The sequence below is a fragment of the Anolis carolinensis genome, chromosome 2 (genome assembly GCF_035594765.1).
Source record: "Anolis carolinensis isolate JA03-04 chromosome 2, rAnoCar3.1.pri, whole genome shotgun sequence".
In the NCBI taxonomy this organism is placed as follows: Eukaryota; Metazoa; Chordata; class Lepidosauria; order Squamata; family Dactyloidae; genus Anolis; species Anolis carolinensis.
Window position 1 is genome coordinate 128,337,155 of NC_085842.1, and position 71,690 is coordinate 128,408,844.

At 42.7% G+C, this 71,690-nt stretch overlaps 3 protein-coding genes across 3 annotated transcripts; 2 read left to right on the forward strand and 1 right to left on the reverse strand.

The window, feature by feature from the left end:
* The first annotated feature begins 7,083 nt into the window (after positions 1–7,083).
* rtbdn (retbindin) lies at positions 7,084–28,855 on the forward strand. The gene is made up of 6 exons (XM_008117488.3): positions 7,084–7,393; positions 18,297–18,474; positions 20,054–20,138; positions 21,232–21,360; positions 23,923–24,031; positions 27,298–28,855. Exons 2-6 carry the CDS (start codon positions 18,303–18,305, stop codon positions 27,589–27,591), a joined length of 789 nt encoding a protein of 262 aa, XP_008115695.1. The 5' UTR covers positions 7,084–7,393; positions 18,297–18,302; the 3' UTR covers positions 27,592–28,855.
* A 3,128-nt stretch (positions 28,856–31,983) lies between these two features.
* Positions 31,984–39,943, reverse strand: rnaseh2a (ribonuclease H2 subunit A). Its single transcript, XM_003225201.4, has 8 exons — positions 39,660–39,943; positions 37,921–37,992; positions 37,622–37,748; positions 35,137–35,224; positions 34,914–35,051; positions 34,357–34,444; positions 33,388–33,511; positions 31,984–32,356 (listed from the first exon to the last, which is right to left on the reverse strand). Exons 1-8 carry the CDS (start codon positions 39,784–39,786, stop codon positions 32,218–32,220), a joined length of 903 nt encoding a protein of 300 aa, XP_003225249.2. The 5' UTR covers positions 39,787–39,943; the 3' UTR covers positions 31,984–32,217.
* Positions 39,944–45,766: 5,823 nt separating this feature from the next.
* Positions 45,767–57,300, forward strand: prdx2 (peroxiredoxin 2). Its single transcript, XM_003225200.4, has 6 exons — positions 45,767–45,924; positions 50,162–50,267; positions 50,934–51,087; positions 51,808–51,930; positions 53,447–53,577; positions 57,007–57,300. Exons 2-6 carry the CDS (start codon positions 50,165–50,167, stop codon positions 57,090–57,092), a joined length of 597 nt encoding a protein of 198 aa, XP_003225248.1. The 5' UTR covers positions 45,767–45,924; positions 50,162–50,164; the 3' UTR covers positions 57,093–57,300.
* Positions 57,301–71,690: the final 14,390 nt, after the last annotated feature.

Here is a 71,690-nt window from a genome sequence, read left to right on the forward strand (position 1 = left end):
ATTTTTAGATGAATGTCCAAGTTTTTTTTTAATCAACCACTGCTGTAACTGTGTAATTGCTTTAAAAATGATAATAAAATATGGAGCAGCAGAAGTGTGGGAAAATAGGATTACGAGGGTATGCAGAAGTATGATTGCACGACCACAAATCAGTGAATCGACACTACTGCATTAATGGAGAGAGGTGCATGATTGGGGTGCTCATCCAGTTTATACCTGCTATCGCTGCTTGCTCAGCTGCCATTAAATAGCAGCTTGGTGTAATTAAATCCTAGCCCTATCTGTAGAAGGACGTGGAAATTTTTAGTCCTCCAAAAAATGTTGGAGTGCAACTTCCAGTAACCCTAAACCTAGCCCAACAACAGTCCAACAACAGCTCTGTTTGCTCTAAAAGCAAAAATGCAAGAGGCAACAACAAACTGGTTGTACGTCAAATCAAGATCTTGAATGAGAGAGATAAACAAATCAATATAGGTTTCAGTCCCTTTTCCCCAGCCCCTCTTCTTTGCTGCAGTGATACCTGCCATCCTGTTCGATATCATGGGGACACCATACCATGCATTCCAATTCAAAGTACCTCCGTTGTTTACCAACTCTGCCATCCCTTACTGTGTATGATAACCACTCTCCATTTTTCCTTCCTTCTCAAAGTGCTGAAAGAGAGAAGCAGCAGAAGCCTTGCTTCCTGCTCTTCGCTTCTAGGATTTCTACACTTCTAAAGATATACGGTCCTTGCTCCTTGAACAAAATCTGTCCAGTTCAATAATGCAATAAGAAACCCTTGCACTTTATGCATGTGTTATTTTTAGAAGTGGCTTTATATGGCTTAGAGCAGGTTTTTGCACGTGGCACAGAGGACAGAAAGGTTTGCCTGCATCCTTTGCCAGTCTTTTGTTTGAGGAGGGTTGCCTTGTTGTTGTTTTTTGGGGGGAGGGGGTGTTGCCCTGTCATTTCCTTGATCCCAGGGAGGAGCACTCTTTGCAACTCAAAGTCAAAAGTAATAAGATGCTATCACCTCAGGCTGGGAGAAGGCAGAGATGGCAGTAGCACAATAGGCATAGCTAAAGATAGAAGAAGCACAGGGATGCCTTCCCTGCAGTATAGTAAGTGAAAGAAGGAAGTGGATTTAATGGGATTAATCAAATCCCATTAAATTTCCTCAGTTCCATAAGGCTTGAGCAGCAATATGACCCGTCAATAGGTTTACAGATATTCTTAAGTCTATTTATATCATGTTTGCCTCTTCAAATGTTTCAGCCTTCAGCTCTACACAGTATTATACTATAGGTTTTATAATCCAAAACTTCTGAAGGGCCAAAGCTTCCCCATCCCAAATGATATCACACTTCCTAAAATACTGGCCATTTATGTTGTTTCACAATAACCCTGTGAGGTGGCCTGCAGTTATTAAAAATATGGATGAGCAAATGAGATGACAAATTAGAGTGCCACATGGTAAGCTTGAACAGAAGTAGAACTTGAACCAATTTTCCCCATAGTCAAATGCATTAGATTGCCCTTTGAGTCACACTCTTCCCAATGTTTTTGTTTGACTGTTTTAGAAAAAGTATGATGGAATATTTAATTACACTTTAGGTGATCTCTAATTTCTTATGAGAAATGTGCCCTTCCATTGTCAGCACCCTGAAAATGCTGCTTAACTATACAAAGCTCTGGTTATAGGTAAGTCTTAGCAGAACTAGAAATACATGCCTGAAAATTTTGAGACGCTTATTTTACCAAAAGACTATTTTTATATATAAAAATACAGCCTACGTATGTTTGTGCATGCAGAACTCAAAAAGTAGTCAGTCAGACAACTTGAAGTTTTGACACAACATGGAATACCAATACGTGTGTGTTTTAATAAGTAGTTTGAGGGAGGGAGAACCACAAATGATGGGATATGCACTACTTTCAGTCACTTAACCTCTCATAGACCACTGAGACATGCACCAATGATAGATCACGACCAAAGCTGGTACACAAAACCCACCTGCCTCACTTTACATCCTGGTGCAGTTAGAGGAGGACAGACCATGAATGATGGGATTTGCAGTACTTTCACTCAAATCAGACCACTGTGACCCCAACGAACGACAGACCTGGAAAATATTTGGCACACAGACACCCCATTACCCACTTCACATCATGATGCCGACAGGAGAAAGATGGACCACGAATGTTGGGATTTGCAGTACCTTCACCCAATTCAGCTCCATCTTCAACAGACCACAAAGACCCACACAAATGACAGACATGGACAAAAATAGGCACACAGACTCCCCATTACAAACAGAAAATACTGGAGAAGTTTGGGGGATATCGGCCTTGATTTATGGGAATTATAGTTCACCGGCATCCAGAGAAATGGTAACCCCCCACCAACAATGGACTGGGACCAGACTTGGCACAGAGAACCCCCATGACCAACTGAACATACTGCTGTGGTATGTTGGAGTTGACCTTGATTATGGGAGTTGTAGATCACCCTTATCCAGAGTGCACTAAACCCAGCGGACAACAAATCTGGACAAAACCTGGCACACAGACCCAACATGGCCAAGACTACATACACGCAGGGGTTGGGGGTGATTGCCCTGGGAATCCCACTCATTCCGACTGACTGACATGGCGTTCGAGTTCAAATGACTCCCGTTACCAATACGCCTTGCGTTCGCAATGACTACCAAAAAAGCGTAGGGGCAATCTTTGCAAGTGTGGGGTTTGAAATTAGAAAACAATTGCTTCTCTCATGAGCAATTATACGTCGCATGTTCCAGAATTGGTAAACCGTCTGATCTCAATGTTTGTGTAGAAAAAAGACAAACCCAAAAATTTACAATAAAAATGATTTTGTGGGGGGAAAAAACTCTCTTTTTCCTTCCTTTCCATACATTCCACATAGACACAGCAACGCAAGGCAGAATATTGAGTGGAATGATGTGTTTTCTCGGTGACTCAATGTTCGCTACAAAACTTTTATTTACTTTCAGATTCATTACATATTACACTGAGATGCAGTGAAGCATGGCCAGGTTTAGCTAGTAGGAACATAAAAATGAGGAAGGATGTAGGGGAAAGGGATGAATTTCTCTATGCATCCATTTGCATCTTTCTGGATCATTTTACATTCTAGCCCACACCCACAACTGTGTAAATATGCTTTCTATCCTGAAGCTGGATATAATGCTGTTCTGCATGTGAAGAAGTGAGTTTTTATCCATGAACCCTCATACTAAAATAAAAACCAGTTAGTTGTAAACATTCCCCTTTGCCCTCCCATTCTCTTGCTCCTTTTAAAATGCAAGACTAACACAGCTACTTTTTTGGAAAACTATAGGAACATTAAAACAGTCATATTGCCTCAGAGCAATCTGGACTAAGATTTTATTATCACAGTGGATAATGAGAACCTGATGGAAAACCCACAAACAGAACATGGACACAGACAGTTACCATACTCTCACTGCTGTTCCTCAGCAACTGGTATTCAGAAGTATCCTGCCTTTCTGATACGTGTAAAGTATCCACAGGAAACATGAAACTATAGTTAATTTTAAAAAGCCTATTGAAATGAACGATTTCTGGGAGAAGCATACCATATAATTGCAGTGGGAGACGTAAAATGCTGAGAGAGAACACTTCTAAGCATTTTGCAGTAGCATTTAGCATTTCCAGGTCCTCCATCAAAATGCTATGCATATCATAGCTAACATCATAGTGAAGGACCTAGAAAATGCCTACAGAGAGCACATTTTTTCCGATGTGGGTAAATGAATCCACAGGAACTGGTCCCGCAGGTACAGTGGTCGTATTGTAATAGCTAGATCTCATGATCAGTAGTCACTGCTAGCTTTATCGCTCATTAATTTGTCTAATCCTCTTCTAAAGCCATTCAGGTGATTATTACCACATTGCGTAGTAGCAGATTTCACTGTTTGACTACGCACAAGGAAAAATAATAATAATCATAATTTGGCTCAATCAGATGCAGCATGTGGCAGAAAACACAGCCTTGCAGGACAGATATTCTGGACACGTTGTCACTGAAAAGGAAATGCCGTAATATATGCGAGGCACGTGTGTTCCAAATGTGGAAAAATGTGTGAATGTTGCAATTGGCCACCTTGATTAGCATTTAATGGACTTGCAGCTTCAAAGCTGGCTGCTTCCTGCCTGGGGGATCCTTTGTTGGGAGGTGTTAGCTGGCCCTGATTTTGGAATTTCTGGAATTTCCCTGTTTTCTGAGTGTTGCTCTTTATTTACTGTCCTGATTTTAGAGTTTTTAAATGCTGGTAGCAAGATTTTGTTCATTTTCATAGTTTCCTCCTTTCTATTAAAATTGTCCACATGTTTGTGGATTTCAATGGCTTCTCTGTGTAGTCTGACACGGTGGTGGTTAGAGTGGTCCAGCATTTCTGTATTCTCAAATAATATACTGTGTCCAGATTGGTTCAAGTGCTCTGCTATGGGTGACTACTCTAATTTCTCTGGTTGACTAGTCTGCAGTGCCTTTCATGTTCCCTGATTCGTGTTTAGGCAATGCTGCGTTTGATGGTCCCTATGTAGACAGCTGGATGGTATACAGTGGACTTCTGCAGAGGTGAGAGGATCCCTCTTGTCCTTTGCTGAACGTAGCATTCGTTGGATTTTCTTAGTGGGAGATTTGCATTTCCAAAAGAGGAAGCTCACTTCCTTGGTTCACAGGATTCCTAAAAGCGTAAACCCTCTGTCTTCCATGTTAGAAGTTCACCACTCTGGTAGGGATTATTAGCAGCAAAGGGGTTGCTGAGTGACTGGAGGAACTGGCTGCTTTAACCAGTGCAACATCTCTCAAGTGTGGGGTTGCCATATTTTCAAGGCAGCAAAACAGGCTGAAAAAATCATGCTGGGTGGAATTGATGGTCAGGAAGTGGCCGGTTCTACCTCAATATCAAACAAAAGTACTAAGTTAATTGAGCCATGCATTTCTTAGTAAAATGCATGCATTGCCTACATTCTCGTAAAGTAGGTTACATGATGCATTTTATTAAAATCCCTATTCGGTTGGGTAAGTTTCTTTTCCTTTCTCACTTCTTCTCTCTTTTCCCCCTTTTTCTTGCATGCATCATCTGTTTTCATCGCTTCAAGACCTTTTCTATCAAGAATGTATTTCTTTTACTTCAATAAATATTTTGAACCTAAAGTTCTGACTCTGCAATCCTAAGATATCCTAAGGAATCGACACTTTTCCCAGCTCACCACGCGTAAGTTTCTGCTGGTTATGATGTTTACTTCTGGTACTCTGCTATATTTATGGTGGCATCACCCCAACTGAAGGTTATTTTTGAGCCAACAAAAATGCTTACAATTATGGTTAGCATACAAAGTAACCTGAACCTCAGATTTGGTTAGATTTACAGAGCTACGGTTCCTCTCCTCACTCCCATCCACCCCCCCACCCCCCACCCCCATGAGATCTGCGGCAGTCTGGGCATTCAATTCAGACTGCGGAAGGAACAGGTTTTCTGCATTTCTATTAAGGGAGCCATCCCTTACACAAGAATCACCTTATGTTACAACACAACATAAGTAAAGCAATCAGTTCAGGTTGAGAAAACATCCAGCCTCTGGATCCTGGGGTCACAGGCATGTAGCGGGGGGGGGGGGGGGGGGGGGAGCTAGAGGGGCTTCACCACCACCACCCCCGAAATTCTCAGGGTGGTCTGCGAGAAGGCCTTACTGGTATTAAACTGTTATGTTTCATATCATGATCTGATCACCATGCTCAATATATCTCATATGCATGGGGGTATTGGGATAATGATACAAAAGGTTTGCTAGGGTAGGTCCTATCTCATTCATACTCAGCCCCCCCCCCCCCCCAATCAAAATACTGGCTACGGGACTGCTGGGGTGCATCTACACTGTAAAATTAATGCAGTTTGACACCAGTTTACTGTAACTGCTCTTGCTTAATGCTATCAAATCCTGGAAGTCCCCCTGGGGGAGAAGAGCGGTATATAAATTAAACAAACAAACAAATAATTTGGTGAGCCACTGGAACTCCTTGTCAGAAAGGATTCAAAGACCTCATAAAACTGCAACCCAGGATTTCATATCATGGAGCCATGGCAGTTCACGTAGTGTCAAATTACATTAATTCTACAGTGTAGATCAGGCACTGCGGTGTTGGAGGAAAATCCTGAGAGTGCCTTGGACCGCAAGAAGATCCAACCAGTCCATCCTCCAGGAAATAATGCCCGGCTGCTCACTGGAGGGAAGGATACTAGAGGCAAAGATGAAGTACTTTGGACACTTAATGAGAAGACAGGAAAGCTTGGAGAAGATGAGGATGCTGGGGAAAATGGAAGGAAAAAGGATGAGAGGCCGACCAAGGGCAAGATGGGTGGATGGTAGTGACTGGTTTGACCTTGAAGGAACTGGGGCTGGCCACAGCCGACAGGGAGCTCTGGTTTGGGCTGGGCCATGAGGTCATGAAGAGTCGGAAGCGACTGAATGAATAAACAACAGATCAGGCCTGGACAAACTTGGTCCCTCCGGGTGGGTGTTTTGGGCTTCAATTCCCACCTTTCCTATCAGCCGCAGCCCCCTTCCTTTTCCGCTCCGCTGCTTAAGCTAAAAAGGAAGGGGCCTGAGGCTGATAGAAATGGTGGGAGTTGAAGCCCAAAACACCCACCCGGAGGGCCCAAGTTTGCCCAGGCCTGGTGTAGATGCACCCCTGAGGAGGACCCATTGGGTGACCCTGGCCAAGCCCACACTCTCTGGGCCCCTGAGAGCCCTGCGATAGCACCCCTTCCGATTTCCAGAAGTCAGAGACGACTCCAAGGTACTGAACCACATCCTGGGGTGTCCTTATTGGTCTTCCTCCGTTTTCTCATCGTTTGGTGCAACAAAAGAGGAATAGATTCAAAGGAGGAGAGGGCTGGGGAATGGGGAAGGGTCACCTTTCTTACTACAGAGCCCCTCTGGCCCGATAACACTCCTGATCCCAAGGTGTTCCGGCGGCGATTAGCCCCACTGACTTTTAAAGGGCAGATTAGGCAGATTAGGGCAGCGGGAACAGGCGTGAGCGGGGAAGCGGTGCCTCCTCTCTCGGGGGCAGTGTACCAGGTGGGGAGGGGGGGAGGGAGAGAGAGCGACGTCGTCCCCCTGTCTCCGCTTGTGTGAGCCTGTCTTCTCTCCTCCTTTGAAGCGCAAGCATCCCGCCTCAGCAAAGCCGAGCCCCGCGGGGCCTTGGGCGCGGACTAAGGAGGGAAGGAGGAGGGACTGCCTGGGTGCCCGCCACTCAGCAGAGGCAGCGAGGGGCTCGGCTTGGCTTCCCAAACTCGGGGCGAGAGCGAAGCAGAGGCGTCAGTCAGCGTCGTCGGAGCCGCCAAAGGAGCCTCAGGTAGGGCGCCCAGGCCTCCCCATCCGCGCCTATTTGGGACCAGACTGGCAGGAGGGATATGAGGGGAGGGAGATGGTGCTTGATTTCCCAATGGAAAAGTCAGATTGTCTTCCTGGGTTGCTGTGAGTTTTCCGGACAGCATGGCCATGTTCCAGAAACATTCTCTCCTGACGTTTCGCCCACATCTATGGCAGGCATCCTCAGAGATTTTATTTATTTATTTATTTATTTATTTATTTATATACCGCTCTTCTCTTCCAGGGAGACCCAACAGATTGTGAAGTCTGTTAGAAACTAAGCAAGAGGGGTTTATATATCAGTGGAATAATGCCCAGGGTGGGAGACATTGGGGGCAGGTGTGAACATGGCAACTGGTCCCCTTGATTAGCATTGCATTCGCCTTGTGTGTTGGGTGGGAGGGCGGCGGTACCTTCGAAGTCGCCCGTCAACCCCCCATTCATTTAGTGGGATTTTCTCAAGCAAGGGATAGTCATCAGGGATGGTTTCGCCAGTTCTTTCCTCTGAAATCTAGCCCACAGCGCCTGGCATAACTCAGCAGTCTCACATCCAAGTTCTAACCAGGACTGCCCCTGTTTAGCTTCCAAGGTCAGGCAAGATCTAGTGCCATTAGGGTAAGAATCTACATGTCTAGTTTGATCTTAACTGTCAGTGTCTTTTAAAAGGTTTCAGGTCTCCAGCAAGCAGGATTTGGTGCCTTTAAGGCAGGCCTGGACAAACTTCGGCCCTCCAGGTGTTTTGGACTTCAACTCCCACGATTCCTACCAGCCGGAAAACTGCCTGGGATTTCTAGGAGTTGAAATCCAAAACACTTGCAAGGCCGGAGTTTGCCCAGGCCTGCTTTAAGACGTTTAGGCTGGATCTTTTGCTGTGGTCTGGGGATTTCACGGGATTTTTTCAAAAGCCGGAGATGTCCTTGCATTCCTGGGTCCAGTCCCCAAAGGGTTGTCTTTACTTAGGGCCATCTTCTTGCTTTCTGTGATGGGACAGAGTTGTTTTTGATGCTGCAGAGTTTGCTCATATATAGTCAAACCATGAGAGAAACCTGCTAGTAGGAGTAAGGTGTGAAGGCTGCAGCAAAGTGTTTCAACCCATTTTGTAGGTACGTTAAGGAGGGCTGGATCTATTATTGTTTCTCAGCCAGCAACTTTGCCCTTTATTGCTTGGGGACTTCTGCTAAATAAACAAAATGTTCCCAACAAACATAAATGAATGGTTGTTAGAATGTGTATTTTAAAATATGAATGGCAGGCTGCACAGGGGAAGAGTCCACGTACTTTTCCCGAAGTGCTGCCTCATCCTTCCCAAACCAAAGGGAACATTCTCTCCTGCTTCAAAATGATTGTGCTGCTCTTCAGATGTACCCAGATTCAATGTATTACTAAAGTAAAAGTGATGTGGTTGATTTACGAATATGTTTTCATTGGGCAAAAGCCTTCATGAAGCTACATCTGAGTGGGTCAAGTGAGTATTTCGTTGTTCCTTGCTGTTGTCCAGTGGGATACACTATCCTTCGGAATAATTTTGCTCTTCAAATATTTTGTTGTGCACCCTTAAGCTATTTCCAGTTTATGGCAACCTTAAGATGACTCTGTCACTGAGCTTTCTGGGCAATATTTGTTCAGAAGCCTTTGCCTTCCTCTGAGTCTGAGAGTGTGACTTGCCCAAGGTCACAAAGTGGGTGCTCTCCTGCCCCTTTATCAAACTTAAATTGGGACAAAAGGCTTTTTGTGAATTCATAGCTATTGGTTTTAAGAGCATACAAAGATGAACAATAAATTAAGAACTTGGACTTACTTGAAAGCTGGCACACACTTTTCCCTGGCAGAAGAAACCATATTTCCTTATTCTGTGGCTTTGCCTTAAGTTTTTGAACCTAAGAGAGAACTACCCCTTCTGGCACTGGGCACAGTAAGTAGTTCACATAATTAGCCACATCCACTTTCCCCCAAGCTTGGACATAATTCCATCCACAGAGTTTGAAAATGTTACTTTTCTAGATAATGGCTCCAGCAATTCCCCAAGCTGTGTTTGTTGCTTACTTTTTTATGTGATTGTGTTTGCTTATTCAAAGAACAAGGATCAAAACAATTTCTAGTATACACCAGAAAATGTAGCATAAACACATTTTCAAATGATACATCAAACATGACAGCCAAATGAAAACAATTTAAAATATTAATCAGTGCCATATTATTTAGCCTAAATGCCCTGATCACAGGAAGGAGGCAGATTACACACTGAAATTTGACTGAAATCATGTAATAGACTCATTTTTTGCCTATTGCACCCTTTCCCAATCTGGTGCTCTCCTTAGATGGACCTGACTAAAGCTCCCATCATGCTTAGTCGTTGACCATGCAGGCTAGGAATACGGGGAACCACAGTCAAGCCACTCTGGAAGGGGCCATGTCAGTCTGCTCTAAAGACTGAATGTGTGGCTGATGGATCCCTATAGGAGATAATGTTGAGGTTTTGAAAGTGGTAAAAGATGAGGCAACAAGGTTTCAAGCAAGCAGCAACCTTTGGGGTAATGACAAGGCAAGGGTCTATAGAAGAGAACAGCAGATTTTACGTGATAGGTGGAATATCATTCTGCAGGTCTACTTGCATTGGGAGGAGTGCATCTCTTCCACTTTGTTGTTGGTCAAGGGCACTGGTGCACACTTTAGTTGCAGTGACTATGATGACTGGAAGACTAATTGTGACAGGGAGGAAGGAGGGATGACAGGAAGCTGGCTTTTTTGAGGCTTGTCCCTAATCTTTGCTGGGATTGAGGCCACAAATATTTTCCATGCTCCTTGCCAAAGATAAGAGGGATGAATCAGAGTGAGGCCATCAGAGAGAGAGAGAGAGAGAGAGAGAGAGAAGAGAGTTCAATGTTAGACAAAAAAAGAGGGTTAATCCTTTAGCTACAATGTTATGCTCCAAAGATGGAAGAGTGCACTCTGCTAAAGCAATCATGCACCATATTATGCAATGTGTGTTTGTGTTGGAATAGAAATCAGGGATTTGAAGCTCTGGGTCAAGGTGGAGAACATGTGCACTTCCATGTGCCACTAACATCAACCTTAGTAATTATGGCCAACGTTTGGAGATTATGGGTGTGGTAATCCAGTAGCATCTTGTTATCTTGTCGGTAAACATACAGAGCATTATAGATGCCCCTGGAAAGAGAGGTGGCCCACTATGCCCTTTGTCAAGTCTTATTATATACTTTGCCTAGGATCTCCTGGCTGTAAGCCACCCATGTATAGAATATTTTCAAAAATCTTAACATTCAACACTTAAACTTATCTACTTGAGAAAAGAAGCAGGAAACCAAATTTACTCTCCCACAATCTTCTCCTTTTCCTCCAAACATCTGATCAGCAGAGATTTTTTTCAACTGGGATTTTGCTTTTCATTACTGTAAAGAGGTGAGGTAGAGGAGGAATCTTTTTATCCCACCCTTGCCACCAAAATGTAAAGATCCTTTTAATTATTATATATTTAACTATCTTCGCTGCCACCAATATAAATATGCTTTATTCAGCTCTGGCCACCAATTGTGGAGATGTCAGGCAGAGGATACTTATTCTTTTTAAGCTTTCTTTATTTATTTCACTTTTGATGGTGATGTTGCTTAGCTTAGAATATGAGTGTGACAGAGGCTTAGATGGTTTTAAAGAACAAAAACAAGTTTATTTCATGTACAAAGCTTAGTGGTTCAATAACTTCTTTGAGGCATTTAAATAACTGTTACAGATAGATGTTGAGGTGTTCTAACTTCCAGAACCAAACTATAAACTGATCACTTGGATCTACTGGGATCAATTCCCCTTACTCCACAGCCTCCACAACTAACCCTAAACAAGTCACCCAACTTGCTTAGTCTGGCTCTACTAGAGGTCTGCTTTCCTGGTTTCCCTCAATCCTGGAACCAGTCTATCTCCTGTGACTAACAATCACAGACTGCCTAAAATAAGTCACCTTATTTTAGAATTGACTCAAATTCCCTCATTTGAGCCACCCTGATCCTCCACTTGAGAATCAGTCCTCACTGTAATTTCACCATTACAGACTCTCACTGACTGACTGGGTTTTAAAACGTTCCCTCCTTTTTCCTTCAAACAGCGGTTGACTCCGCCCCCGTTGCTAGGGTAACCTGCCTTAGAACGCTGAGCTGGTTTCTCCTACATATTATTATCAACTCTAATACTTACCCAAACATGACTTTTAAAACAAAATTAAACAAACATGTCATCCATAAATCATAACAAAACCACACTTCTTTACAATTACCTTTTAGCATTTCCACTTACATGCCTTCTTACAACACATCTCAGCACACATTTGCCTTTTTTCTACACTTAAATTGCTTTTTGTGCTAAAGCACGCATGCACTATTGAAACACAAAATAAAATAATGAATTTTTTTACTGTTTAACTTTTTCCTGAGATTATTGTTGCTGGCTGATTGATAACTGGCAACCAGACTGATTGATAACTGATAAATAGAGGGTGAAAAGGTGGAGGCAGTGACCGACTTTGTATTTCTAGGTGTGAAGATTACTGCAGCCAGGTAATCAGAAGACGTTAACTTTTTGGGAGGAGAGCAATGGCCAACCTTGATAAAATAGTGAAGAGTAGAAACATCACACTGGCTACAAAGGTCCGCATAGTTAAAGCAATTGTATTCCCCGTAGTAACCTATGGATACGAAAGCTGGGCCATAAGGAAGGCTGGGCAAAGGAAGATAGACGCTTTTGTGATATTGGAGGAAAGTTCTGGGAGTGCCTTGGATCGCAAGAAGATCCAACCAGTCCATCTTCCAGAAAATAATGCCCAACTGCTCACTGGAGGGAAGGATATTAGAGGCAAAAATGTAGTGCTTTGGACACATCATGAGAAGATGGTAAAGCTTGGAGAAGGTAATGTTGCCGGGGGGAAAGGAAGGAAAAAGGAAGAGGGGCCGACCAAGGGCAAGATGGATGGATGGTATCCTTGAAGTGATTGGCTTGACCTTGAAGGAGTTGCAGGTGGCCACAGCCGACAGGGAGCTTAGCGCAGGCTGGTCCATGAGGTCATGAAGAGTTGAAAGCAACTGAACAAATAAACAACAAATTGTTACTGGCACATAAACCACCTGTTTTGTCTTTATTATGAATATGGGAACTGTGGAATGAGAAGTTGTTTCTGACAACAACAACAACAACAACTAACAACAACAAACAACACCAACAACAACAGCTTTATTCTTATATCCTGCCACCATCTCCCCTAAGAGACTTGGGGCAGCTTACATACGGCACAAAGTGCCAAAAAACAGAACATAAAATAAACACAGTATAAAATACAATAAATAAAACACATACACATATAAAACATTTCCATGTCAACTCTGTCTCATGGCAAGCCTCTCCTAGGGTTTTCTTGGCAAGATTTCTTCAGAAGTTTACCATTGCCTTCCTCTGGAGCTGAGAGTGTATGTCTTGCCCAAGGTTACCTAGTGAATTTCTGTGGCTAAACAGAGATTTGAACTGTGGTTTCCCAGAGTCAAGTGTTGGGTTCAACACTGAAACCAACATGCTAGTATTGTAAGTTGAGTGTCGTTTGGGACTGGAATGCTGAACACCTCCTAATTGCAGATGCTTTCCCAAAAAGTGACAACAGATAGTAGTAAAGTGATGCTAGAGTCTGTTTCGGTCAGGAATATTTCCTTTCAGGAGCTCAGAACAGCCTGAGAGCACAGCTACATGGTCTGATATTATTATTATTATAATAGCAGCAACAAGAATAAGAACTTTGTATTGTGTGTGTTCCCCATGGAATTCAAGGCAGCTTACAAATCAGAACAGATACACTACAGTTAAAATATATCAAAGGTATGTGGAATCCCTTTCCACATCAGGAATGGAGAATGCATGGCCCTCCAGATATTGTTGGACCATAACTCCCATCATCCTTTGCCACAAGCTATATAGGCTAAGGTGGAAAGTCCAGACACATCAGGAGCATTGCACATTCTCTACCAATATCCTGCACACACCAAAATAGTGACTATGAAGTGAGAAACTGGGAAAGCATTGATGGAAACAGCCAATCACAGCTCAGGGGACAAACAGTAGGTGCATCTCTACACTGTAGAGCTAATGCAGTTTGACACCACTTTAATTACCATGACTCAAAGCTATAGAATCCTGGAAGTTGTAGTTTTATAAATTGTTTAGCCTTCTTTGGCAAAGAAGCCTGGTGCCTCACCAAACTACAACTCCCAGGACTCCATAGCATTCAGCCACGGTAGGTAAATTGGTGTCAAACTGCATTAATTCTACAGTGTGGATATCCCCTGGATCTAGCATAGAGGTCCCTAGTTAAACTCTTAGGGCCAGTCAGAAAGAGTACGAAGGTTGTTGGGAAGCTAGGGATTTGTAAGATCTGAATAGGGGTTTGGGAACTGAGAAGATGAAGGAATTTAGGGATAAATGTTTTGTCTGAAGCTGTTACTGTGTACTGTCTATCAAAACAGTCTATGTATTTATTGTATATGTTATATCACAAATATTTACTTCTTTTCTTTTTTATTTTCTGCAACTGGCCACACTTTTCCACACTGATAAACACACTCTGTTGTCCGGTTTAGCAGTCACCTGGAGGCCTTAGTACAGTGGTTCTCAACCTGTGAGTCCCCAGGTGTTTTGGCCTACAGCTATCAGAAATACCAACTAGTTTACCAGCTGTTAGGATTTCTGGGAGTTAAAGTCCAAAACATCTGGGGACTCACAGGATGAGAACCACTGCCTTAGTACTAGATCCAGGGAGAGATACTTAGAGTAAAAGAGCAAGATGAGTGACAGGAGCATTATCTGGAACTGTAGGGCAGCCTGGAGAGGGATTCTATCACAGTGGCATCAAAGAATCTGGCTGTGATGATTGGTCTTGAATTGCTTTTGAGAGGAGTATATCAGGAGTCAAGGAAACTCCATCACAAGTTGCTGGGTTGCTTATCTTATTGTATGTTGGACCGTTTCACCAACCCAAGCACAGCCAAAGAAAGTATTGAAGGGGGAGGGAAAGAGGTTGCCTGGTCCTGAAAACCCTTGTGGTGGTGAGGCTTTGTCCTCTGGCACACTTTGCTCAAAGACACAGCGGTGAAAGCCGCACTGGGTCTGGTTCAAATATATTTCTCACTCTTGCTTGAAGAGAAAGCCACCACTGTATCTGTTTTTGCACTGCCAGAGGGGAGGGTGGAGAAACAGCAGGGAATTTTTGCACCCACAGTGAGGATGAAGAATGAAGTCCTCCCTTCTTTAGAGGGAATTCAATCCTCTTTCAGGGCAACATTTATGCTGTAAGAAATGCACAGGAGATTTGAAGAGGGGATGGGATTGTTACCTTCAACTGTTCCAGTTTGGCAGGGACAGTACAGATTAATCCTCTTGTCTCCTACTTTTTTAGCTACAGTACTTTTAAAATGTCACAGTTTCTCCTCCTCCTTTCTCCTGAGTGTAAAATGCAAAAGTCCTTTGTACTCCATAGCAGCTGGGAAGGCGGAAGCAGAATCTTGCCCTTTCCAGCAGGCTCAGCAACATTCAAATGCTGTACTCTCCTATCTAATGTGTTCATTGTGATTAATAACTCTTGCCACAATGTATGTTGCGGTATCAAATGTATCCCAGTTTCATCTGTGGAAGATATGGGCTTGTACCAGAAGCCATATCTGAAAGGGGCTGTGGTAGCCTGTAGTAGGGAGCTATAAAACCATGCCGATGGTCTCTAGGTGCAGCGATTCAGGTGATGAGGAACTGGAAAATACAGATTTTTAGACATATATTATATGCACATTAGAAGCACTGAAATGTAGAAAAATCATGCTGTCTCTGTATCAGGCACTCAGACAGAGACACAAAGAAGTGCAGGGGTCTGTGTAAATGTACAAGCTGGCAGGACAGGCAGAAGGGGGGCCTGTTATTTATATGAACATTCCATTAGAGGGAGAGCAGACTTTTGACAGGTCAAGAGTAGGCCCCTGATTAATGTACTATAGCTGAGCCGTGGTGTCTGTGACTTGCTACAGGCTTTTAGAGTGCTTAGATAGGAAAATGCTGATTGTGCATATTTATGCCCATGTATGTAAGCATGTGAAATGAGGTACTAATGACGAGATGTATGTAGAAGCATGTTCTTTGTCTGAAAATGTATAAAAGGCAATGTCAACTCCTTGATCGGGGCTCTGGTTTGCTTTTGGAAGAGATTCCACTTCCAGAGACTCCGCTGAAAATAATAAACTGGACTTTTTGGCCTCTCAAAGGATTGCTCTTGGTGTTATCTCTCCTGTCATCTACAACACAGGCACTTCTTTTCTATGCTTCTGCCAGACTACAAGACAGAGCAGATTCAGCACATTGTATCAAATCTACAAACTGTGGGTTTAAACAAAGATAATACAGTAATTGGTTCAGAGACTTGTCAACAGTCAACCACACAGGAGGCAGGCTGTCTGTATGAGCAGTGCTGCTATAGGCTGAGTATCCCAGTTGTCTTCATCTTCTTTCACCTCTATATGGAGCTGCGAGCTGACATTCTTGCTGTAGGAGCATACAAGTTGTTGAGCTTCACAAAGACATCATGCAGAATGAAAAAGGCTAATTCATTATGGGGGGGGGGGGGAGGACCCAGGAAGAACAGACGCACAAGAGATGTCATGTGCCTGGAGCTGCCAGTGTTTAAGTGGTCTCCTGTAGCTCTATCGTAGAGCCAGCCTGGTGCAGACTCTGCTATTAATATGTATTGGAATGCCATGTTTGTTTTCTGCCTTAAAAGTCTCCCTCTGAAGGCATAAATTCTCATTCAAATCGTTCATAAGTGAGAGTTTCTCTTCTCTATACAAACCTGATATTCAGAAAGGAGTAACTGTAGATATGAAACAATCTACACACACACCTTGGCTGACATTCTGTAAGTTACATATTCAAGTGCTGTTCAGTGCACCACTGTGTACGGTCAGTTGTTATTGTTGTGTGTGGGCGGAGGAGGTGTCATTGTGGAGATTGATATTCTGTTTCTCTCTCTGCCATGACCCACTTCCTACCCCCTGTAACTCATAGTTGAACTGCTTCAGTTCCCCTCCCATGGACATTAAAGTGCCTGGCAAAGAGCAAGGAGGATGAGAGAAGCATTTGGCAATGCCTCCTTTGCCAACTGTAAAATGATAACATCATCCTCTAAGACAGTGGTTCTCAACCTGTGGGTCCTCAGGTATTTTGGCCTACAACTCCCAGAGACCCCAGACAGTTTACCAGCTGTTAGGATTTCTGGGAGTTGAAGGCCCAAACATCTGGGACCCACAGGTTGAGAGCCACTGCTCTAAGAACTCCAGAGAACTTCAGGAGGATCTCAGGGAATTATGTTCTCTTATGTATGTATGGCTTTGGGAACATAGCTGGACACTTCTCCAATCCCTCCTAGTCTTCTGCAAGCTGTGAGTTGGTACGGAGAGAAGAGAAGTAACAGAGTTCTAGCTATGGAAGTTCTGCATTACTCTCTGCTGTCAGGCCCCAATACCTTTAGGGTTGCTTAAAATCTGAATATGTGTTCTCGGTTCATTAATTGCATTCTATGTCCATTTGGAGAGGATGCTGTAGTGGCTTCAGTGTTGGCCTATGATCTGTAGTCCAGGATTCAAATTCCTGCTTGACCATAAAAACCTGCTGGATAACATTAGGCAAGGCAAACCCTTTCAGTCTCAGAGAAAACCAATAAACAAATCTTGCCAAGAAAACAAAAAGATAGGATCACCTTAGGGTTGCCATCAGACAGAAAAGATTTGAAGGCACACAACAATATGTCCATTTGTCTCCACCAAGTGTCCAAAACTGAGATTGGGTTTAATATGAATCCACAATTCTTAATTTAATATTATCTTGCCCTTTATCCTGCTGTTTGCCCCCAGAGGTACTGTTCATAGTAAGTAACATCATTTTGAGATGCAGTAAGCATTCAGGAGAGGGTGATTTTCAACAGAAAACCTCTGCAATAAATAATAAACATCACCTAAGAGGTTTATCCCTTAAACCAGGGATGGGAATCATGCAATCCTTGTGATATTGTTTGGACTGCAGTTTCCACCAATCTGAGCCAGCATAATTCATAATGTGGAATATTGGTGTCTACAATGTAATAGCATTTGGAAGGCTGGATAATTCCTACTCTTTAAACAGGGGCTTGTCCTACAGCCATTTATATATCTATCCATTTGTCACAACATAGAGATTATTATCAGGTGAAGCCTTTACTGTACAATTGCTTTAATGTACAGTTACTTTATCTTGTTCACAGACCTCTATGAGGGATCCAGATAACATTACCTTCCACTTGCACCTCTCTTCTATTTCCCCCACTCCTTCCATTTTTGTTCTTACCAGAGAAATAAAATGCCAACAAGAAGGGAAATATGATTTGTTTATTTTGTATGTGTTGAACACAAATGAGTTGGATCATGGATTTTATCGACAAAGCAGCCTTCACTTTGACTGGGGAGTGTGGTGGAACTCCTGGCCCATATCAGGGTGTTGAGAAGACACCCAGGTATCACCCTGCAGTCAGTCAGTATGCCTTGAGTTACCTGGGGGAGGAGACATCAGCTTCAGCAAGCTTTTCAACATGAAGTCAAGCAATGAACGATGGGAAGAACTACAGGTAGGACTCTAGAGTGGATTATGAAAATATTGAATGAAGATGAGGAAGTTGAAAAGATAAAAGCATTTTGTACCTGGATGTTGGCACACTGGTGGAGGTTAGAGCAAGAGGAAAATACATTTTATGTCATTATCAGGTTGGCATGCTTGAAGAGGGGGCTATTCTACCTAAAATTGATTTAATGACCCTTCCCTCTTGTTCTCAGGTAGCTATGAGCCGTGTTGCTGGCAGGGGTAGCATCTGGACCATGGGTATGGCATGGGCATTGCTGCTGCTGGGGGCCACTGCTGCGGGCCTGGAGGATCGCTGCTTGTCTGGAGGAAAACACAAGCCCAGTCCAAGCTCAGAAGAACAGCTGGGCGTCTGTCAGATCTATGCAGAGAGTGAGTGTTATTGGGGAGGGGGGGGGGTTCTGGTGGCTCTCAGAGCTGACGGGCTTGAGGGAAATTGGGCACTGAATGCCACACTTTTCTATGACCCCACAGGCCTGTTGTCATAGAGAAGAGGTAGTAAAACAAATGCTCCTATTCTAGATTAAATGTAAATAAAAACCTTCCCATACATATGCCAAAGCACTTTCTTCTACTCTACTATTTAGCCATTCCCAACCATGGTTGCCAAATGTTTGAGTTCACCTCTCATCATCCATAACTGCCATAAGGTTGTCAGATCAGGATTGTGTCAGGTTGTGGGATTTCAAAGCCAAAACCTGAGACCTAGTGATGATCCCCTGCTAAATTTCAGAAGCAGGAACCTTCCTGTGACCTACATAAAGGCCTCCTGTGACAAAAATGATGTTATGAGGGGAGATCCTGATGATACCATTAAGTATTGCATGCTAAGCATCAACCACAGTTACACAAAGTGTGCTCGTTAAATATTTTAAATATCAGCCAGATTCCTGATACATTTATGTATGCATATGGTCTTTATTTGCAGTTCTATTCCATGAATACTGGCTCAACTCCTTTTACCAGGCAGTAGCTACTGCGATTGATGGGGCCCATTCCCATCATAGATTAAGCAGCTACCTGTTGTTTCCACCCTCTCTTGTGAATGATCTCCAGTGCAACAGACAGAAACAGGGCCTCTGTCCCAATTCTCCCTCATACTGGAGACAGCAACTTCCTGAGTGATGGGAAACACATCCTTACTGATCGTAGTTACTGCTGCAGATAAATGTGGATTTGGGCATTTTCATGGTCCCTATATGCTCCTAAACTAGGGGCTATGTAGGGATTGTGAATACATAACAGTCACAAGTGTGTAACTTCAGGTTACACAGTCATAATTGCCATATAGGATTGCAGCCCCCAAATCCAACAAATGAGGAAAACATAAATGCACACACTTCCCAAGGCATTGCTTTCACTCTGGGATTCCTTTTCCTCACTCTGAGACCTGGCAACCCAAGCTGTGACCAACAGATGGGTGATGGGAAGTGCAATTCAGCAACACCAGTGACCTGAAGTCAGGAAAGCCTACTAATTAGATGTATTCCTTTTCCACATCCATCATTCGGGCTACACATGAAAGCCCACTTCTTTAGAACATTTGGAGGAAGCTACACAGGTTAAAACTGTGTACCTGATGGGAACAAGGGGTGTTTAAACAGCAGAACCTTCTTTCTTGCTGATAATGCAGATCTCCAGATCAATGTGCCAGCAGAACATTACACCCTCCCAGTGTCAAAGAGGATCTCAACCTCTATGTCTGACTTCTATTAAGGAACAGGGGCAGCAAAATAGCTGACAGACTTATGATACAGAGTGGGAAAATGAGGCCAAACTGGGACCTTCTGTATTACAGAGTACTATAAAGGAGTTCACTTGCCAGCCTGCATTTCTAAGCCTTCATATTAAGACCTAACAGTTACACATAGAGCTATTGTGTCAGTGAAATAAAAGGAAGAGAAATACATTCAGAAATGGATCTGCTGACAGAAGGATTTTTTTTCCATAGGTGCATGTTGCTCACCAGAGATAGCCCAGGACCTTTCCAAAGCCAATGACATCTACTGGAACCGCTGTGGGCACCTCAGCAGCAGGTCAGATGCAGCAAATGATAGCCATTCCTGTAATAGTCATATAGGGCTAGGAGGAAGCTCTCCGAAGAAGGCACATGATGTAATAACCACTTAGGTCTACTTTTCTATAGGGCTGTGAAATTGAGCATTGTTTTGCTTCTGAACTCCCCCATCACCAGTCTTGAAGACTGCCAAACAAGTGTAGAGGAAGCTAGCTTGGCCTGTGGCATTTTGTTGCCCGAGGTGGAGCACACAATGATGTCCCCATGCCACCAAACTCTAAATGAATAGTACCTAAGGCCAACCAAATGATGCAGGCATCCGAGCAGAAAACTCCACACTCCACAAGCACCTCTCTTCAACTCTATCAGTGAAAATATGGCAATAAGAAATTATATTAGCAATAGTTTCCAGCTATTTCATGATATCCAAAATATGTTGCCTTAATCACCTATAGCACTTTGCCTAATCATAAAGCTGGCCCAGGATAAACAGTTCTGCTTCTTACTTTTCTTTTTTCCCCTCTCTGTTCAATCTTTTTCTTTCTTTTTTGAAAACCACTGTTAGGATTTTGTACTGTAGACATGTCTCTTGTCTTTCTTTTAAAGAAAACATTCTGCCCTCCTGATGTCAATATTGCCAAAATCCTATTGGTAACTCGTGCTCACATTGCACAAAGAGGTACCCAGCCAATATTTATTTAAGCTCCAGCTTTACAATTTCAGTTAGACTGTTCAGTTGCACCCTTTGCCACTTACTGGCTGCAGGGCTGTACCAGGGCATTATCCAGCTGCAGCTGATCGTATACCTGAAAAAATAGAAAGACATTGTCCTTGTCCAGAGTGTATATGTAGTGGCTGTTCTGTCTCTGCTAGCTGCAAAAATGGCAGAGCATTAGCACGCACATTCACAGCCACAGTTAACCAGTAGCTGAAGAGTAGAGCTTTGCCTGAGCATTATCTAGCTGATGTTAGACAACTGGTGATAAAGGATCATTCTTTGTTCCTGGAGCCATCAAAGTAAGGGCACAGGTGCAGTTTTATGCTCTGCCACCGGCCCTACAGGTCATTTACTCCTATTGCTGCCACTAATACTGTTTCCTTCCCCTCAGCAGATGTGAGAAGTATCTGGAACAAGTGGAGTGTTTCTACCGCTGTTCCCCCATTGCTGCTCAGTGGCCTCACCCTCAAAGACCCACGGCATTGCTGGCTGTGCCCCTCTGCCAGGGTTTCTGTGATCGATGGTGAGTAAAGCCTCTTAGTGTGGAAAAGGGGCAACTGGTTGAAGAAATATTGAGAGAAGTACCATCTCCTAGAGGCAGCAGAACTGAAGACTGTCAGTAGATAGTTGCCTTCTATTTATGCAAGTTCAGGTGAAGAAAGATATAAGGACTCATTCAACTAGGTGTGTGTTTCTGTGTCCTCTTCCATGGGAAGTAAGTGCTACTGACAAAAGTAAGACTCACTTCTAGATAGCCCTGCATAGGATTATGTTACAAAACAAATGCAATTTTTAAAATCTAAAAATAGCGAAGGGCAGGCAAAAGTGTCCCCTACCAGCCTGTTCCTTAAAAGGCCAATTATAAATTCAGAAGAACCAATTATTATTATTATTATTATTATTATTATTATTATTATTATTATTATTATTAAACTTATATACCACTACTCACAGTTTGGCTCGGAGCGGTTTACAAAAATAGATTAAAACAATACACTTGGCTTTAAAATAACAATAAAAACAATAAAAGCAACAATAAAAAATGCCATCTTTTATATCACTTCAACGCTTTAGCTAGGCAGTGGTTCTCAACCTGGGGTCCCCAGATAGTTTTGGCCCACGACTCCCAGAAATCCCAGCCAGTTTACCAGCTGTTAGGATTTCTGGGAGTTGAAAGCCAAAAACATCTGGGGACCCCAGGTTGAGAACCACTGAGCTAGAGAAACAATCTTATCCACTTGTATTCTCTTTGTGAACGTTCTGGAACACATACACAAACTGTATGTGGCGAAGTCTACTGAGTTCAGAAGCTGACCTTGCCTACCAAGGTATATAATATATAAGATTTCTGAAAAATATTATTACCTCTCAAAGCCAACCCCTCCATCTGTCTGCTGGAAAAGGCAAAATGCTGCTTCTTGTAAAAGCAAATGTGTCATGCCACCAGAAGGCTCTCAACCTACTGCCCTGCCCCTTTAAGGATCTGAGGCTTTGGAATGGCAGTTACTTTTGTCAGTTAAGATTTGTCAGTTAGTGTTTAGTACTGGAGGGAAGCATAGGAGGTAGAAGGTGTACAGAAATGCACGTCATGTTGGAACTGTATTAACTGAAGTCATGTCGGAACTGTATTAAGTTAAATTAAAGAGCCATATAATACAGTGATATAAAAAGTCATGTCGACATTGTATTAAAGTTAGTTTTAAAATATATAGAATCCAGTCACGTCGGGACTTTATACCATATAGCAACAACCATCCAGAAACAAAGAAGATTTGAGAAGCAGGGCTGCACAGACTTCAAAGGCTTCCTTTCATCACAGAAATTTTATAGTGGCAACCAAGGGGAAAAGAAGTCTAAACATTTTAATTTGCCAAATAGTCTCCGATCTGTCCTTTGTACTACAGTGCCTTCCAGTTTACTTAGTTAAGCACAGAGGCAGAACAAAAGGGGATCATGATATCAGCAACCAGTGAAAGAAAATATAAACAGCAGAGGTAAAGAAGTGATATCATATAGTGTACAGAGTGCTGAGACCCTCTCATTGGCTGTAAATGATTTTATGGATGAGGGAGGAGGTCCCATTCTTCGCATAAGCCTTATTTAGGTGTTCTGAAAGTGAAATGAATTAAATAATATGAGTAAGGTAACCATGCAACCCTGCATTCTCTCACATAATTTCCATTGCCCGTGAGAGAGAGTGCAGGATAGCATGTTCCCCACCTACTCCTAGAACAAGGATGAGTGAAGTATGGCCCATAAGGTACATGCACTTTTTAAGGTTGTAATTGCAGTCCTGGAGATGAAAAAAATTGTATTGCTGCCCCCAAATATACCCAAATGCTTTCTAAGGGATGTAGGAACATTTTTGTCACATTTAGGTACACGTGTGGAGAAATTGCTCCCTATACCCCCTAGAACACTGATGTCAAACTTGCAGCCTGCCAAGTGTTTTGGACTTTAACTCCCAGAATTCCTGGCTAGGGCCTCTGGGAGTTGGAGGCCCAAACATCTTGAGGGCTACAAGTTTGACACCTCTGCCCTAGATAATGTTTAGGGGATATATATATACACACATATATATACACATACATACATACACACACACACACACACACACAGAGGAAATGCAAAAGAGATAGTGCTTTCCAAGGACTACAGTTGTTCACACCTAACATACAGGTTGATTTCTGACTTGGAGAGCTTTCAATGTCAATTGAGGCTATCTTGCTGATTTTCAAGACAAAGTTCAAAGCATTCAACATTGTGTTGAGAGCCTTTGTAGATATGTCAGGAAGTTCAACCTTCATATGTATAGAGAAAAGAATTTGAGACAAAGGTGATTAATTGTGCATGTTCCCCCTCCACACATTTTTATTTTTCTCACATTCATAATGCCTGAAAAAGGCTTAGCTATATAACTCACTGTGTGACCTTGGGCCAGTTATTCCTGCTCAGCCTGACCTAGTTCAGACAGTTGCAGGAAGGAACCAACATAAGTTTTCTGGAAGAAAACCAGGATATAAATGTGATAATACAATGAAAATTCATATGCCTTCATTATTGCACCATCTTATCATCTCCTCAGGTATGATGCTTGCAAAGATGACCTAACCTGTGCTCGGAACTGGCTTACAGATTGGCACTGGGGTCCTGATGGAAATAACTGCAGTCAAGACTGTATCTCCTATGGCCAGGTGCGGGTAGGATTATGTGAAGCTGATGGTTGATGTTTCATGCTCTTGGGCACAAGAGATGATGGTAGCAGTTGGAATCCTACAGGATCATGCCTATCATCATAACTTTTCTTGTATTTATTCCCACTTGTGTTATGCATAATAGTTTCTCTTCAGTTTGCCCAACAGGCTTTCCCCATCTCTTCAATCGATATGGCAGACAATTAGCATGAAATTTTGAAGAACATGCAGTATGTGCACCTTCAGGTCACTTGTTGAATTACTGCAGCCTCATTAATTTCACAGGGTTTTTTTAAGCAATGAATCTTCAGAGGTGGCTTTGTCAGTTCCTTCCTCTGAAATCTAACCCACACCACCTGGTATTCTTTGGCAGTCCCACATCCAAGTACTAACCAGGGCTGACCCGGCTTAGTTTTCAAGATTAGACAAGTTCAGTGGCTTTAGGATATTTAGGCCAAGGATAGAATATACTTATATGGTTTGAACTTAATTCTATTAGCATAATGTTAGACATTTGAAGTATCCAAGCACTTAATGACAATGAATGGTCTTGTAAATCTGACAATCAGAGGGAGATAGTGGGGGTTTGAAGGTAGAACATAGTGTTCTCAAAAACCCAACGTTTTCCCTCTGATCAGCAGAACTGCACTTCAAATGTCTAAAGTTATGCTGACAGAATTAAGATCAAACCATACACGATGTCTAAAATTTATAGAAAAAAATAACCACATACAGTAGAGTCTCACTTATCCAACACTCACTTAACCAACGTTCTGGATTATCCAACGCATTTTTGTAGCCAATGTTTTCAATATATCATGATATTTTGCGGTTGGTGGGGACGAGGGAGAGGGCCTTCACCGCCGTGGCCCCCCGGCTGTGGAACTCGCTCCCCAGGGAGATTAGGCAGGCCCCTACCCTACTTTCTTTCAGGAAGAGCCTGAAAACGTGGCTATTCCAGAAGGCCTTTGTTGACTGATCCTTGTGGGATCATGTTATTTACCTATTAAGCAGTAGACCCTCTGGATTGTTTCAGCACTTTAAGTATTACACCTGCTGTATAATTATCCCTCCCTGATAACTTGATATTGCTTTGCACCTTGGCCTGGATCTTTTGACCCAAATCGGGATTTTAATATTATTGTGTATATTGACTTTTATGACTGTTATTAATCATGTTGAAGTTTTACTGCTCGGTTTAATGTTTTATCTGATTTGTGCTGTCTTGTCTGGGCATGGCCCCATGTAAGCCGCCCTGAGTCCCTCCGGGGAGATGGGGCGGGATATAAGAATAAAATTATTATTATTATTATTATTATTATTATTATTATTTTGGTGCTAAATTCGTAAATACAGTAATTACAACACAACATTACTGCGTATTGAACTACTTTTTCTGTCAAATTTGTTGTATAACATGATGTTTTGGTGCTTAATTTGTAAAATCATAACCTAATTTGATGTTTAATAGGCTTTACCTTAATCCCTCCTTATTATCCAACATATTCGCTTATTCAACGTTCTGCTGGCTTGTTTATGTTGGATAAGTGAGACTCTACTGTACTTCCTCTCTTATGTTATGTATCTGAATTTTTTATAGCTTTTCTTAAAATGGTTAGCTCTGAATGAAACACAGCAGTGATGCCAGATTAGGGCATATGTTATCATGCCCAATCTCTGTCATTGTTCAAATGATTATTTGCAGTCACTGTTGTTCAAAATGCAATGAATTAATTTATAGAAAGGAGATGAGGAATCTGTGGCCGTCAATGATGATGATGAAAGAAGCCTATGTGGGGAAGGGTAGAAATATCTGTGGAGGAAGAGGCCACCATCATGGAAAGTTGTAGATCACATAAACATTCTGTCTCAAAAAGGTTCTTTCATAGTTTGACAAGAATTCCCATCAATTCCAGTAACTGACCGTGTATCTGGGACCTAGGAGAATCAGAGTTCTTCAGGATCTGAAGGCCACAAGGTTTCCCATCTGATTGGTATAAATGAGCATGTCACTTTTTAGCCCATACACAAAAGATAAGGCTGACGAGTCTATCTGCCACAACTGCCACTTTGCTACGGCAGTGCTCAGTTTGATGCTATGTATAGCCATGACGTGAATCACCCACGCTCTGGATGAAGAACCTGCTGTGACTTCTGTTTAAATGTTACAGGTGACATCACCCTTGAGTACTGTATATTGGCAGTCTCGTTGAGTTAAGAGTCTTAGGCCGTGATTCTCTCCTGATCTCGTCTTACAAACAGAAATAACCAGTTGCGTGCTTTGTCTCCAGGGTTAGGAGAAATGGCACTCTCCTATATTATGTAATTTTACATGGCACGCCCCGGCCCCTTCCATTAGAAGATAGGCAAATTCTCCCTGAATGCTTGGCACTGAGTCAGTCTACTTGCTCCTTGGGCAGCTCATTTGATTAATGTCCAGAGAGACAACAATGCAAATATGCGGACAGCAACAGTTGGGCTGAGAGCTTGTGAAAAGAAAAAGACAGCATACAATTGGCTGTGTGCAAGTCTCAGCTGGTTTGTACATTTCCCGACATTTTAAAACTGTGAATGATAGCACAAGGTTTGCTGGAAACATGTTATGACTGATAGTGTTTTCAGTTGGTAGTGCTATCATTTTTCATCCTTTCCCTTCTTTTTGACAACACAATTTATAAAACAGGGAAGACCATTAATCTTGTGTAAAGTATCACAGCATTCTTACAGAAATATATAAATGATTTCCTTCCTGCATATCCATTGATGGGGATATGGTAAGAGGGTACAGGCTGAAAATCTCCTATCTGAAATGCTTGGGACCGGAACGTGTTTTGGATTTTTTGCAAAATTTTGGAATACCTGCATTTGCATATACATACATAATGACAAAATATCTTTGTTGATTGTGTGGAAGAGGGCATTTCAAAAGGTGTTGCTCCTCACACAACCAGGGAACTAACAACACCTGCTGAAATTTCCTCTTCCACCCACCAGTAAAGATATAGTTTTCATTCTGACAACCCTATAGTCCACTTAAGATACAGCTCTCTTCTCCCAACACATTGCCTGCAATTGCCTAACAGCAGGACCAGCCCAAGGAAGGCTATAACTGGAGGTAGGAAAGAACCATTCTGTGGATTCAGCTCTTTAGGCCATCAGAACCAACACCATCATGCAAAGGTTGACTCACTCTGTCCCAGGGTTCTCATTCTGTCCCAGGGAAGATGGACTCACTACAGTAACATGCACTCTCTCACTTTTTACAGATGTACCAGAATGGGAAGGAGTTGTGTGAGACCATCTGGGATGATACTTTCACTGTCAGCACTGATCCCTGTGAGTGTTTGACACTGACCGCCTCCGATATAGGCTCTCATCCGCACCTCAGAGACAACACAGAGGAGCCGGAGATCGCCAAGGCAAAAGGAAGCAAAAGGGAAGGCCGCCTTGTCCCTGGCAGGCTCTGCACAGGCAACCTACTGCTCCAGCGCCTGAGGAGGAACATGCAGAAGCGCTCCGTCTTCATGGAAGATGTGGAGGGGAGTGGGAGCGGGTTCTGACCCAAGACAGCCACCCTTCCAGGGAAAAAAATGACCCCCTTCCCTGTCATCACCCGGGGCCTGGGGGGATCGCTTGTGATCTATGCAAATCCGCCATGTCTCATGTTACCAGCTTCTCATTGTATAGCTCTGTGTAACTTGGTGTGGCCATGTCCTAGGAAGCTGACCGAGCACCTTAGCAGGGCTCTTGAGTCTGATGCCTTTAGCAATAGAGTTTACCTCCACCAAGACACCTCCCTTTCCTTTGGAAACCCACCCAGGGCCACTGCTTTCCTAAAGCTCCCCGTTTTGTAGAAGTAAAAAAATATATGGTTGGAGACCAGTTAGTGGTGACTGCTCCACCTCCTGCTACTTTCTTTCCAACTGCTCCTCTCCCTACAAACCTGAGGCCATGCCTCTGAGAGGTTGCCTGATGGGACCTTCTACAAGTTCCCTTCTAACAAAGGAACAGCCACAAAGATGGTTATGCTCCAAAGGAACTTTCAAGAGTGGAAACCTGGATGGAAATGAAATGATGGGTTCAGACTATAGCTATGGCTACAGACATAATTGCCAGCATAACTGAACTAAAATGGTTGGGCTGCCACTGGTAAACGGAGGCAGAAGGCACACAAAAAAAACTACTGGCCACTAGGCTGGGTTAGACTGGTACAGTAATGGGTGGCACCTAACAATGCTGTAGTTACTTGGCAAAGAATAGCTGCTATACTATTGAATTTCACTTTTATGCAATCTAATAGGGGCCATGGATAGGGAAGAAGAGATTGTGTGATAGTATGGAGATGCAGGCTACGTAATTTTAATAACACAGTGTATATATTTCTTAATCAGTGAAACATTTAATGGTGAGGGGGGTGAGAACTTGAGTCCTCATGTCTGTGCTGTCCATACCAGGCATGGGCTAACTTTGGCCCTCCAGGTATTTTGGACTTTAACTCCCACAATTCCTAATAGCCAGTAAGCTGGTTGGGATTTCTGGGAGTTGAAGTCCAAAATAGCTGGAGGGACAAAATTTGCCCATGTCTGGTCTACACCTTTATGTAGCATTTCTTGACAAAGGAATTTGCTCCCAGGTATTCATGTGTAATCACTGATCATTCTCTTCTCCAAAACACACATTCCCTGCTTTCTCAGTTGCCTTTTTATGCCCTTGCTTTTTCACCGTGTTCACATGAAATAATAGCACATCATGCTCTGTTTCAAACCTACCTGTACTTGTGAGAAAAATAAAAATGTGTGCGTGTTAAAAGAATTTGTAAGTAAATCAGTAGACTGGTGTGATTCTCTTTAGTCATTTTGCAGAAACAGCAGCTGTTCATCCAAAGGCTCCTTTCCCCAGTTTTCCATATTCTGGACAGAATGGCAAAACAGATTTAGATGGAAAAAGAGGGAGCACTATTACTGGTAGTTTTTCTATTCATATGAAAAATACTTATTTTTAAATAATAATGTGATTTTCCAAATGATATAAAATATGTTTTATATGGCTGGAATTACTGTGAGTTTATACATAAACCTCCCTTGCCTAATTTCCAGTATACCTCACAACCTCTGAGGATGCCTATGATGGATGTGGGTAAAACGTCAGGAGATAATGCTTCTGGAACATAGCCATACAGCCCAGAACTCACAGCAACCCAGATATAAAAATATTTGGGATCAATTAAGATCTCCCTCCTTGTTTTCTCCAAATCATCTCCTTAGCCACTGTTTTGTTTCATTCCTCATTATCCATCCTAGCCTGCTCTTGTTCATGTCTGCATTATAAATGCACCCAGCCCTGTTGTAGCTGCTGAACAAGTAGATCACTTTCTAACGCTGCTAAATAGTAGTATGGCCTGACAAGGCTTCTGCTTAAAGAGGAGGGACATGGAATGGGTCTGTGCAAAGAGACAGGCAGTTAAACAGACAGAAAAGCGAGGAGTGGGCAGAGAACAAACAAAAGAGTCGTGTTTAGCTGATTCAAGAGAAGCACTGATAAGGAAGCAGATGCTGAAGGTCTGAAAGCAGCCTTGGGCCGTGTGCTCTTCTCCAGATAGTGCTGGAATGCAACTCCTACCCACTTTAATTGGCAAAAATGGCAACAAAGAATGCTGGGAGTCAAACAGCATTTGGAACACTGCACTCTGCCCAACTCTATTTTAAAGGAAAACAAAAGTAGTTTGAAAGAGATGGGCTGGGGGAGGTCCTGTCAAACAATGAGGAGAGAAACAGGAGGTGGACTGAGTGTAAAACAGTAGACCCAAACCCCAGGAAATTAGAAGGGATGAGATGGAACTTGTAAAAGGAAGAGATCACTAGGCCAGAGATATAATTTGCTGAAAGTAAAAGTCATCTGAAAAGTAGAAGTGAGGAGAGTCCCCACCAGTCAATTTAACCTAACTTCCACATAGAAGTTATTTATTATTATTATAGAAGCAGTAACCAGCTCTCAGGATTTATGCATTGCTTCGGATTATTCAATCAGTTTTACTTTTATCTCAGAAATTCCTAAATAACCCAAGAAACTAGGTACACTTCACCACCCACAAACTGATGCTCAGAAGCTAACTAACAGATTGTCTGTCTAAAACAAGAAGTTAACAGTACTTTCCAATTCACCCTTATGGCCAGTGCACTGGACTGGTATTTTACAGCATCAGAACATATACTAAAGATGTTAGGTGATTTTTCTTCTTTTCATTTGGAAGCACCAGAATGGATACAGTTCAAGATAGAACACTTGGCAGAGATTAACGGTAGCATGGAAACAATAAACCGTTCTTAATTGAAGAGGTTTTGTTATCGGCACTTTCCTGCGGAAACTGACTGGCAGCTCATGGGGTGCAGACCCACAAGTAATAAGAACATCAGCCCTGGCCTTGTCTTTCTCAACTGCTGAGTATGCCTGTCCTGTCTGGCAAAAAGTCTGCCCATGCGAAGCAGGTGGACATAGCACTAAACGAAACATGCAGAATAATCACAGGATGCCTTAAATCTACACCTGTTGATAAACTCTACAAGTTAGCTGGCATTGCCCCTCCTGACTTGCGACGGGAAGTTGCTGCTAACGGTGAGAGAAATAAGGTTGAACACTGTGATGGCTATCAGCCTCCTCCTGAACCAGACTCAAATCTAGGAAGGGCTTCATGAGAACCACCACTCCTCTTGATGTTCCTCCAGCAACAGTAAGGGTGTCCCTCTGGGCAGCTAAACCTGGCAATTCTAACTGGATGGCCCCCCCATGAGGGTCTTCCCCCAGGGGCAAACCAAGAATGGGCAACTTGGAAGTCCCTGAACAGACTCAGAAGTGGAGTGGGCAGATCTAAAGACAACTTGGCAAGGTGGCACTACCTGGAGGAATCCTCCACCTTGTGTGACTGTGGAGCAGAACAAACAACTCCGCATATGTATGCTTGCCCACAATGTCCTGCCTCATGCACGGAGGAGGAGTTGTTTAAAGCTACGGACAATGTGGTTGCTGTTGCCCGTTTTTGGTCTAAAACTATTTAGTTGCTTGTGATTTCCTTTTTTTTCCATCATTTTAAAATGTATTTGTTATGCAATGCTTTTGACACGAAATAAATAAATCGGCACTTTCCCTGGCAGCCTCAAAAACACACGCATTCAGGTCATGACTATTTCCAAGGCAGGAATACAACAGAGGTTCCATGTTGTGCTTGAATATCCTAACCACACTGGGGTAAATAGAAAACTTTTTTCATCAGGCAAAAAAGAAGAATAAAGAAAGGTAAATTTGTATTTCCAGAGGACCTAAATTCACTAAAGGCATCAAATCCTGTCTGATATTGGAAGATCAACAGGACCAATTCTGATTGCCCACAAATCCCAGGTGCTCTGGGCTAGATTTCAGAGGAAGGAACAGGCAAAACCACCTGTGTCTTCCTTATCCAAGAAAACTCTATGAAATTCATGTATCACCGTAAGTCAACAGGCGATATGAAGAAACATACACACTTTAGAATTGCTCTGCACAGCTCTGCTCCCTACTTAAGATATTTCATTTGAATAAAAATGTAATCCTTCACTCATGGCATATATACGTCCTACCATCAATTTTTATGACCTTTGAATATTTAACCTTTTTATCAATAAACAGAATCACCATTTGTAAAAAAAAAAAAACCTCCAGGGCATGTGATTCTCTTAAAATGATGAGTTGTGGCCTCCCTCCACAAGCATACCTTGTTTTGCCCCATCAAGGGTTTGTTTTCAGACCTCAGCCATTTCCAGTTGCACAGAATGTGCATGTCAACTATGGCCTAGGAATGCACCTTCTCGCTTTGTTCACACCAACTTATAGATATGCATGGCCTTCCCGTGCCTCAGTCCCATTTGGATGACATTTATTATGCACCAGCAATATTAGCAGCTAATTTACACAACTCTCCGTTGTTGGTGTTTTTAAATTTTTACTAAAAATAAGTAAAAAACAAACACAAAGGTCTCCAGAAAGAGAAAAACTTGACCAGTCCATTTCTCTGTCTTTTGATGCCATCACACACAGGTCCCCTGCGTAGTTCTAGCTCAAAGAATTTACAGCCTCCAATTAAGAGACAATCCAGAAGTTTCCTGTAGAATCCAAGAAAGATGATCCCAACATGAAGTGAATAAAGTTGCTGCCCCCTACAGGCTAGTCACTGTCTCAAGCTTGCGTTCATAAAAGAAGCGGTGGGCAGTGCGCCTGGTGGGGGTGTCTTTTCGGGCAAAGTAGCTCAGCAGGGATTGTGCACTCTTCTGGGATGGGTCATCTTCAGTATCATCCCTGGAGAAAGAGAGCCAAAAAGATGGGGAGAAATGAAGATTTAGGTGGAGCAGCTTAAGTAAAAACTTTCCATAATTCCTTTATTTGGACTGCAAATGGCTGCTAGCCATGCTGGCTCAAAAGGCATTTAAAAAGTTACTTTTCTAATCTCTGCAATTTCTCCCACCCTGCCCTGCACTACATCTTGTCTCTTTCAGAGTTACATTCATGCTCTTGGACTCCACTCTTCTCCAATTGTTGCAGGCATTGGCCTTCACTACATTCCAACAGCCCAGATGGAAAGTTTACTACTGTGGTTTGCTTTTTTTAACAGGATAGTACAGGAAATCTTGTCACATCTAAGTAGGACAGAGGTCATGGGCTACATCTCAAGCTTCTTCTGTGGCATCCCGCCTGTCTGCCGAGATCAGTTTGAGATGAAAGGCAACAAGGACACTGGCAGTTTTGGGACTGAATGGGGCATAGCGCTGCTTATTTGAATCCCCAGAATCAACAAGGGGAGTCACAGCCATCCTTTGATGACACGTTTTCTGCTGGAACACTGCAGTGCTTGCACAGTCCACATCAACAATGAATTTAAGCATGGAGGAGTCAACAAAGAAAGTAGCCTCAAAGCGAGAATTTGGGGATAAACAAATCTCCTAGCTAAGGGCTGATACAAAAATGAAAAAAAGAGCCCTGCAAACACTTGGCAGATCCATGCACCTCAAATAACCATTCACCAGGCTCCAGATTTTAGAAAAGTCATTATTTTGGTTGAAAACTCTCAGAGTATCTGAGCCATCCTGGCCAGTGGCCATTTCTGCTGCCAATGTACTCACTGTCAAGAGTATTGTGCTGTGTTTTCCATGCCCTACAACTGCTGCTTAATAAAGTCTGTTCCCTTCTGTGCATCCACAACTCCCAAAGGCAACCCTGGCTGATTATGGTTTCAAGCAGCTGCTTCCTTGTCAGTTCTGAATCCCCTTGATTTCTCACTTCAAGCTATCTCCACCGTCCCATGATCTGGCAGCTCTTCCCTTTCCACTCACCAGCGAACAGCCACAGCTTTGTTCTCCAGGATGACCTGGGCTGTACTCCAACTGAATCGCACAAACTGGGGGAAGCCAAATACAGGGTCCAAACATTGTGTGAGCCACTCTTTAGTCTTGGGGTCTGGAGAAGCAATCGGGAGGGAATGACAGATGGCAAAAAAACCCCTTAAGATTAGTTTTTGCAGTTGTCCCTACTTCTAAGATGGAATCACAGCTTGAATTCCAATGTTACTCTAATAACTCTGCAAGAAAAGATGTCATGGTAAATGCCTCTAAGTTCTATTTGTGTCGGCTCCTGTATTCACAATTTCTTCAATATCTGATATGTCAACTTTACAAGTGACTTGCAGAAGCAGGAAATTCAGGCCTAGGAGTGAACCCATTGCATCTATGGAATAAGAACTGATCTGGCTCTTACAGTTGGGGATATCCTTTGGGGGGAAGCCTATGTCAGCTATTGTTCCCCAGCAGCTGATATTTTCAGTGGTATGTTACCTCTAGAATTCTGCTTCTGCTTAAACTGATCTTCTAATGCCAGCATTCCCCAAACTGGTACATTCTGACTACACTGTGGCCAGAGTCCCCAGGATTCACAGCCAGAACTCTAAGTGTGGGGTCTCAGGTGGCCAAAATCCACATCCATACACAAGAGGAAAGTATACAGAAACGCTGGAGGGGGAGCCCTTTTCCAGATGGGGCAGGGTGAGAAAACCCTAAGAGGAGAAAGAGATAACCTAAAAACAACTCAGTAAACACTGAAAGTGTTCAGTGGAGGAAGAAAGACAGATGGAATGGGATATACTAGAAAGGCATATGTTAGTCTGACTAGAAGCCTGAATAAGACCTTTCCATATCTTTCACGTGTTTGTCCAATTGTCTTTTTAAGTTTTCTATGCAAGAAGCTAGAACTGTAACTGTGGCTGTGGGTTGTTCTCAAGCTAGGCAGAAAAACAGGTTGAAACGTACCATTGGGATAGCCTGAACCATAGTCTGAGTCCACATTCTCCAGAGCTTCAACAAATTTCCAGTTTTTCACAACCCGATCCCTGGCTACCTAGAGAACACAAGAGAAAATGAAGAACACAGATACTGCCTTCTTGCACTGGACCAAAGTTCCATAACACTCTGTCGCCCATGGTGTTCAGCTTGTTATTTGAGAGAGGCAGACAATGACAGCAATAGCAGTCTCTTTGACAATGACAGCAGCAGCAGTATCTTTTTGCTTGGTTTCCACATGTCTGGTAATCAGAAGGTATTGTGCTTTTACACATGGAAATAACACCTTCAGGTATAAATAACCTTTTGCCCTCCAGAAACTGATGGGTGACCACTTTCACCAGTCCTCTTTGCAAGTCAGGATGGCAAGGACTACTGGGAACTGGAGCTGACAAAACTGGAGGGACTCAAGGATGTCAGCTATGATTTGGATGATGGAGTAATTAAAGGTTCACAACGTGATAGTCCATCTCTCCAAACATAAGAGCAGCTATTGAAGATAAAGGGATCTTATGGTTGGTATTTACCTTGGCACAGATGCTGGCTGCACTGACAACAGGAAAGAGAGAATCTGCCTTTGGCTTCACAGTAACCTCCAGCCCGGGAAATTGTTGCTTTAGCTTCTCTTGGTACTTCTCTGCTGGGCCCACAGTGTCCACAAAGACCTGAAGGAAGGAGGAACCACAACAGATGTAAGAGGATAGCCTTTTGTGCTATTTCCCACAAGCGTGGCGAGCTGAACTGGCTCACCTCTGCAACCTGCACTCCAGAGTCTAACGCATGCTGGATGAGCCCAATGGCTGTATCATGAGAAAGTGCATTCAGATTGTACTTTGCTCTGCAACAAAAAAGAAGCCATGTTGATTCAATGACATAATGTTGGTTCTAAGGCCTAACCCTTAGAGAAAGGCAGGTTGAAAAAAGTGTCATGGCTGGATCTTTTACTAGAACCAACTAGGTATCAGAGGAGAAAACAATACAGGAATATAGCAAGAAAGAGCACAGCTTCAACGCAGGAAGTCCCAGCTGCAACCCCGTTATCTCTGGTCAGAGCTAGGAAAGGATCTTGACTGAAACATGGTAGAAATGCTGCCAGCTGATGCAGACAAGGAGTGCTTGCACGTTTTTGCTGAAGCTTCTGGGAGTTGAAGATAAAAATAACAAAAGTCCCAAAGACTCTTCACTCTAGTGCAGATGATATTGGTCTAGAGCAGGGGTCCCCAAACTTTTTAAGCAGAGGGCCGGTCCACAATCCTTCAGACTGTGGAGGGGCCGAATTATCATTTGAAAAAAAAATACAAACAAATTCCTATGCATACTGCACATGTCTTATTTGTAGTGCAACAACAACAACAACAACAACAACGAAAGAACAATACCATATTTAAAAATGAAAACAATTTTAACCAACATAAACCTATTAGGATTTCAATGGAAAGTGTGGGTCTGCTACTGGCCAATGAGATAGTCAAGTTAATTAGGATTGTTGTTGTTGTTGTTGTGTGCCTTCAAGTCATGTCAGACCTTGGCCGAGCCTAAGTCTAAAATTATTTATTTACTGCATTTATTTACTACATTTATATCCCACCCTTCTCATCCCGAAGGGGACTCAGAGCAGCTGTATGTACATACAATTTATTATATTATTAGCATAACACAATATTAGCTTTATATATTACTATATTGAACTATACCACTATACTATTATATAATATGTAATATATAACATATAATTAATATTATTATATGGTATTAGTATTATATTGTATAACATAAGATTATTATCAATATTATATGTATATACAATATATTATATTACTAAAACTGATATAAAAATATATTATAAAACTGAGGGTGGGGGCCAGGTAAATGACCTTGGAGGGCCGCATCCGGCCCCCGGGCCTTAGTTTGGGGACCCCTGGTCTAGAGCAATGGTTCTCAACCTGTGGGCCCCCAGGTGTTTTGGCCTACAACTCCCACAAATCCCAGCCAATTTATCAGCTATTAGGATTTCTGGGAGTTGAAGGCCAAAACATCTGGGGACACACAGGTTGAGAACCACTGGCCTAGATAGAAGAGGTACCGTCAACATTTTGTATTCCATTTTTCAGTCTTTCCTTTTGCAGATTTCACTAACCACTATGTAATCTCTAGTTTAAATAGCTCACATGTACAAAATGCATTTTTGTAAAAATACACAAATACCAAAACGCATTTTTGTCAAGACAGGGATTTCAGTATTAGCTTGAACACTACTAAAAAGAAAAAAAATTGTTTTGACACTGTACTAAAATTACACCACAGTACAACATTAAATACAAAAACTCTGAACCCTGACAACCATATAACATTTTAGTTCTTTTTTTAGTGCTCTAAATTCCTTTTGCACAAGTTAAAAATATATCTATGCTCAACTCTATGTAATGAGTTAGAAATTTAAAAAAAATAAAAAAATAAAACTTTTAAAAATAGATTTGCTTTTTTTCTATTGTAGTATTGCATAGAAGGTCTATTTCTTAGTATCATTTTTGTAGTTGAGCATTTAGTAATATTATGGTACAACTAGCCTTTAAAAATCTGTCTAGAAGAGGAATACTGGCTAACTACTATAGCGGGCCAGCCATAATTGACTTACTCCTGGTAAATACTCATTATCTTTAAATCGATCAAAACTGATTTTGATTTGTTGAACAAAAAATTAGCCAGTTACAAAAAGCCAGTCAGCTTTTACATAATAAAAAATGCTATCACACAGCAGATCATTTTATTCTATTTCACTAATAGTGACGATAAAACTTTTGAATATTTTTTTCAAAACCAGGTATCTATAATTATGAACAATGTGTAGCATGGCATCTTATTTGAATTATCCTGCTTCTCTACTCCTGGACAGACCAACAGCCTGACTTGAATATAATGCAGCTTTCTACGTTCAAACCTATTAATGGCATCCAAAACAGAAAGTCTCCCACCTAGACATTGTCAGCAGAGACTGCACTGCACACATAGCAGACATGAATGAAAATCTCATATGCTTAACAATGGCATATTCAAATAGGGCCATCTGGTATTGTTGCAGTTGTTGTTGTTGTTGTTATTATTATATTTTCTTGTGGCTCTTATGAGACATTGCTCATAGACTCTTGTCTATAAGGAAATGATGTCATATTTCCAAAAACTTAAGGTATTTTAACCAACTTAACAGTGACATGGTCATGCCCCCCATGCTGCTCACCGCCTCTGCATGCTAGTTGAGATGAAGTTGGGTGAGAGAATGTGCAGGGCCCAACCTACAAAATCCTTGGCTGCATCCAACTTCTCAAAGAGCTGCTCCCGCTGAGCCTCTGTTAGAGTCTTTGAATCTAAAAGAAAGTGGGAAGAAGGGAACAAGCTGAAGGAGATGAGTATTCAGATTAATGCAAACAACTCTCCAGAAAAACTACAGACAGGGCGCTTCCTTTCCTTTTCCGGTTTGCATCTCATCTCATATTCTACAGTTTCCACTTCTGCTCAGGCAAGTCCTCCTCTTTTTACCTGCCACTTTGATCGCCTCCAGATCTCCCTGCCGGGCCACAGGGCAGTAACAGATTCCATAAACCATGGGGCCTGGAAAGAAAACAGAAGCCAGAATAAGTTACTCAGTGCAACATCAGTGTTTTAGCTACAATATAAAAAAAGTGGTCTACCTTTCAGGATTATTGTAAGATTTGAAAAAAATGTAAATACAGTAGAGTCTCACTTATCCAAGCTAAACGGGCCGGCAGAAGCTTGGATAAGCGAATATCTTGGATAATAAGGAGGGATTAAGGAAAAGCCTATTAAACATCAAATTAGGTTATGATTTTACAAATTAAGCACCAAAACATCATGTTATACAACAAATTTGACAGAAAAAGTAGTTCAATGCGCAGTAATGTTATGTTGTAATTACTGTATTTACGAATTTAGCACCAAAATATCATGATATATTGAAAATATTGACTACAAAAATGGCTTGGATAATCCAGAAACTTGGATAAGCGAGGCTTGGATAAGTGAGATTCTACTGTACTCCAATACTGAGAGAGTGGGGATGATATGGCCTTTCAACTATTATTGGACTGTAACTTCCATCAGTCCTAGCAACTTTCAATAGACAATAAAGCCCCTTATTCCTCAAATGCTGCAAATCTGGGGTTGTACTGGGTGGTCCTTGTGGTCTCTTCCAATTCTATGAGTCTATGACGGACAACAGGGAAACTTCTGCATTCGTTTCTTCAGAAATAACCTTCTTTCCACATTTATAGGTATGATGTTGCAGCTAACAACAACAAAGCAAAAGCTCTCCTTTTGGGTCTCAAGCAAGACACACTGTAATGATAATGCGGCTTATTGGGCTATTGGATTATGACCTGTTAGGATCACAACCTAATGGGTAGCAGAGTTTCAGAAGTGTTCCTTTAGTTTATTGGGCACATACATATTTTGTTTCTATTCCACGCTCTCAGCAGAGAAAGATTCAAATTGACTTCTTTAAAATAACATGTTTGTTTTACTCATAATTTCATGTACTTAAATATACAGGTAATTTTCTTGTCAAGTTAAACTTTTTTTTAAAAGTTGCAGTTTGCATCTTTAACTTATAGTATTTACCAATCTCTTCAAAACTATATTGCTCTGTACAGCTTTCTTTCATAACAGTCTACTTCCAAGGGACTCAAGCCTCAACTGACTTCTAACTTCTAACACTGGCTTCTGTCCTCAAACAGATTAAAGCCTTAACTGTCATTCCTCAATGATCATCCTTTTAAACTGCATTCTAAACCATCACTGAACCAGTCACATGGTCTGCAGCCCCTCCCACTGTTTCAAGTACATAGAGCTATGAAAACTGCAAACCAAAGACACTCACTTCAGGAAACAAACGGGACACATTATAAACAGACAATACGTTAAATTGAAGAGGCTTGAGAAAGTTGCTATCTCCAACACAGTTTGACCCCACTTTAATTGCCACGGCTCAGTGCTATGAAATCCTAGGAGTTGTAGTTTGGTGAGGCACCAGAACTTTTGGGAAATGAAGTCTAAAGACTTTGTAGAACCCCAACTCCCTTGATTGTATACCATTAAGCCATGGCAGTGGAAGTGGTGTTAAATGCATGAATTCCACGGTGCAGATGCACCCAAAGACTTGGCTGAAGCTTGCTGCCTGCCTTCACTTTCTTTTCAGAGGCGAATGTATCTCTTCGCTGGACCAAAAGCACCCTCTCCCTGGGCTGCAATCCTCCCCTTACCGAGCACGGGCCCCCTTCCGGCTTCATCGATGCCCAGGCAGCAGGGCTGGGTCCGGCAGGCGGCGGGCGCCGCGGAGTCCAGCAGGCAGCTCACCGCGTTGTCCTCCTCGAAGGCGCGCAGGTCCATCTTCCGAGCCGCGCGCCAAGGAAGCTCCAGGGGGGAAACCCGCCCGCACCGGGGATGGGGAGGCGGGAGCGCACAGCCTTCTGGGAGTCGTAGTTCGTGGAGTAAAGGTGCTGCGCCACCCAGTGGAGAAACAGGGCAGCAGAGATGCTGTTTCGGTCCTGCAGATTGGAATGAATGCAGTTTGGCACCAATTTAACAGCCATGGCTCAATGCAGAATGATGGGAGTTGTAGTTTGACAACGTCTTTTCACTAGCTCTGCCAAAAAGTACTCGTGCCTCATCAAACTACAACTCCCAGGATCCTATAGCATTGAGCCGCAGCCGTTATATTAATATGGTGCCAAACTGAAATCAGTTAATGTGAGCGTCAACTGCAAGATAAGATGCATGAAGCTGTTTGGTTAAGCCATGTCTGGAGAGCAGTTAAGCCTGGGAATTTTTTGATACTGTTGCAATTTTGTTCAGGCTTGAGCTAAGCAGGTGCTGAGACAGTTGGAAGAGAGAAGCAGAGGCCCCCTCCACACAGCTGAATAAAATCCCGCCATTATCTGCTTTGAACTGGGATATATGGCAGTGTGGATACAAATAACCCAGTTCAAAGCAGATATTGTGGGATTTTCTGCCTTGATATTCTGGGATATAGGGCTGTGTGGAAAGGCCCAGAAAAGTGTGCTCTTGCTTCATGAGCTGCTGGAAGGAATTTATCCACATGGACAAAGGAAAGACTATTTAAAATCTCTCATAAAAGGACATTATGTGAGTTGGTACAACTGAGCACATTGTACATATGTTGTTCTGGGCTCAAGAAGAATAAACTACTTGTTCTTTATTGTTCACCTGCCTGGCACATATCTTCTTCCTCTGGCAAGGCAGTGTGTGGACTACACATTTTGATTTTTCATTCCATCACAGGCCTTACATATTCAGGAACATGTAGAGTTGGCACTTTTGCCTTTATTTCTCTTCAAATGTATTCCTAGTGCATGAAACATACCTAGTGTATGCATGTGTGTGTGTGTATAGTAGTTTCCGTTAAAAGTGTGTTTAACCTGTCTGGTTGTCTTTAATAGGTAGTAGCTGACAAATTGGAGATAAGGGGACAGCAGATGTTACACAGACCTACAGAAAAGGGAATAATGGATTATAATTGACGTTAAAGGGAGGCGAGGCAAAGGAAGAAATTAGATTTGTACAAAAGCAGGCTGCTAATGCTGGAAGAATTGAAGATTCAAGGTCTGCTGAGACTATTTACTCAGGGCCCTTCCATACAGCCATATAATCCAAAATATCAAAGCAGAAAATCCCACAATATCTGCTTTGAACTGCGTTGTCTGAGTCCACACTGCTATATAATCCAGTTCAAAGCAGAAAATGGGGGATTTTATTCAGCTGTGTGGAAGGGGCCCCAAAGCTGAGATAATTAAAATCATATTAAGAGGGAAGAGAAAGATGTGCAGAAAGACACTTGAAGGAAGGAACTCCATATACAGCAGTAGGCTGGCCCAGTGTCAGGGAAAATGTGATTGGTCAAAGACTCTTGACCAGGGGTCCCCAAACTAAGGCCCGGGGGCCGGATACGGCCCTCCAAGGTCATTTACCTGGCCCCCGCCCTCAGTTTTATAATATAATATTTTTATATCAGTTTTAATAATATAATATATTGTATATACATATAATATTGATAAAAATATTATAATGTTATACAATATAATACTAATAATAATACCATATAATAATATTAATTATATGTTATATATTACATAGAGTATTACAGTATAGTGGTATAGTTCAATATAGTAATGTATAATGCTAATATTGTGCTATGCTAATAATATAATGTACTAGCTGTGCCCTGCCATACGTTGCTGTGGCCCATTGGAATTGCACTGAATAGCTCCCGGTTTTGGGTTTTTTTTAGACTCTGTGGAGGTTCATGACGTGATATTTTGTGGTTTCAACCTTGAGGCGTGGATGATGGATTGTGTTGTGAAATTTCGAGGTTGGGAGTGTTTAGTTTTGTTGTTTTGCTCGGTGCCAGGATTCCATCACTTTTTTGTATATATAGATTGCATGTACATACAGCTGCTCTGAGTCCCCTTCGGGGTGAGAAGGGTGGGATATAAATGTAGTAAATAAATGCAGTAAATAAATAATTAATTTTAGATTTAGGCTCGGCCAAAGTCTGACATGACTTGAAGGCACACAACAACAACAAAAATCCTAATTCACTTGACTATCTCATTGGCCAGTAGCAGGCCCACACTTTCCATTGAAATCCTAATAGGTTTGTGTTGGTTAAAATTGTTTTCATTTTTAAATATTGTATTGTTCTTTGGTTGTTGTTGTTGCACTACAAATAAGACATGTGCAGTATGCATAGGAATTTGTATTTTTTTTTCAAATGATAATTCGGCCCCTCAACAGTCTGAAAGATTGTGGACCGGCCCTCTGCTTAAAAAGTTTGGGGACCCCTGCTCTTGACAATGCTTCTGCCATGATCTAAGGGGAAAAGGGGGGATTTAAATGTGAACTTCTCGGTATTGTGTGTATGCCTTTATCTAAATTGTTTTATAAGGTGCGGCTGACTGCAGATATCTTGCTCAAATTTGCTACTTCACCAAACATGTATTGTCCAGAGTTTTATTAATCATAGGTTCTGAGGGGCCATTTCTAACATTGCCTACTATTGAAAATGGAGCAGCTAGGTTTGAGATAAAGCCAGGAGTTAAAGACCCATTCAGTGCAGTTGTATAACTCCACATTATCTGCTTTGAACTGGATTATATGGCAGTGTAGACTAAGGCCCCTTCTACACTGCCAGAAAAGCCAGGTTATCACAGCAGAAAATCCACATTATCTGATTTGAATTGGATTATTTTATGCTCCTTTCACACATCTGAATAAAATCCCACATTATCTGCTTTGAACCGAAATATATGGCAGTATAGACTCAGATAACCCAGTTCAAAGCAGATATTGTGGGATTTTCTGCCTTGATATTGTGGGTTATATGGCTGTGTGGAAGGACCCATTGATGTCATCAGCATAGTAGTGATACCAAGCCATTAAACAACATCTCCTAGGACCCTTCCACACAGCCCTATATCCCAGAATATCAAGGCAGAAAATCCCACAATATCTGCTTTGAGTTGGGTTATCTGAGTGCACACTGCCATGTATTCCAGTTCAAAGCAGATAATGTGGGATTTTCTGCCTTGATATTCTGGGATATAGGGCTGTGTGGAAGGGCCCCTGGAAGTTTTACATATATGTTAAATAGCCTGCAGGACAAGGCTGGACATCAAAGGAGACCACGAACCTGATGTAGAGTAGGAGTCTTCTGGAGGGACTCTCTAATCTCCTCCCTCCAAGAAGCATGAGAGACACCATAACACACTGCATTAACGGTTTACAATTAATGCAGCTTGACACCACTTCAACTGCCACGGCTCAATGCTATGGGACCATGGGATTTATCGTTTATAGTGAGGCACTAGCACTCTGTGGCAAAGAAGGCTAAAACTTTGTAAAACTAGAACTCCCATGAATCCATAGCATTGAGCTGTGGCAGTTCAAGTGTGGTCAAACTGCATTTATTCTACAGTGTAGATGCAACCAGAGACCCATCCTTTTGTAGGCAAGAAACTTACACAGATCAACACAATCAATGGCACTGCAAACCATCAAAAGTTTCAACAGAACCAACTAAAACACACGCCCCCATATTTAATCCCATTAATCCAACAAGGCATCAAAGTAATCTCTATCTCACAGCTGGGCCTAAAATCAAACTGAATTGGATCTAGAGAACATGCCTCATCTGTGTTTGTCCCTAACAAGTCTCACCTGTATTTGATCATGCTATGAAGCTATTAGACCAAGCATGAAATCTGCTCTAGCTGGTAGAAGCTCTTTTTGGCCCTACTCTCTTAAGATCCTATTAGGTTGTAGAGGCAAGAAATGCTTTGAACTGGGACTTTCTCTGCACAAGGAATATTATTACTGAAGCATGTTTTTCTTTTGCTACCCTATCCTACATCCACAGCATCATTTCTAAATCCACAGCATAAAAACAATGAGGGTAGTTTTTCACAAAGCAACTGAATAAATATTGCCAAGAAAACACTGTATTAGGGTTGTCACAAGTCAGGCTCAATTTGAAAGCACATATTATCAACAAATCCATGGGACAGAACTGAAGAAAGGAGTTGCCCCCATACATTTCTTGCAGTCATAGAATTTCAGAGGTATGAATAATTCTCCATGTAAGGTACCTTTGTTTGTTTTTCCTGGCTAGTCTCTGATGCTTTTGTTCAAACGAATCCAGTTGATAGTTTTTTTTACATACCGAGCAGGCATTAGCTTAAATTTTAGTGTTAGTGTCAACCAGTGTAGATCTATTAAGGCCTCTTCTACACTGCCATATAATCCAGATTATCTGCTATGAACTGAATTATATGGCAGTATAAACTCATATAACCCAGTTCAAAGCAGATGTGGATTATCTGCTTTGATAATCTGAATTATATGGCAGTATAGAAGGGGTCTTAATCAGTGGGGTTCCTTTGGGCCCTTCTACACAGCCCTATATCCCAGAATATCAAGGCAGAAAATCCCACAATATCTGCTTTGAACTGGGTTATCCGAGTCCACGCTGCCATACATCCCAGTTCAAAGCAGATAATGTGGGATTTTATTCAACTGTGTGGAAGGGGCCTAAGTTCCTTGTAGAAGTGCCTTAAAGATGACTGTCATCTTGTGGCGACCCCATTAATTTCACAGAGTTTTCTTACAGTCCTTCCATACAGCCATATAATCCAGAATATCAAGGCAGAAAATCCCACAATATTTGCTTTGAACTCTGATATCTGAGTCCACACTGCCATATATTCTAGTTCAAAGCACAAAATGTGGGATATTATTCAGCAGTGTTGAAGGGGCCTTAGGCAAGGGATACTTAGGAACGTTCCACACAGCTATATAAACCAGAATATCAAGCCAGATAATCCACAATATCACCTTTGAACTGGGTTATCTAAATCCACACTAAAATAATGTGGGATTTTCTGCCTTGATATTCTGAGATATAGGGCTGTGTGGAAGGGCATACACAAAACAGATAAACAGAAAACCTGGGATCAGATCCTGGGATAAATGGCCTGTCTGGAAGGACCCTTAGCAAAGAATAAAGGTAAAGGTTTCCCCTGACGTTAAGTCCAGTCATGTCTGACTCTGGGAGTTGGTGCTCATCTCCATTTCTAAGCCGAAGAGCCGGCGTTGTCCGTAGACACCTCCAAGGTCATGTGGCCGGCATGACTGCAGGGACCGCCGTTACCTTCCCACCGGGACGGTACCTATTGATCTACTCACATTGGCATGTTTTTGAACTGCTAGGTTGGCAGAAGCTGGAGCAACAGTGGGCGCTCACTCTGCTCCCGGGATTTGAATCTGGGACCTTTCATTCTGCAAGTTCAGCAGCTCAGTACTTTAACACACTTCGCCATCAGGGCTCCCTCCAGTAGCATTTTGAATAAAGAATATCCAGTAGCATTTTGGCCAGTATGTACAAAGCATCTGTAACCAGAGGTGTTGGGTGAGGCTACCACTATTTCTAGAAGGAATTTTAGCATCACGAGCTAAAGAAAATCCAACACTTCAGCTTTGACATGTAAAGTGATGCTGAGTCTAACCTGTTAAAGGCCTGCCTGTGGTGTACTTCTTGAAAACACAGAAATACAATAGCTATGGTGGGGAGCTTGACACCACTTTCACTGCCACGACTCCATGCTATGGAATCCTGGGATTTGTCGCTTGGTGAGGCACCAGCATTCTTTAGCAGAGACCTTGTAAAACTACATCCCCCAGGATTCCAGAGCATTGAGCCCTGGCAGTTAAAGTGGGGCCTAAACTTTGGTGCTGCACCCTGGGCCTAATTCCACAACTGCTGCTGGTTTTGTTCCCCAAGGATCCCAACCCATCCCTTGGGTGGTGAGAAGGGGCCTGGCTCAGACCACGCCCGCCGGCCCCAAGCCCCGCCCACTCCCTTCCATCCCGCTCGCTATAAAAGGGCCGCCGCCTCCTCCTGCGCCAGGAGTGGTCCAGGTTCGCCGGGTGTTATTTGCAGGCGGCGAGGGCGAGGTAAGGCGCGGGTGGGCGTCTGCTCCAGTGCAGGGGCTTGGCTGCAGGTGCATTGTTTCGGGGGGCGCGGCGCCCCTTCCGAGAGGCCTGGTGGTGGGCCTGTAAACTGTAAACATTGTCCCCCTTCTATTTGCCGGGTCTTCGTTTTCCTCCAGGACCGGCCTTGCTATCCCAGCGCGTGCGCCAGAATGGGGTCCTGCTGCTGCTCCTGGCAGCCAGGCCTCGTGCGCCTTTGTCTCAAAGAAGAGACGGAGGAGGAGGAGGGGGCTTTCGGGGGTAGGCCTCCTTTTGCAAAAAGGCTTCTTGCAAGGCGAGGCGGGTGGTGCGCTTCTTCCAGCCCTCAGTTTTGTCCCAAGGGGAGAAAGAAGAAGAGGGGAAGGGAAGGAAGGCCTTCTTGTTGCTAGGGGTCCTTCTTCGCTCCTTTTCCTCCGACGCCCAGGCCGCACGTGCAAAAGCTCTTGCAGGTTGCATGATCCACACAGCCGGAGTAATGCAGTTTGGTCACGCTTTTGACTGCCAGGACTCTATGCTGTGGAATCTTGAGATTTGTACTTTGCTTAGGCATCAGCCCTCATTGCCAGAGAAGGGTAAAGGCCTTGTGAAAGTACAACTCTCGTTATTTTTTCCATAGGTTTGAGCCCTGGCAGTTTAAATGGAGATAAACTGCACCAATTCTACAGTGTAGGTCAGTGGTCACCAACCTTTTTTTTTTTTTTTTTTTTTTTTAAAAAAACAAGGATCACTTTGACCAGGGACCACTCGCCAATATTAGTAGTACCAGAAGGGTTCCGAATCAGTTTTTGGTCAACTTTAGATTCGGTTTGGTTATTTGGGGTGCCGATTCAGAAAACTGCATTGGATAGACCACATCTGCTCTAGTTTCAGATACAGAACATCTGCCATCCAGTAGCCGCCATCTGCTCACCCACAGAAAACCATATTTAATGTGGAGCTGATGTGGTCTATCCAATGCAATTTTCTGAATCAGCGCCCCAAATAACCCTAGGAACAGAGATAAAAATGAAGACACCAAGGTACCCCTACTTCCAGGTGCCACATGGAATGGTTCAGCTCGGGAGGAGGGAGGAGAAGCAGCAGTCAGGAGACTTGTGCCTTTCGTGGGTAGTCAGTCTCTCCCTGCTGATATCCCTATTGCATGGGCACTATAAGAGAGTTTGGGAGACCAGACACTCTCCTTGCAATAGCATAATAACGGTGGGTCCGCGGACCATTTTTTAGTTCTTGTGGACCACTGGTTGGGAACCATTGGTGTAGATGAACTCGTAATCTGAATTCCCCTTTGAATACTGTTCCTGCAAATAAGCCACTCCCCTTGGGGCTCCAGGCAAGGCTTCTAAGCTCTTAAGCTCATTTAAAATGGCCAGAAACAGAGTTTTAAGAGAATTATTGCATTCTTTTAAACAGAAAGAGATGTGCAGGACAAAAAGTTCAGGTGTGGAGTTGGGTTAGGAAGTCTTTCAAGTCCTCTTGAGAGAGAGATGAATGGAAAAGGGGGTTCTCTCGAACTTGTTATCTCAATTGGGATAGATCAGGCAAAGGCAAACTTTGGCCCTCCAGGTGTTTTGGGCTTCAACTCCCACAATTCCTAACAGCCCAGGCCTTTTCCTTTCCCCCCCTCAGCTGTTTAAGCGGCTTGCAAGGGGGGGGGGGAGGCTGTTACGAATTGTGGGAGTTGAAGTCCAAAACACCTGGAGGGCTGAAGTTTGCCCATGCCAGAGTTAGCTGATGGAGTAGTTGGACATGGTTGCATCTACACCATGGCGTTAATGCAGTTCAATGTCACTTTAATTTCCAAACTCAGTGCATGGAATCATGGGAGTTGTGGTTCGGTGACGCATCAGGACTATTTCACAAAGAAGTATAAAGACCTTGCAAAACCACAACTTCTGTAGTATTTATTACAGTATTGCCACCCCATCCTTCTCACCGTGGCACTTAAAGTGGGGTCAGATTGTATTAACGTAACAGTGTAGAATGATGCACCCTGAGGTTATGCGTTGTTGCCCCCTGGATTTTCCAGCTCCTTGTCCTTCAGACTCAAAACTAGAGTCACAATTCAGTAAAATCTCCCATTTCTTGCCTTGTTCAAACTGGCTGTGCCACTAGCTGCAGATCTGATTAAGCACACAATGGCTTTGCATTGTTCTCTTCACCCATTTAAGCCAGTAAGGGCTGTTAGATGACTCTGTGTCGCCTCCTCCTTGATCTGGAGGACTCTGATAAAGGCTTTTGTGTCACCCCCCTTGTTTTTATCTAAGGCTGTCAAAATACCTTACTCTTAAGGGATTTAAAGAACAGGGGCCTGCCACTCACTGATGAGGCCTGGGTTGTTGCACCTAAGCCTTAGATTGGATTGCACCACAGCTTAGTTTCATATCACACTGCACTGTTATTGCACCAATTTAACTGCTGTGACAGCATCTTGTGGAATCCTAGGATTTGCAGATGGTAGGCATTTACAGCCCAGAAGGTTCTTGGACCCCATTAAAGTATAAACCCCAGCCTTCCACAATATGTTACCATGACAGTTAAAGTACAGTGTAGTGCTATAACAGTGGTATTCTGATAAAGACATGAGCTATGAAATGTGTTGCACATTTCAAGACAAGACCAAACTGTAGGCCACATGTCCAGCACCCAAACCACCAACTACAGAGGAGAAGATTGTGAAAGGAAGAGTTGGATGTTGGGTGCATACTGCTCTGTATGTCTGGGTTACTACTCTGTTTCCAGTGGAGAGGTATCTTGAGCTAGAGGAATTAGAATAAGCGACTTGCCTGCCCTTGATGCTTGTATCCTTTGGGTCTGCTCAGTCTGGATTTACCCTATGGTGAAATAAAATTTCTGTGGTAGCTTGTTTTCTACAGACAGCACATTTGTCTTAAGCATAGTTTGAAAGCACTACTTATTATATAAATGGGTTAGTTACATGTCTGCCATCTGTGAGCCAGCAAGCCAGAAACTGCAGTATTGTGGGGGATGTGGTTGTGTTGGTAAGTTTTTGCTGCTGTTGCTTTCAGCATTCTCATCTTCCTCTTCATGTTTCTACATGCTAATTGGAAGAAGCAGAGGTTTATCTTGGTAAAAGCTGCATTTACATTGCTGTTCTCATGCATTCGGCCCAAATACTGCAAAAAGCCAGGGGAAACTTGAGAGCGTGAAGGAATTGGGCATGGCCTACAGGAAAAGTTGTGAAATTCAAGGAGATATTAAAGTCACTGAGAGAAACTCTTCTAACAAGGTAAAGGATCTTTAGACCCATAGAATTATGGAGTTGGAAGAGACCCCAAGGCGCATCCAGTTCAACCCCCTGCCATGTAGGAGCACACAGTCAAAACACCCCTGACAGATGGCCATCCAGCTTCTGAGGACAACCTTCATTCGATCTCAGCACAAATCAAATGTACCACAAAAGTGTGCATAGACTTCCCTGCAATTTCCTTTGCCAAGTATTGGGTAGCAGTGTTCAAAGAGACAGACTTTCTGTAATAATTTGAAGCCCATGTTTAAGTGACAGCCACACCACTAATGACTCTTCAGCTTTAGGTTTTAGAGAAGGCAAACTGGAAGGCAAACTGCCAGTCAGGGAATACCAGGTGGTTTAGGCTGTGCTTCAGAGGGAGGCATTGACAAACCACCTCTGAACAACCTTGCAAAATGACAGATCATGATACATCAGTGGTTCTCAACCTGTGGGTCCCCAGGTGTTTTGGCCTACAACTCCCAGAAATCCCAGCCAGTTTAGCAAGATTTCTGGGAGTTGTAGGCCAAAACATCAGGAACCACGGGGTTGTGAACCGCTGTGATACATGGTTAACTCATACTCTGAAACCCTTTATGTTCCTCTTGCAGCAATTTTGTAGTTCCCAAACTTTGGTCCTCCAGGTGTTCTGGAATTCCGGCTCCCAGAATCTCAGTTAGCTGGGCCTTCACAGCAAGGAATTCAGGGAGCTGAAGTCCCAAACAGCTGGAGGACCACAGTTGGGAACCAATGCAGTAGTTGAATGTGCAAAAGGTGAAATGGTCAATTATGTGGACTTGAGTAATCATAGTGGCTGAATAATAGTGCTCCCCCCTTTCTGGCTCTGGAAATTTGATGGGAAAGGGCACACATGGCTTTTGAATTCTCATTTGTACCTCTTCTCTATCAAGCCTCATGTCTCCAGGGACTGCTTAGTAGCCACTCCTATAGTTTTATACTCTTCTGCCATTTCAGAAAATGTCCACCGGCAATGTCCAGATTGGGAAGTCAGTTCCAGACTTTCAGGCCACAGCAGTGGTGGATGGAGCCATCAAGGAATTAAAGATGTCAGACTACAAAGGTAAGCGATATTGTTGATTCCATCTTTTCATGGCTATTTGTACTTGATTTATTAGTATCTGGGCTTACAAAAAGCTTAGAATGTATGTGCAAAAAAGGAAAGAATTCCCAAGGCTGGACTGAGTCAAGAGCCTCAGAGCAAAACAGCTTAAGTCTTCTATCCAGCTATGCTCTAAATCACATGAGCATCAAGGCAGAAAGAGCCTTTATTCTAGATCTCCCTCAAGGAATAGCACAAACACCGGGCTCTGAAGCAGAGCTTAGAAAAATTGCTTTTAGGGGGCTACACCTCCCAAGGGTCTCGGGAGTTTTCATCCCAAAAAACTGAATTCTCCAAGCTTTGCTCTGAATCATTTTTGAGTCCAGTAGCTCAGGAATAGATAGTAGCTACATCCATGATGTTGTATCTAAGTTTTCGTCTGAGGTTTGAAGTTTTGTTTCACCCCCAGAGGAAGAAGCAATGGGTATTCATGGCAATGGCGCAAAGTAAGTCTTAAGTCTCCTATTTGTGATGATTCCTTAATTTACACACATAAAGTACATTTAACTTGAAGGAGATTTTTCTGCCTGAGAGAAATTGTGACCATGTTTTGTGGATTAAAATACTGTGTTCGTAGTTACTGATATGATTTTGCTAAGCAGTTGTCTCTTTTTTCCCCCCACAAAGGAAAATATGTAGTATTTTTTTTCTATCCGTTGGACTTCACCTTTGTGTGCCCTACGGAGATTATAGCTTTCAGCGACCGAGTTGAGGAGTTCCGCAAGATCAACTGTGAGGTTATTGCTGCCTCTGTTGACTCTCAGTTCACCCACTTGGCCTGGTGAGTCCCCTAGTTCTTGTATGCACATTTCTCATGTTAAGTGGCAAGTATTCGAGATATTATGCTAAAGGCTCACTTGTAATGTTCTAGCTTTGTTATAATGAGGCATAAATATGAATTAGATGATACTCAGGTTCTAGGAGCCATTTCAGTCCAGCTTCATGCTGTGTTCAGGCAAGGGGGATGGTGCTGACACAACAGTCACAATAATAATATTGGAGGCATACTGTCTGGAGAAGGGTTAGGTATACGTTAACCGACTGAAGGGTGTGGAGGTCTATACCAGCCTTATCTTGTAAAACCTGGATGTTTCTAGAACTTTATCATCCATCTCAATACACAGACAGCAGTAGCTTCGGTCAATGGGTGTGGAGAGGGTGCCTCCAGTTGCAAGACAAATTTCTACTCAACGTTTTAACTATGAATGTTAAAGTCACGTCCTGTGTCTACTGTAATTAAAAATTTGTTTTATGTATTTTAATATGTGCAGAAATATGTTTTAACACATATTTTACTGAATATTTTATGGTGGTGTGTTTTTAACTATGTTGTGCCCAGCCTCAGGCCGCAAAGAGAGGCAGGTAAAAAATAAAATTATTATTACATTCCTGTCTAAAAAAATATGACTGTATATAAATACTAAATGACTAGATTTGCAGGTGACATAACTGATTAAATAACACTTTAACATTGCAAATATTAACATTAATTTCCCTGTAGGATTAATACTGCAAGAAAGGATGGAGGGTTGGGTTCCATGAATATCCCACTTGTGTCTGATGTCAGCCATAACATCAGCAAGACCTTTGGTGTGCTGAAGGAGGATGAGGGCATTGCGTACAGGTAGGGCGATGTCCAGAGATCATTTGAATGCTAAGTAAGCCTACGGGTGATGGAATCTCTTCCTTCCTTCCTTCCTCTTTTTTTTTTTTTTGAAAGGTGCTTTGTGTACCAATTTTGGGGGAAAGGCAGGGAATCAAGGAAATAATTTATACTGGGTTGGAGTTGTATAGCCCTCCAGGATTGTTGACCTGCAACTCCCAGCAGAGGTAGCCAGCTTTATCAGCAGTAAGGAATGCTGGGTATAAAAATGTATCAACATCTGGAGGACCACCCAGTTCTTATCCTTGACCCCATACTATGCTCTGCAGCTAGAAAACAGGGAAAAGAAAAGGCACACATTTTTCATGTTGTGAAGTCCTTATAATGATCAGATTTAATGTAGCTAAATATTAATTGTTGTGTGCCTTCAGGCCACTTCTGATTTATGGTGAACCCATCCCAGGGGTTTTCTTGTTCTGTGAAATTTGCTTTTATCTCCCTTTGAGACTGACAAAGTGTTGCTCAAAGTCACCCAGTAGGTTGCCATGGCCAACCAGGGATTTGAATCCTGGTCTCCAGAATCACAGTCTAGTGCTCCAATTACTACGCAAGTCTGGCTCTCGGGCTCTTGCCAGTCAGTCATCTGGTCAATTAAAGCAGAAACCATTCAACAGAAGAGGAGCCAAATGTACAGATCTAGTAGCTGAACTGATAGGGCAACCTAGTTTTTCTCTCTTCCCCAGAATGGATGATGGATGATAGTTGCAGGAGAAGTGAAGGTCAATGGAGGGCATTGGTTCTGTCTGCTTTTAGTAGCAAGACCTCTAAATGGCTGATTCAAAACTTCCATCTCACACTGGACTCTATAGCTGTGAGACCCATTGAAGAGGATTTTCCCCATTGCTGTGGCAGAATATTGTCCCTGTGCATCAGCTCCCCCCCCCCCCCCCCCGCCGCCGCCGCCACCGCCACCTTTAGGAGTATGTACTGAGCCAGGAAGAGACTGAAACGTTTCCCCACTCTTAATTGGGATATAGAACCCCACTCCTGGTTTTTATACACTGGGATGATCTCTGCCTTGACTAGAAATATACAGTAGAGTCTCACTTACCCAACATAAACAGGCCAGCAGAATGCTGGATAAGTGAATATGTTGGATAATAAGGAGAGATTAAGGAGAAGCCTATTAAACATCAAATTAGGTTATGATTTTACAAATTAAGCACCAAAACATGTTATACAACAAATTTGACAGAAAAAGTAGTTCAATATGCAGTAATGCTACGTAGCAATTACTGTATTTACGAATTTAGCACCAAAATATCACGATATATTGAAAACATTGACTACAAAAATGCGTTGGATAATCCAGAACGTTGGATAAGCGAATGTTGGATAAGTGAGACTCTACTGTATATGGTTTGGGAGACCAAGCATTGTGTGCTTTAACCTCTTATGCCTGCAACAATCCTGTCTTTGGAAGTCCAAAGATTGACTCTTAAGTAAAAGAAATATTGTTTTCTTTCTTCCTTATCAGAGGCCTGTTCATAATTGATGCTAAAGGCATTGTTCGGCAAATCACCATCAATGACCTCCCTGTGGGGCGTTCTGTGGATGAGGCGTTGCGCCTGGTACAAGCCTTCCAGTTCACAGATCAGCATGGTGAAGGTAAGGGCCAGCGGTTGGGGGTGAGGATGTGGGCACAGAAGGAAACGCAGAGACCACTCATGCACTAGGAAAGTCAGTAATAGACATTTTCCCCTGCAGTTGCTATCCTGTGTCTTGTTCTTCCTTTAGCACTGAAGATGGTACTGATCATGCTCATTGGCAGAGTACACTGCAGCTTCTAAACCTCTTTGTAGCAAAATATGTTGAAGAAATTACAGATGACTACTATGAAAAGTTGGTGGGCACAGTATGGTCTTCTAGACTATGTTGGGCTATGTATCCCTTATTAATGTTAACTCTTTGCTCTGCTAGCAAAGGGCAATGGAAGTCCCAAGATCTGGAAGGTCCACATACTTTTCTCTCCCTCCTTGAAAAATTGCCTCGTAGTAACATTTTTCCTCAAAGTTTTGCAAATGTACTTTTGGCAACACTTCAGAAGACTCTTTTGCCTAAATCCATCCACAGCTTCATTGGTGTTTGTCCTTTGCTCATGCCAGTGCCAGGAGAAGGGGCTTCAAGAACAAACATGAAATGGCTATCAAGCTGGAATAGCAGTAAGAATTTGTGGAAACAATACATGTGATTAAAGGTTCATCCAAACATAGTCGCAGCAGAATGAAAACTGTCGAGTTGAAGCCTCAGTTTGGATCAAAATAATATCTAGAGCAGTGGTTCTCAACCTTGGGTCCCAGGATGTTTTGACCTACAACTCCCAGAAATCCCAGCCAGTTTACCAGCTGTTAGGATTTTTGGGAGTTGAAGGCCAAAACATCTGGGAACCCACAAGTTGAGAACCACTGATATAGAGCATGAATAAAGGTGTAAAAAAAAAGTGACACAGAAAGGACAACTGAATATTTGGAAGAGAAGACAAACCACAGTATGACTGGAGACCTAAGGGGAAGTAATGAGTGAGGACAGCTGCCACTTACTAGGAACCCCTAGGACCTAAAGTATCTGATAAGCCAAAATAGGGCTGAGGAATTAATCATTGTTTTAAATTCTCTGCCTAATACTTTCTCATTCTCCCTTACTGCAGTCAATAGCCATATAGGCTTTCTTGTTTTGGATCTCTTGAAGCTCTCCTCTGGCATATTTCTCCTTCATCTATATGCTTTCAGTCCAGTTGTGTGTCTTTTGCTCCCAGTTCACACCACTCTTTTCTCACTTCTCACTCCTTACCTACTGCAGGAGGAAGAATGGGCTTGTATGAACCCTTCACAGTAATTTCTTATGGATAGGACTGGTAGGAATTGCAGTCCAACATGTTCCCTTTTGGCCCCTTTGAAAATTTTGTCTCCCTTTTGTTGGGCAGATCCTCCTGTTCCCCAGAGTTTCAACACTTCTCAGCTACCTGCCAAAGCAGCAATCCAAACCATGGGTTAGAGTTGCTGTGTTTTCAATTAACCAATAGCAAGACACTTGGTTGCCAGCTCAAGACTGGCTGGGGATTCATGAGACTGACATAAAGGAGCCATAGGTCTCATAACAGGAGAGCATCCTGTGATATCTCATGCCCCCCAGCAAAATATTAAAATGATTGCTATCCATCACAAGATCAATAGTTTTTACTATAATAAAAACCTTTTTATTCAGATATTCTTTTAAAGATTTTTAAAAGATTATCAAGAGTTGCTGTGGTTTTCAGTTTTTATTGATTTTAACTGAATTTTTAAAATACCAGTGATATTTAATTCTGTTTTGATGTTTATATGTTTGTAGATTTTAAATTGTTGTGAAATTATTTTAATGTAATCCTCTTTGAGTCTCTATGGAAAGAAAAAAGCAAGGTCTAAATAAACAACAACAATAATATAATGTAAGCACCCTGCTTATTGGCTGCTGGGGAAGAGGAAAAGTAGTTGCTGGCCATATTGATTAGACCCCTGCCATATTTGGCATGTTAGTCAAGCCACTTTGCTTCATACAAATGCTTGTGGTTTGGGGAGAAATAGTAAGTGCCTGCTCTCACATGATCAAGAAATAGGGCTTTGTGGACATCTTCTATGGCCCATTTGTTGATAATGTAATGCAAAAGTTGACTCTGACCTATGGCAACTCTGTCATAGGGTTTTCTTGAAAAAAATATTGAAAGAAGTTTGCCATTGCCTTCCTCTTAAGCCAGGGGTTCTCAACCTGTGGGTCCCCAGATGTTTTGGCCTTCAACTCCCAGAAATCCTAACAGCTGGTAAACTGACTGGGATTTCTGGGAGTTGTAGGCCAAAACATCTGAGGACCCACATTTGAGAACCACTGGCTTAGTCTGAGAGAATGTAAATTGCTTATGATCACCCAGCTCAGGTTTCCATGCCTTAGCCTGACTTGAATTCCAAAGTCCTAATCCAACATTCAAATAATCATGTCATGCTATCTTATATGGGATCAGAATATAGGTTATACTGTATAAAATGGGATGCCTGAGAATGGTATCATAAACACTCAGTGACACTGGTCATCTGCTCAGCCAGTAGGTATTAGGCCTTGTGGCACCTATCAAATAAACCCTTAGAGCATCTTGGGATGACTCAACAATCTATTTCAGCCAGGACATGAAGATTCAGAATAATATTCAAACAAAGAAGCCACTGTGGCGCAATGAATTAAACCCTTATGCCAGCTGGACTCCTGACCAGAAGGTTGCCGGTTTAAATCTCTGAGATGGGGTGAGCTCCCGTCTGTCAGCTCTAGTTTGCAGGGACATGAGAGAAGCCTCCCAGTAACACATCTGGGCATCCCCTGGGCAACGTCTCTGTAGTCAGCCAATTCTCTCTCACCAGAAGAAACTTGCAGTACGTTCTTAAGTCGCTTCTGACACATTAACAAAATATATTTGATGTTGGCTAGCTGCTCAGGTTCAAGATGTCCCTGAAGGTCACTTGCTGCTGTGGGGAGGTGGTGGTGGCAGCAGTGGCAGGCTACTGCCTTCCTTTTGTTTTTTCCCCGATCATAGATTTCTTGGAAGCAAGTTCCCCCGGGCTGTGGTGGAGGTTCCTTCTTTGGAGGCTTTTAAGCAGAGGCTGGATGGCCATATGTCGGGGGTGCTTTGAATGTGATTTCCTGCTTCTTAGCGGGGGGTTGGACTGGATGGCCCATGAGGTCTCTTCCAACTCTACTATTCTATGATTCTAACTTCTCCCAGAAGAATTGCACAGTTTCTTCTCTTGTGAGCTATAGAATGACTCCAAAGGAACACTTAAGAATGAGCAGCTTATGGATGTTGACTTCCAGCAAAGAAACTTTGGCACTGTTAGGTTCCTTTGCTACCTCGCTTCTAGTTCAAACAGCTAGTTTTGTGCCCGTTCCTTATTTTATTACAATCCAAAGTTATCATTTACCTCTTTTAAAGGTCTTGTTGATGTAGATATATGCTTTCTAGTTCTGGGCCATTCACCTTCTCCTTGGTCTAACATCCCTTGTTCTTCTTCACAGTGTGCCCAGCTGGCTGGCAACCAGGTGGTGATACCATCAAGCCCACCGTGAAAGACAGCAAGATGTTCTTTGCCAAGCAGCAGTAGAGTGCTTCATGTCATGCTACTGAAGGAATCTGGTCCAATGTGAAGGGATTATTCGCACAGAATCTTCCCCATTTAGTTCTCTAGAAGAAAGATCACTCCGGAAGACCTGGGCTGCAAAAGTCTTGTACACTGTAGAACTAGCTCAAATGTAGGTTTGAGCAGGGCATCTGTTTGATTGTGTTTCAATAAAAGTGGAGATTGAAATAAACATGATGGTCCTTGCCTGGTGTCTCTGAACTATTCAGAAATATATGGTATGGAGGCAGTGGCAGAATGTGGGTTAGCATCTGTGGCCCTGTCCATTAATGAGCTCCAGATCTTCTCAGCTCAAGATCATTTGGACAGTACTGAGATTGGGTATCCCTTGTCTGAAATGCCAGGGACCAGACGTATTCTGTTTTTTTGTTTTTTTTCAGATTTTGGAAAACTCTTAAAAGATATTTTTATCTCCCCCTCCCCGCAAGAAATTACGTTTGGATCTGAGAAAGAGATGTTTGAATTGTCTTGTTAATGCTCCTGGCATGAAGGGTTCTGTGCTCACTTTCTGGTCCTGTCTCGTGTGTGTGTGTGTGTGTGTTTTTAATCTGTGTGTGATTCTGTTTGAAGGAATCCCACTGTTTGGTTGGGAAGCATTGGCAGATGGTTCAGCCCAAGGCTCTCATCCCTAGATGCTGCAGGACTGGAAAGCAGAGTTGCTTACCATTGCAGAAGAGGTGCCATGCTGGCAGCAGAGGGGGACGTGGTGGATGGGGACTCAGTAGCACAACTGGTCTCTCCCAAGTGTTGTAGCTAATCTTGCATGCTTGTCTGCCTTGCACCGGATGGCAGCCACAAGTGACTGATTGCAGGTGATTGATGCCTCTGGACATTTGCTCATTTTGCTGTCCAAAAGTTGCAGGTGGTGCTGCTACTACTGGTGATGCCACTGCCACCTGATGGGAGTAATGGCTGTGTGGAACTCCCTAGAGCAGGCATGGGCAGACTTAGACCCTCCAGTTATTTTGGACTTCAACTTCCACAATTCTTACAGCCTCAATCCCCTTACTTTTCCCCCTCAGCCGCTTAAGCGAGGAGAAGGAGTAGGAGACGCTTAAGCGGCTGAGGGGGGAAAGGAAAGGGCCTGCCCTAGAGTTACTTGCTAATCCTGCAGGCACCAAGTGGCCAGACATGCTTGTAGGGAGGGAGGGTAGGAGAGAGCAGCCCCACTGCCACCCTTTGCCATTCATAACATTCACTCTCCACTGTTCCTCCCTCCCTCCCTCACCTCCATACTTATTTGATGGGGCTTTGAAGTCAGTCTTGCATCCCTCTCAATATGAACTATGGCACTTGTGTTGCAGATCAAAGTTTCAGATTTTGGAGTATTTGGGCTTTCAGAACTCCAAATAAGGGATACTCAAGTTGTAGTTCACTAGCATCTGTAGAGCCAGAATGTCCCACTCCGCAGTTGGGTATACAATCATCAAACAAGTTTCAACTCCGGGTTTAATTGCCCTGCTTGTCCTTCAGTTTGTGAGGAAGGTAGGAAATTGACTCCTCCCCATAATAAAATGTTAAAACACATCCTAGGCATCATTTAAGACTGATTCTCAACCTGGGGTTCCCAGATGTTTTTGACCTCCAACTCTCAGAAATCCAAGCCAGTTTACCAGCTGTTGGGATTTCTGGGAGTTGAAGACCAAGAGCATCTGGGGACCCCAGGGTGAGAACCACTGAGTTAAGTTATAGTTAAAATAGCCTAATGTAGATGTGGGGGGTCCTTTGACTACCCTTGGGACTATTCTTCTCAACTCTAGTCTTGAAAATCTGTGACTGCTATGTAATGGGAGAGTCCAATGATGTAGTCTCCCACCTGTGGTCTGAAGGAAGTGCCACATATAGAAAACATGGAAATGCAAGCCAGTAATCCATTCTAATCTAGTGCTTCCCAAATTTTGGTCTTACAAATGTTTTGGACTTTCAAGCTGGCTGGAGCTTCTGGAGGGTGAGAGTCAAGGCAGCCAGAGGACCAAAATTTGGGAATCAGTGTTTGTTGCCATCTATTGGAGAGGTTTTGTTTTTACTTTATTGTGTCAGAAACGATTTGAGAACATACTGCAAGTTGCTTCTGGTGTGAGAGAATTGGCCGTCTACAGAGACGTTGCCCAGGGGACTCCAGATGTGTCATCCTGCTGGGAGGCTTCTCTCATGTCCCCACAAGCTAGAGCTGACAGACAGGAGCTCACCCCGTCTCACGGATTCAAACTGGCAACCTTCAGGTCAGCAACCCAACCTTCAGGTCAGCGGTTCAGCCAGCACAGGTTTACACCGTGGCTCCTTTATTGGAGAATAGAAAGCCACACAAGACTATATGTGGAGGAGGCACAAGTACAGGATACCTTGTTTGATCACTCAGTTGTACATAGGACAAGATCTTGCTTTTACCACAAAGGTTTCTCACAAGTGTTCTGTGGGGTGAAGAAATTTTGGGAAACGTTTGGGGTGCGGTGCACAAATGGAGATCATACCTTGCCTCTGCTGAACAGCCTCTTCCATTTGACTCCTTTCCCCAAACTTCATTCTATTCTCTTTGTTAGAGCTGCTGCTAAACCTTTTCAGAATTAATTCCAAAACTAATTCCTCTTTTTTTCCCCATCCCTCTTTCTTTTCACATGATTCACATGACTGTAAATCTATGGGGAGAATATAACTTGGCTTTCACTGATAGTGGATAAACAGCTCTAAGAGAATTCTTGAGAAAAGAGAAGTAAACATACTTTTAAAAAGATACCATGTTGGTAGAATGGAATATGAAATACTGTCTGTACTTACACAATATGGATTTTCTTTTAAAAAATTTATTACAATTTTTAAAATACAACTCAAATCCAACAAATTGATTAAAATAAAATAAAAGCACATACACTAAAATATAAAACAAAACAAATACAAAGCCCCCACCCCTGGCAACAACAACAATGAATTCTCAAAGTCTTCAGAAATCTTAGATTTATTGGGGTATTAAGGCAACTGGAAATTTTCCTTTCCTAGATGTAGTCAAGCTACAGAACATGCCTGGATCAAGTCTGAAATACTCAAGCTTTGTTACTCTTGTTCTGAATACTGTACTTGAAAAATTGTAGTCCAATGATAGATTTAATGCAAAGGAAAAAACCAGTATCACCTTAGTCAAGATGTTGATCTGTTTTCCCCACTGCGATATGCAGATGGGGCCAGAGGCAAACCTGAGCTGCTTTGTCTATAATCCTAAACCACCTGGATTTTCCATTTATAGTCCTGGATTTTGTGATCTGGAGTTGGTCCAATAATAGTATTGCTGATTGTTAATTTTGTATTTTGCTATATGCTACTCCTGAAAAGGTCCCAGGTTCAAACCCCGGGAGCGGTGTGAGCGGCCGCTGTTAGCTCCAGCTTCTGCCAACCTAGCAGTTCGAAAACATGCCAATGTGAGTAGATAGGTACCGCTCCGGCGGGAAGGTAACGGTGCTCCATGCAGTCATGCCAGCCACATGACCCTGGAGGTGTCTACGGACAACGCCAGCTCTTCAGCTTAGAAATGGAGATGAGCACCAACCCCCAGAGTCAGACATGACTGGACTTAACGTCAGGGGAAACGTTTACCTTTTTACTCCTGAATTTATTTTATAATACTGTTGTGCGTGTTTGGGCACTAGAGGGCGCTGTAGCTTCACTGAACAACACCTGAATTGAGAGATGGGTCTGTTTACATGAAAACAAAGTAGTAACTATGTTGAACCATACTTTGGCACACTAGGTCCGACCCTTTATTTTCTTGTCTGCTAGTAGTAACATGAAAAATAGAGAGAAAATACTCCATAATCTGTTGATCTACATGGTGAATGTTGAAGAACTAAAAGTAATGTTCAGCACTGTAGAGCTGCCATCCCAAACTTGGCAGGATATTGTCTACAACAGAATTTGTCAGCACTTGTTTAGCATCTAGAAATGCACTGCTGCCTTGTGCCAAATAGGGCCTCTGCTAGTTTTGACAGTTTCCTGCAGAACAAGTGCTCCACCTCTGCACTGCATTGGAATTGGCACAAAGTGCGCTTTAATGTGCCTTCTGCTGCCTTAATTGCAACTGTTTCACTCTTGGCTGAGTGTGAAGTACTGGAATATTCCTGTCCAAAGTGCTTTGTAGGCCTTCATAGTCTGTGAGTTTCTCCTTCCTGTGACCAAGGGGGAAAGGAGTAGTTCTACTGGTATACATTTATCTTGTGATAACATGAGCTGCTGTACAATTCCCCCACGCCTGGGTCAGGAAAAGGGCATTGCTATATCCTTGTATCTTGCAAAACCTGGCTAGAATAAAAATATGGAACTAGGACATTTAGGCAGAATTAGTGGTGAGCTCCTCCTCCTCCTCCCTTTCCTATAAGTTATATCACTGGGGTTTTCTCCCTGGGCTCTGACTGCAGAGAAAGCTCTTGTGTCTTTTATTTGCAATACTCTCCTTTTGTTAGTGTCATCTTCAACCCCCAACCCATCTCTTCAATTGGCAGCAGGTTGCCTCTACGTTGTTCTGTCTCCGCCTCCTAGTTCAACCTCTACTGACTCATCTGGGCTACAACCCATGCCATCAGCCCCAAAAGACCATAGAAACATCTCAAGGTGCTCAGAACACAAGAAAGCAGGTTATGTAGTTAGATTCCTAGTCCATCCAGTTCAGCACTGCCTACAACAGAAGAAGGTAACCAACTGTCTTTTCCTGTTTTGGATGTCAATCCCTATATCCTCCAGCTGGTATGGCACCTGCTGAATTTTATAGGAGTCATAGTCTAAAACATCTGAAGGACACTCGTTTACCTGTAGTTGGTCTATAGTCAAGTGGTTCTTTTGTTTCTCAGAGAGGTACCTGGTGGTGCCAACAATTGAGCCTGAATCCTTTTGTACACAAAGCCTATGCTGTTTCATTCAGCTACAGCTTCTGAAACATTTGACTAACGGATGACGTTGATGGTGACAACTAAAAATCTATTCCTGCTGTCCTTTGTACATTTTTCTACTCACGGGCCTGTTGTCTGTTCTTCTTATTCTCTTTGAACAAATGGCATTTGCTTCTGAATATCTGGCATGGGGATCAGCAGGTATGGGATGCTGCTGTACTTTGAAAGCCAATGTGTCAGCCAATGATTGTGCCAGTAGAGAGCATCATTTGGTTGCTCTGGAGCTGAGACAATATTCAGTCTTCATATTTAACAGAGAATGAATACTTGCTGTGGCACACGGAAAGGGTTAACAGTTCCACCTTTGCACAGTTTCACCGTCTCAGACAGTCTTGATCCCTGTCTTGGCACAGATTAGATTCTCTCAGGGTGTTGCTGAAAACTAGCCAAAGATAAATGGAGCCCAAATGGGAGGCTATGGCTGATACTGAAACTACAGTAGTAGACTCACTGCTTTCCATAGTAAATTAAAACTGCATATAAGATAAGTAGCAAAAGGACACAAAATAGAAGCAAGCATTAAAAATCTTCAGATATCTTCAGATATCAAGTAAAATGTTACAAAACTGATCTAATAATGAAGGTATTGCATCTGCAAATTAAACTGAGAGGAAAGGAATTTGAAGATGTCCGGAAAGGGCTGTGAGATGACATTGTGGCTTTATGTTTCAAGTGTAGTGCTCCAAGAATGTATAGGCACAAAGGCAGGAAAATTTGGCCATTTTTGGATAGAGCAGACCTTATCCGTTTAGACTGAATGGCATTTTTAAAGAGATAGTCTATCAAGGCTATCAATTTGACTTCAGGCATTATAAAAATTAGGCAAGGTATTATTGAGTGCAGAAACTCCAACCATCAAAAATGTTGGTTGGACCAATGGAAATTGTAACCCAACAACATTTAGGGGGTTACATACTTACTATCTTTGATCTAAACCTTTCTGGAAAGGTCTCAGAGGAAGAAATTCTACAACATTTCTAAGTAACCCGATCCAAAACTAAACTGCTCTTTTACTTTTTTTTCCTGTTATGATTTAATTTGCACCTACTCCCCTGTAGTTTAAACCCATATCTTGTTTAATCCATGTATTGCCTTGTTTAATCCAACCATGGAGTGAATCACTGTTTGCTCAGACAGATATAACATTTTAGATATGTCTCTCATGATTTTTTATTCTCTGCCAATTGCTCTAAGAGTGTTTTGTTTGGATATTTTTCTATTGGTTGTATTTGTTTTAACTTCTTGTAAGCTGCCTTGGCTTACTGTGCCAGAGGAAAGGCAGGTATAAATAAAATAAAGGGGTGTAATGAGGTTTTAATGTTTATCCTGTCCTCGGAATTACATGTTTCCCCATCAAATTATTTTAGCATCTATATGTTTACTGGTCACTGTTGTCACATTATAATATGTTAACTTATGGGTTCAAAATGCATTTTTTCTTTTGTAGTGATAATTTCTCACATTTTCTTTCAAGGGTGTCATACAGAGAAGTAGGGCCGAGAAGCCAACCTTGTACCAGCTGAGTTCTGCCTATTGAATTATCTGATCAATTAGTACTGTATTTTATTAGATAATTCAATCGCTTGTGTCCCAGACACCTTGATTGCCCAATTTTCTTGTTAAGCAGTGGATAAAACTTTCCTGTTTTACCTAAGCTGGCATTCAACAACCACACACTAAATTCTACCACACACATAATTTCTAGCTGAGTATCTTCTCTTTCCTCTTGTTTTTCATTGTTAATAGCTATACTGAACCCATGGCAAGGGATTGAATAAATGGTCCCAAAAAAGCTCTGAAAGCCCACACCTAGTTTCCACGCATTGAGGTGGAGGACGACTGACTGGTTCAGAGAACTATCCCACTGAATACTTTGGGAAATGTCACTGGGTTCAACCACCACGAATTATTTCAGCATGCTCAAATGTTTTCAACTATTGCTCTATTTCCTGGCCTTTCCTCATCCTTGTTTTTCACAACAGTAATTGTCTCATCAATTTCCTCCTGTGTACAGTCTGAAGCAGAAACACATATTGAGCAATTCTGCCTGTAATGCACACAAACACAAAACAAGCATCATTTCTCAGCTTCTACTTTACAGATAATTCAGTGTATTTGGGGGGATATTAATATTTTTCTAGTACCCTCCCTTTAACATCCATTATTCAGGATGACATTGCCTTTCTGACTTTTAATCCCTCTCTGTGTTTCTTCTATTCCTGTCTTTACAGTAGCCTGTTTTCCTTTCCTCCCAACTTTGTTGTAATATCAGAGTAGTAAACAGATCCTTTTATCGTGCTAGTCCTGGCCCTCCAGTTCCAAAAACTAGACAGAAGGAAGATGAGGACAGACAACCACAACCAACCCATTTCCCTCCCCTCCCCCATGTATTTCCCCTTTTAACAAGAGGCATGGTGACATGAGGCCCAGGACAGGGCGCTGTCTGTCTCTCTCACAACATGTGTGCCCATCAGAGGCCATCAGCTGTGGCACACACACCCTCCGGCCACATTCCTCTCTGCCGCAGTTTCTCAAGGAACTTCTGGGGGCAGCAGGCCGTCGATAACACCAGGGCAGTGCAAATTGTCTTCTTCCTTGTAAGCATAGAAGGGGGGAATGAGGGGTACAGTGAGTTGATCTTTGGTTCTCCAATTACCTTAAACTTCCTGCCACACACACACATATACGTCACAGTCAGACTGCACTCTTCTCCCAAGGCTGGAAATAGAACACGGGGAGCTTGAATGCTCTTCCCATTACCCAACTTGACCTCTTTCAGCTCCCTGACTCACAGACCCATTTAAATGTCCTCCAATCTGCTCTCTTCCTGGATCCGAGTCCCTGCCACCACTTGGAACACTTCAGATGCTTTAGTCTTTGCCTCTCATGAGCCCTAGGCAGCAAAATATCTGGACAGCCAAAGGTTCCCCCAATCCTCACTTAGATCCAGCTCTTTGGCTAGCTATGGCAGAGTGAAGAATGTGTGGCTTCCCATGGAAATCATTAGTAAAAAGCAAATGATTTATTTTATATACTCTGAAGATAAATTAATACTGGTAATTTCCAGCACTGGGAACATTTCTAGGGAAAGCAATGGCTCAAATGTAATTTTGTATTGAGATCTGGGGGATAAGTCGTTGTAACTTGAATGATCTGGAGATTTGTCAAAACAAGTTTCTGAGGCCCTTGTTGGCAGTGACTCCAGCTGTGTTACCCAGAACAGAAACAGGTGTGGTACCTGTAAAAGGTATCTGAGAAGGCATCCCTTTTGTATCATAAAAGGGTATTGAATATGTCAGAAAACCATCTAACTAAGCTGAAAAAAATGAAAGAAAGGCAACTGGGTTAATTTTTTTCAAGGCTTACTAACTGCTAAAACCCTTCAATGGCTATGCTTTTAAATTTGGACTTAAAAACAAGCTAAGAATTGGGTGTACAAGTTGGATAATAGTCAGGATTTAGTTTTGTTTAAATCTTCAATTTTCCTTCATTAATATCATGTTGAAATGCTTCTTGGGAAGGCATTAGACTGGATGGCCCAAGAGGTCTCTTCCAACTCTATGATTATATGAAATCAGATCATAAACGAGCTTACAAATACTTACAAACTTTTACTTTTGCCAAATTGAAAGGTCCATTTACAGAACTATGATTCCAAACTATGTCAACGTCCATTTTGTATGGCAGATATAGAAATGTTCCAAATACTCTGCATTTGTGGCATGAGAGAGATAGAGGATATGTCACACTGTTTATTCTATTGCCAATGATATCAAAACACAAGGAAGATATTCTTTGGAGAGCTTTTGGCTTCCTTACAGTGTGGGAGCTCTTATGTGAAAATATGTTGGCTACTGTCAGATTGTGACCCATATGGCATATGTAAAACAGCCTTGTTTGCTAAGGCTGCTCAAAGTAGTCATGTCATTCATTACTATCGACTATGCAAGACTCATTAATTTGATTTTTGTATAGATGTACATGTATGTATTTTAATTGGATTTGTAATGGCTTTTAGTCAAATACAATGACTGACTGACTACTGTGTGCTCCTCTGGATACTGTCTGCTTCAAATCTACCAGCCAGCTATAACGCTGGGAGTTATGGCTTGACTAAACCTTTCTCCTTACTCCGGAACAATGGGATCTCACCCCAATCATAACCTCACTTATTCCTGTTAGTTAAGATTTTCCACACACCCTTTGCTTTCACTAAAGGCAGGAATATAAAATGGAGTGCCACTACACCCCTTCCCGTGTCTCCTCTGGAATTCCACGGGGATAGTTGAAATACTGATTGTCTCACTCACTTGTCATGAGATGTAAGGCAACTCAAACAAATCTACCTATGTTCAGAACATGAGCAATAAACCAAAAATGATCCTATCCAAGTGAAATTTTTGATTTTTTAAAGGCAAAAAGTGTAGGCACCTTAATTTGTACAGCCAAACACAGTATTTGAGCTAAAGCAAGGCTTTTATTAAAAAAATCCCCACCCCCGCCCCAATATGTACATTCTATATTGAAACTCCCATTTCACACCTTGGAAGAAACTACATGTAGAAGTTGAAACTAGTAACTGGCAGTTCTCCTTTTCTCAGCAGCAGTAGTAATGCCACAACTTCCTTGAAGCCCTTTTTCGGTGCCATCACCATGTTCCACCTGAATCTATTGGAACAAGGTATATCAGTTGCTTCAATGCTATGGCAGCTATGTATAACAGATTTCATGTACTGCCCCAATCCAGAAAGACTCACCCAAGCCCTACCCTTCTCCCTTCTTCTGCTTTTACCACCAGCAGTTGATTTAAAATGCCTCCTGAGGTCCCATATCACATTTACTTTCTTCTGAGTCACCTTGACCTTCTGATCTGTGGCTGAACAGTTGAAGGCTAGCATTCTTCCAGAGAAAGAAAAATGTGAATCCCACATCCTGCTTTCATGTCATGAGCTCCCATGTTTTGGCTTGCCTACAGCTTCACCCACACATATCCAGTCTGAGGCATCTGCTGGATCCCAAGCAGGGCCACACCTCAGGAACAAAAGCCTAGCAAGTTGCATTGCCCATAGAGAAAAAGTTGTTTTCCTTTCTATCAGTTGTCTCCGCTTAGGGAATCAGACTGCCTTTTGGCTTCCACTTCACTCTTATCTCATACCTAATCATGAGGGGCTTTATCCCAATGTCTTGAAGAGGAAAGAGGAGCCAGAACTAGTACTTGAAAGGATACTTGGACACCAAATCTCCCCAGCCATGACAGTCATTGGCCATACCAGTTTGGGGTAGTACACTGAGTTTTAGTCACCAAAATAACTTTTCTAAATGCTAGTAAAAAAAAATGTAGGCTTACAAATAAATTCTTACCTTTTTACATCTGGGACAGAACAAGGTTTCAACAGTATGTTGCTTTAACTAAACCAATGGGGATCCTCCACATTTGGCTTGTCGTTTTGCAAGAAAGAAGTTTCGGACAACTTTGAGTAAAACATCCATGACTTCATTATCAGACATTAAGAGGCCAGCAATAGAGAAGGGAAAGATAAAACAGGAGCATCAGACTAGAGAGGCTTCTAATAGTTTTTTTTTCTTCCCAGCTCTCCTACAGTCTGATAGCCCCCTTTTCACTAAGAAACCAATGCAGATGGAAAATTCCCTCCTGAATGTCCCTTGAGAGAGAGAGAAAGAACACAGTGGAACTGCCGATCCACATCACATCCTGGCTAGCTGTCCACTTGCATCTCATTGACCTGAACTATTTTGCCTGAAGAACTAGATGTTATTTAAGGAGCCTCCCATCCCAGTTAGAAACTGCCAGTGGAGCCAGTTGAATCAATCTTTGTGACACGGTGGTCTTATCTTCTGATACAGAACTAGTCAATGAACAAAAGTTTGGAAGGGGGAAGTATAATTTAAAGCAAGTTTTAAGGCTGACATTACTTCGTACAGCTCATTCCTCCATGTATTTTAGATTCAATTTTTATTTTCTAGTGCATGGCGCCCAACTAGGCAATTATGTTTCCCCAACATTTTGTTAAACAGACCTACTCCTTTTTTCTAGTGATGGAAGTCCCATGTGCATGGAGTTCCCAAGCCTTCCCTTTCCAAAGAGAAACTCTTTGAGACCTGGGAGGGAGGGCTGACTAGTACACTACGTAACAAAATTTGAAAAGAAAAATCTGTTCCTGGTTTGAAAGTGTTGTTTTCAGTTTAACAGTGTGATACTTACTTTTAAAGTAGTTGTTATACTCCAGAAACTTTGTTTTTGTGGCTACCACAAACTATATTGAATTGGTTGAGACTCGATGAGATATTAATTGAAAAACTATAATAAAATGTGCTGCAGGATGTCCCACAAAAACAAAGTTTTTGTAGTTTTATAAACATTTTCCATGTTTTTTATGATAGAAACAATTAGGAAATGACATTTATAGCCCAGGAACAGAAATTGCGTTACATAACGGTATTAGGGACCTTAACCTAGGGACCTCTCCCCTGCTCCATGACAAAGCTGACCTCCCAGTTGCCATGACAAAGCTGTTTGAAGAAAAGTCCAGACCAACTCCTCTATGAAAGACAATAGGAGCAATAATTCCAATGTACAGAAACTAATACAGTGGACTCTGAGTTAACCGGCACCTTTGTGGTTAGCTGATGGTGAATAAATGTTTGTTTCTTGTTACTTGAGAGTTACTATTAAAAATAGGCCCAAATAATACTATACCTAACTGCACACTCTGCATTGATGTGATATTAATATTAATGTCATTATAAGCAAAATAAGTCCAACTTAACATAATATAACAGTTTCATAACTTTAAAAAAGTCAAAAGTATTATTTCTTCGGGTTGTTGAAGGCTTTCAAGGCCAGAACACTGGGCTGCTGTGAATTTTCTGGGCTGTATGGCCATGCTCCAGAAGCATTCTCTTCTGACGTTTCACCTACAACTATGGCAAGCATTCTCAGAGGTTGTGAGGTCTGTTGGAAACTAGGCAAGTGGAGTTTATATCTCTGTGGAATATCCAGGGTGGGAGAAAGAACTCTTGTCTGCCTGAGGCAAGTGTGAATGTTTCAATTGGCCAGCTTGATTTGCATTGAATAGCCTGGCAGCTTCAAAGCCTCACTGTTTCCTGCCTGGGGGAATCCTTTGTGGGGGTTGTTAACTGGCCCTGATTGTTTCTTGTCTGGAATTCCCCTGATTTCTGAGTGTTGTTCTTTATTTACTGTCCTGATTTTAGACCTTTTTAAAACTGGTAGACAGATTTTGTTCATTTTCATGGTTTCCTCCTTTCTGTTGAAACTGTGCACATGCTTCTTGTGGATTTCAGTGTCTTCTCGGTGTAATCTGACATGGTGGTTGTCAGAGTGGTCCAGCATTTCTGCGTTGTCAACTGATAATATGCAGTGTCCAGGTTGGTTCATCAAGTGCAAAAAACTAAAAAAAACCCCTCTATATAAGGGGAGCCATTGTAGATCATGTTATGTATTCAGAGCTGAAGTAGCAACAAAGTTGACAAAAGTTAATTTTAAAGAGGTTTAAGGCCTCCAAACTCACCTTTTCCAGTATAGGCAAACATGCATATGATTTCCAAAGGGACCCAAAAAATCAGTAACTGCTGGTTCCCAGAAGTATGACTGTTGCTGGATCTACACTATCCTATATCACAGGATCTGATCCCAATTATCTACTTTGAACTGAATTATATGAGCCTTCATGACTCCCCTTATTTTCTAAAATCAGGACAGTAAATAAAGAACAACACTCAGAAGACTGGGGAATTCCAGACAGGAAACCATTGGGGCCAGTTTACACCTCCCAACAAAAGATTCCCCACAGGCAGGAAACAGCCAGATTTTGAAGCTGCAAGGCCATTCAATGCTAATCAAGGTGGCCAATTGAATTATTCATGCTTGTCTCAGACAGTCAAGAGTTCTTTCTCTCACACTGGACTTTCCACGGATATATAAACCCCACTTGACTCGTTTCCAACAGACCTCACAACCTCTGAGGATGTCTACCACAGATGTGCACGAAAGGTCAGGAGAGAATGCTTCTAGAACAGTGTTTTTGTCCTACAACGCTCAGAAATCCCAGCCAGTTTACTAGCTGATAGGATTTCTGGGAGTTCAAGGCCAAAAACATCTTAATTCTTCAAAAAAATTGGTAGGTTGCTTGAGAGTTCCAGTTAACTGAGAGTCTATCGCATTAAGAATTCGACCAAGCTTCAGTCCTCCGGCTGTTTTGGACTTCAACTCCCATCATTCAACTCCTACCGGCTTGTTAAGAATGGTGGGAGTTGAAGTCTACAACACCCGAAGGGCTGAAGTTGGCCCATGCCTGCTCTAAGTTGTATTGTTTTTAGCCTTAGCCTTTTTGAGTCTGTGTTGTCAAAGGCTTTCATGGCAGAAATCACTGGGTTGTTGTGCATTTCCCGGGCTGTATGACCATGTTCCATAAGCATTCTCTCCTGACGTTTCGCCCACATTCTCACCTCGCACCTTCGCCATACAGCCCGGAAAATGCACTTTTTGAGCCTCTCTTTAGAGTGGGATAAAGACTACTAACAATAACAACAGAGACCCAAAGCAGCTCCCAGGAGCCCTGTTTGCCCACGCCTGAGTTAGATGAACTCTGTGGCCAAAGGAACGACGAACTAGGCGCACCAAATGGGAACGCGGAGGGCAAGAGAGGCTGGAAAGGCAAACAGGCAGTTTGGGCAACTCCGCCTGTCCCGCCTCAGTCTGGTTGGGTTTCAGTTACCGGCAGAGAGGGCTTGTGATGGGAAAGCCAACCCAGGAAGGTCAGGAAGTGCTGCGGCGCGAACGTGTGAAGGGGGGTTGGCGTGTTCGAATAGGTCCACCGGGGCCTGTGGGTCTGCGGAGACGGGGCATTCCCGGCCCAAGGCCCTCTCACGCACAACTCCCTCCCTCCCTCCCCCCTTTGGCTGGAAATCCGACCCAGTCCCGGGCCTCTGCCTGGCAACGTGGGCGGGGGTTCCCGGAATGGAGCCCGACCGGCTCGGAAACGTCACCGGGCAGAAACTGACCATATATGGCCTTCTTCCTCTGCGTCAGCGCAGGAAAGCCCCCTCCTTCCTGCGCCCGAGGCCCCGCCCACTGGGAGCTGCTGAAGTCAGAGCTGGCGAGATCAAGGAAGTGAGTGCGAGGCTTCGGCGCGTGGGAGGACGGGCCCTCGGGGCTTTTGGCGCGCGCGCCCCCTCCCTCCCTCGTGAGAGGGGTTAAAAAAAGACAGCCTCACGCGGGCTCTCCAAAGCTCCGAGTTTGACATCAAAAGGAAAAACTCAAGGAGGGAGGGAAAGAGGGAAAGGGGAGGGAAGGAGGGAGAAAGACCTCAGCACCAAAACCTCCGAAATATGACGTGAGGCGAAAGCGAAGACACGCAGGCAAGGGAAAGGCTCAGATCTCATCGATTATTAGGAGGAAGGGAGGGAAACAACGCAGTGAAGGCAATGGAGAAGGTTCAGAGCCCTAAAATTAATCCAGCAGGAAGCAGAAACAGACCCAACAGTTAATGGAAATCCGGACCTATTGTATTGTTTACAGTACTTGTGAGCTGCTTTGGGTCTCTGTTATGATTGATATTAGTCATTATCCCACTCTAAAGAGAGACGAGAC

Bases quoted from the DNA above. Each gene is read 5' to 3' on its own strand.
- rtbdn (XM_008117488.3), top strand. From the start codon at position 18,303: ATGAGCCGTGTTGCTGGCAGGGGTAGCATCTGGACCATGGGTATGGCA. The intron at 18,475-20,053 runs GTGAGTGTTATT...TTTTTTCCATAG, and splicing joins CTGTCAGATCTATGCAGAGA to GTGCATGTTGCTCACCAGAG. The intron at 20,139-21,231 runs GTCAGATGCAGC...TCCCCTCAGCAG, and splicing joins TGTGGGCACCTCAGCAGCAG to ATGTGAGAAGTATCTGGAAC.
- rnaseh2a (XM_003225201.4), bottom strand. From the start codon at position 39,786: ATGGACCTGCGCGCCTTCGAGGAGGACAACGCGGTGAGCTGCCTGCTG. The intron at 37,993-39,659 runs GTAAGGGGAGGA...TTTTCTTTCCAG, and splicing joins CGGAAGGGGGCCCGTGCTCG to GCCCCATGGTTTATGGAATC. The intron at 35,225-37,621 runs GTGAGCAGCATG...TTTTTGTTGCAG, and splicing joins TCAACTAGCATGCAGAGGCG to AGCAAAGTACAATCTGAATG.
- prdx2 (XM_003225200.4), top strand. From the start codon at position 50,165: ATGTCCACCGGCAATGTCCAGATTGGGAAGTCAGTTCCAGACTTTCAG. The intron at 51,931-53,446 runs GTAGGGCGATGT...CTTCCTTATCAG, and splicing joins GATGAGGGCATTGCGTACAG to AGGCCTGTTCATAATTGATG. The intron at 53,578-57,006 runs GTAAGGGCCAGC...TCTTCTTCACAG, and splicing joins CACAGATCAGCATGGTGAAG to TGTGCCCAGCTGGCTGGCAA.